The sequence below is a fragment of the Cupressus sempervirens genome, chromosome 8 (genome assembly GCF_028749045.1).
Source record: "Cupressus sempervirens isolate cs-2001-9-10 chromosome 8, ASM2874904v1, whole genome shotgun sequence".
Classification (NCBI taxonomy): domain Eukaryota; kingdom Viridiplantae; phylum Streptophyta; class Pinopsida; order Cupressales; family Cupressaceae; genus Cupressus; species Cupressus sempervirens.
The window spans coordinates 729557520-729629608 of NC_143125.1; the positions used below are offsets into that span (position 1 = coordinate 729557520).

The following is a 72089-nucleotide window of genomic DNA, read 5'->3' on the forward strand; positions in this document are numbered from 1 at the left end:
AGATTATTTTAACTAACCTTTCATTTTATTTTTTAAATTAACTTTATAACTGAAAGATATACCACAACCTGTAAAATTCATTGAAATTCGAAGAACATATTATATTGTATATTATAAATTTAATTCTAAATTAAATAAAATTATTTTAATGAGTATAAGATCAAAAATAAAATTATTTTATTTTTAAATGTATTAAAAAATACAAAATACAAATAAGTCGAGATTATTAATATGATATTTAAATGATTTTTCTACATAGTTTTAATTATAAGACTAAACACAAGATTTATTTGTAAAGATAATTTTATGAAAGTTTAGAAAAAATATCAAATCTAATATTATTCTTTTTTTCCATTTTAAAATATATATATCAAACATTAAATAATGTTGACCTTGTTTATATCTTATGATGAACAGAGAAAATAGTCTAAAAATGCATTTGAGTGGCAAAATACAATCAAAGGGAAAAATCATGGACCCAACAACCCATCAAGTTGGATTTATTAAAAATAGGAATAATAATAAGCTATTCTTATTCCAACTTTTTAAAGGAATTTCGCTATGCTCATTTTGGGGTCAATTTAGGATAGGTGAATTCCAATTCCAATTTTGTATTTTGCAAACAAATGTTAAATTTGCAAATGCGAGTATTTAGATGTTCCTATTCCTGCCCAATTCCTACAACCAAATGGGACCTTAGGGTTTCCCTTTTAGGTTTACGATCTCCTTCTATAAGGTTTGATCTTTTGTAATTATCTTTCATTCTATTCATTTCTAAAATATAGTTTGCATATTTTCAGAGCAAAACTCTTGCCTCTTCTTGTCTTTTTCTTCTCTATGACAAGTTGTTATATGCATGTATTCTTCTGGCTTTATGGATTTGTATTGCTCAAATCCTTCATGGTATTAGAGTCAAATCTACTATACATTGTTCTATATTTGGAAAAAAAAAATGAGGGTTTGACAAAACAAATCTAGTGTTTTTCGATTAAATTTGTGAAAATGGGAGGTCTCTAATTTTTGAAGCATTTTGAGGCCAAACAGACATTGTGGTTGGATTCAAAAGGCATCAAAACCCCCATTTTCATATAAAGTTTGTTGATTTTGGACAATGTTGACTTGGAAGGAAAAATTATTTTGCATACCAGGGTCAAACCTTTGGCACACAAATCCAAATGCATTTTCCAAAAAATTAAAATATGTTTTTTTAAATGCTCTCAAGGTGCAAAAAAATTGTAAACCACAACGGTTTAGTCTAAACTGCACAGTGTTTTCATTTAACACTGCTACTATTGTTGGAACCACCACCAACAATTTTTTAAAAAGGCAACACCACTTAATCAAACTCTGGCATCATCTTTCTCCTCCATTGTCGCTACCACTCTATCTCCTCCTGACCACTATCACTATTGATGTCTCCTACCACTGCGCTCTAGCCACCAGCGGACCTCCAACAGTCATCACAACTTGCTCTGCTTTACTCCACCGGTGGCTCCACCACGACACCACTACGGTGGTCATTTTTATTTATTTTGTTTTTTGTTTAAAAAAAGTCTTGCTATTATTGAGACCCTGTCTACTTTTTTGTGATATCTTAAGCACACAAGGATCTTTTTTCAATCTAAAAGAAGTGCCAAAAAGCTCGTTTAGAGATGGGGACAATGGAGCATGTATATTTAAATTTTTTTCCAGTTTGGTACTTGTTTTTGTGCTTGAAGTCTGTTGATGTCTTCTATCTTCTGAGGGGTCGTAACTTCTTCCTTATAGCTTCATTTTTCAATCTACAAAAAATGTCAAAAAGCTCTTCTCAAGCATTTTCCAGATTCTCTATCATTTCACCAGTACTTTGTACTATGTATTTGTGATTCACATCTAAATCTTTTTTTCACTTTTCTTGATTACACATTCCTTCTGTAAGCTGGGGTTCTGTTATTTGCATTGTAGGGGGTGTTTTATATTATTTTATGTTATTATATCAACATATTATAAAATTGCAAATACCCCTTCTAAAATAATGGACAAGACCTCATCTTGTCTAGTACTTCTAAAATCACACAACTATCATACATGGAAATCCCATATGCAACGACTTCTCTATTCAAAGGGTTTATGGCAAGGAAAGATGTCTAGTTTCCAAGTGTTGGAAACCTCTTGAGACTTTAGAGGAGGCCATACAACAACACAATATTGCTTCTCTAAAGCCACCACCTCCTCCTTCAGGGAAAGGACATGCTCTTTCTACATGAGCTTTGTCTTCTATGACTACTTGGGTTCTTAATTCTAGAGCTTCACATCATATGACACATTCACCTGATTTGGTTACCTCACTTGCTTAGAGTGTTACTACATAGATTGCAGTTGGTGATTCTACACAACTTTTAGTCACTAGTTCAAGAACTATGTATTGAGAAGATAGTTCATTACAGGATGTTCTCTTGGTTCCTGCCCTTTCTATGAACCTCTTATTTATCTTTTAGATTTTTCATTTTGGCTCTAGAAAGATAGTTGAGTTCCCACCACATGATATCGTTCTTTGAGACCTCCATGATCTTGACTTGGTTATTTCTATAGGGAGTGTTGATCTTCAGCCTCACTTATATCAATTTGATGGCTTTGAGAGCTCCAATTCTACAAGTGTTTCTTTCATTGCTCATCCAGAAATAGTGAGAAAGATTTGGCATGAGCATTCTAGTCATGTCAACTATAGATATTTACAACAGATGAGTACATAGGAGCTAGTGATTGGGTTACCTCGGATCTCTTGTACTGATGGTGTGTGTTAAGGTTGTGTACTTGCAAAACATCACAGAGGTCCTTTTCTGGCAGGTGGATCCATATGTACTAAGGCACCATTAGAGTTTATACACAGTGATCTTATGCCATTTGGAACTTCATCCTTTTCATGTGCTCAATATGTGCTCACCTTCATAGATGACTTCTTGAGGCACACATGGGTGTATTTTTTGAAGTACAAGTCTAATGTCTTTGATTCATTTCAAATATTTAAGACATTTGTGGAGTAGTATGGTCTTTCTGTCAGGCATAAACACACAAAAAATGGGGGGAATATGTGAATCAATCTTTTAGAAATTTTTGGACTAGGCATGGTTTACAACATCAGTTCATAGTTCCCCACACCCCTCAATAGAATGAGGTTGTAGAGAGAAAGAATGGGACATTACGAGGGATGGTCAATTGTAAAATATAGTCTTGAGCTATGAGTTCTTCATTTTGGGATGAGGCTATGAATTGTGCCAATTATATTTAGAATCAGATGCCTCACAAGGCATTGCAACACTCGACTCTTAAGGATCTTGGACTCATGTCAAGCCCAATGTTTCTACTTTCTGCATTTTTTGTAGTGAGGCTTGGGCATTTATTCCAGATACTCAATGGAAAGCCATGGAGAAGAAGTGTTGACCACTCATCTTTGTTGGCTACTGTGAGGATGTGAACAAGGGTTTGACAGAATAAATTTGACATTTTTTGGGCATTTTTCTTTCGTTTTTGGAGATGTGATGGTGATGATTCAAAAAATAATAATTACAGAGGTGATTTTGAAATAGTGATATCTCCCTCATTTGAAATCTTTTTTTTGAGCAATTATTTTTATTTTGAGGTAGAATTTCATGATCTAAACATTGGTGCAAGTTGTTGTGATCTTTGTTTCTAAATTTTTCTAAAAATTGCAAATCCCAATTTTTGCAACTTCAAAGGCTTTATTTGGGCTCATATGGACACATATTTTGGAGCTATTTTTAAAAAAGTGCATGATTTATTGTCTACTTTCTAGATCTAGTATCAGTTTGGAGTAATATTGAGTGGAAATATTGCTTTCATTATTTGGTCAATTTTTTGCCTATAAAAAATAAGTATTTATGATTCACATCTGAAGCTTTTTTTCTCTTCTCTCATTTACGCATTCCTTCTAGCAGCTAGGCTTTGATTTTTGCATTGTGGAGGGGTGTTTTGTATTATTGTTTATGTTATTTACATCAGTAAACTAGAATTATTTTCAAAGATAATTCAACACCTTCTAAAACAATGGTTAAGACCTCTTCTTCTCTAGAACTTCTGACCCCTCATAATTATCACACATGGAAGACCTTGATGATACAACTTCTCTAGTCAAAAGGCTTGTGGTATTGTTTAAATGCAATGAAGCCAATTTTTTCTTCTACCTTGTATTCCACCAAAGATGCTTTTGGCAATAGATTTTCCATGCCATCCTTTGAGGTGTTTTGTGATCGGTTGACTCAAGAGAAAGCTAAGCTCTCTTAGTTGGATTCTCTCATAGGCTCATAGATTTATGCATTGGTAGCTCAGCCATCTTCAAGGATGAAGGAGAAGACTTAGAATCTCATTCTACAAAGTCTCAAGTTAATTCTAGCACTCATAGTTCATCAAGGCCACCTCCTCCTAAAGGGAGTAAATCAAATCCAGAAAGACCAAAATGTGCTTATTGTAATAAGCCTAATCATGATGAGTCACACTGCTATGAGAAAAAGTTAGATGGCTATTCCAAACAGGTTTCAGATTTGATAGCTTTCATTCAAAAGAGAAATATTGATATTCCTTCTACTTCTCAGAAACCTTCTTCATCATCACCATTTTAGTCAGATGATAAAGATATAGGAAAGAGTCATGCACTATGTGCAACTACTATTCCTCATTCTTCTAGATGGTTATTGGATTTAGGTCCTTTACACCATATGGCATCTTCTCAAAACTTTTTCTCTTCTTTTAAGGCTTCTCCTACTCCACAAATTTTGATGGGGAACAACACTAGTATAACTGTATGTGGGAAAGGTTCTATTAACATTGATGATGGTACGTTTCATGATGTAATTTGTGTTCCATCTTTGGCCTCTAACCTTCTCTCTATTTATCAGATTACACATAGTGGGACAAGAAAGACATTTGAGTTTGCATAGGATCCAATGCACATCAAAGATAGCGAGATAGGCAATATTATTGCTACAGGGACTATTGATCATGCTTTCCACCTATATTCCTTCTCACATTTTGGTCCACCATCTCCACTATCAGAGACTCACTCTCTTTCTTCATGAGAGTCTACTAAGGTGAACTCAGGTCACTTGAATTTATGTGTTGTTCTTGAGACTAGTATTGTGACTTCTACACCTCCACCTCCTATTCGAATTCCATCTCTTGCAAAGGATTACTCTTCAACATTGCCTACTATTGTAGCTCCAGTCATCGAGCCACCTACTATAGTTGTTGAGGATATATCAGAAGACACACATCTCTCAGATGACAAATTCATCACACATGTTATCCCACCTCCATTGGAAATTTCATTTTAGGATTCTCATGCTTTCTCCTTTAAGAATCAGCTAGGACTTCTAGCTACACTTACATACATGGGTTTTATCATCCTTGTCCAATGCCTTTGTTTCCCTCAGATTGGAGCCACATTGGTATGTTTATTGACATGAGAGTTCTACCATTTTGGGGGGCTATGGAGTCTCGAGCTTCTATTATGGAGGCTTTCATTGTACTTATGGTCTTGAGAGATTCTCTTGAGATGTTTTATTTGTGCATTCTTTTCTATCTCTTTTCGGAGTAGAGTTTTTCTACTGGGGTTTCTCTAATTCATAGAGATCTGATTGTGATTGGGTACCTCATCAAGCCTTGTTGTTAGGACCCAACCTTTCTTTCCGCATTGCATTGTAGTTTCCTTGCTCTTTATCCATTATTTTTAGTTGCATTGTTGCTCATCTTAAGGGGGAGTGTTAGAGAAAAAGGTTAATTTAATTTCATTAATTAAATTACCATTTCTCCCTTCTTAAGATTTTACTTTATGCACATTTTACATTCTCATTTGATAATTAATTAGTAATTATTAAATAGCATTTACCTTTTAGGTTACCCTTTTTGGGTTTTAATCTCCTACTATGAGGATAGATCATTTGTAATTATCTTACATCTTTTTCATTTCTAAGAATACAATTTGCATATTTTCAAAACAAACCCTCACCTCTTCTTGTCTTTTTCTTCTTTGTGACAAGTTTTTACATTTAGGTATTTGAGGGCTTTATGGATTTGTATTATGTATTGCTCAAATCCTTCAATTTGATCATGATTCTAGTGATGTCTTGTTTCAGTCAGATGTTTAGTTTGACAAGTGTTATCCTCAGATGGACCAACCATCACTAGCTTCTTCCTCCATACCCGATACTTCGTACACTCCTCCACAAGATTGTGCATCCTCCAAGGAAGATCTTGATATTTATCCCTCTTCACCACCTCCATCAATTGTTCATTGAGTGCCCAAGTGGGATTGTGATACTGTTGATGCAGTTGGACCTCTGGCAGGTGATCCTACGAATGCTTTTCGCACACATGCTTAGACTATAGGTACTGGCCTCTTAAGTCATGTCATTTCTAATGATCCACAGAGTTTTTTATAGGTGATAGGACACTTAGATTGGGATAGGGCTATGGATGATGAGTACTCTTCTTTGATGAAGAACCACACAAGGGATCCTCTTTCAAAAGGAAGAAAAGTGGGTTCAGTGTTGGTGGGTGTACTATACCAAGTTTGTTGCAAATAGTTCTATTTGATAGGTACAAGGCACGTCGTGTTGCAAAGGGGTTTTCACAAGTTGATGGTATTGATTACTTTAAGTCATTTTCCCATGTTGCCAAGATGAATTCTATTCACCTTGTACTCTCTCTTGTAGCTTCATAGGGATGGATAGTTTATTAGACAAATGTGAAGAGTGCCTTTTTGCATGGAGACCTTCATGACGATATTTATATGGAGTAGCCTCATGGTTTTGTGTAGGAATCTTTGTTATTATGCGGGCTTCAAAGGTCTTTATATAGTCTCAAATAGGTCCCTCGAGCTTGGTAGGAGAAGATGGATTCCTTCTTTCTTGCTTCACAATTCACTCAATATCGTTCTGATCCTACAATTTACATTCAACATCATGGGGCTGACTTATTGATACTTGTGCTTTATGTAGATGATCTCATCATTATAGGTAGCTCAGTCTCCATGACACAAAGTGTTCAACAATCCTTGAGAGAGTAGTTTAAGATGATAGACCTTGGACTTCTACACTATTTTTTGGGCCTACAAGTTGTTTAGTCTTCGGATGGCATATCCATACTCCAGCAGAATTATGCTCTTGATATGCTTTAGAAATTCAACATGCTTGATTGCAAACCTGCTCCCACACCTTTTTAGTTAGGTTTTATTTTATCTACCACTTGCACTACTCCTATAGTGGATTCCACTTTATACAAATAGCTTGTGGGTAGTTTGTTGTACTTGACACACACATGTCCTAACATTTCCTTTGTTGTTGGTCTTGTCTCTTGATTCTCCCATGATCCACATGAGAGTCACTGGAAATCTTCCAAATGTATCTTGAGGTACATTCAAGGTACAACATGTTATAACATTTAGTACACATTAGGGGATCCTCACATTATTGGTTATACAAACTTAGATTGGGTTAGTAATATTGATGATCGCAATTCTAGTTCTAGATTTGTCTTATGTCTTGATTTTGGTCCTATTACATGGTCTTGCAAGAAGCAACATGCTCATGCATTATCATCTACAGAGACAGAGTATAGGGCAATTGTATTGGCTCATCGGGAGGTTTTGTGGGTTCAACAGTTGATGATAGAGTTTGAATTTCCTCTTGATAGTCTCACCTTTACGTGGTGTGATAATTAGACTGCTATACACATTTCTCGTAACCCAGTTGAGCATCAGCAAACCAAGCACATTGAGCTTCACATGCACTTCATCATGCATTTGATCAAGATGGTGCTTTGAGATTGGAGTACATTCTCATTATTGAGCAAGTTGCAGATATCTTCACTAACCCTTTTGCATCCCCATGATATCTTCAGCTATGTTCTATGCTTGGGGTGAAGGAATTTGTCCTTGGGGGGTCTTAGTGATGAGTCCTTGCTTCCTTCTTTTCTTGCTATCTCTTTTTGGAGTAGAATTTTTCCCACTGGGTTTTCTCTATTTCTCTGTTTCATAGAGATTTTCTTGTGATTGGCTACCTCTCAAGCCTTGTTTTTGGACCCAATTTTGCTTTCCGCATTGCATTGTAGTTTCCTTGCTTTGCATGCATTGTGTGTAGCTGCATTGTTGCTCATCTTAAGTGGGGTGTTCGGATTAACCTCAAACAGAAATAATAGTTACATGCAAATATAATCAATTCTAGAAAATAGTAGATCACATAAAAGAGAACACAAAGACACCAAGATTTAATGTTGTTCACCCAATTCCTAGGCCACATTCACCACTAGAAAGTCCAATATTATTATTATCCAGTGATTACAATATGTAATCCCTTACAGCTCAATACCGCCACAAGAAGCTACAATATCATCATACATAATGAAATCCCTAACCCTAAGCCTTTTTATACAAGCTTTTGTCGCTTACAAAATTAGGCTTAGAATAATAGAAAAATAGTAGCCGACACCTTTTACAATATAAAGGCATTTTTGGCTTCCTAAAACCCCTATGGGGGTGTTGCCCCTCAACCCCACCCTATACTACAATAGCAAGTGCACCACCCATAGAAATAGGCTAGAGGGAAATTGCACCAAATAAACCTCTGAGTCTAATTAGGCTCCACATCACAATAGGGGAATGTTTTTTATTAGGAAAATAGGTTTTACAGGGATCCTGAAACCCAAATTTTTACAGCAAAAAATAACTTAAAGTAGAAAAGACAGAAAAAAAGCTGCCTTAAAAGGTTAGAAACAAAAAGGCCCGAAGCTTGAGAAACAAAGGCTAGGAATAGAGCCTGGTGGGCAGACTAGTGTCCCTTCTTTTCCATTGCCTATAGGGTTTCTGCAGTGTCACTTTCCTTTTGGTTGGCCTCTTCCTCCTGGATCATGGGGAGGAAATGCATCTGGTCTCCCTTACTTTCCTGGATTCCAATCTCTTTTTGAGGATCTTCCCGGCTGGTTCTGTGCTCTATACTTTGCTCCACGTTCCCCGCAAGATCGGCATTGGTCAGATAGTCCCCCAGATTAACAATGTTTTCATTCAAGGTATGGAGGGTATCCATAATCTGTTTAGTCACAATTTGGTGGATGGAATCCAGCCTCTGGACCTTCTACTCAAGCTGGGTGATTCTTTCCTCCTAATTGTCTCTGGGGTCCTGGCTTCTATCTTTTTCCTGGTTGCCCACCTGGTCATTACTACCTCTGGCCTCATGATCCTTGACATCCCCTCTGTTGTTGGTCTAGTTGGACCTGTTCTTCAGAGTCTCAATTTCCTAAAAAAGCCACTTAATGGAGCGAAAATTGTCAATCAGGCTATTCTTTGCATTGTTGAGAAAGTTGAAACCCGTTTCACGAACATTGTCAGAGAGAACCAGAAGAGTCGGGTCAAGGAGCTCGTCATAGTGGGTGCTACTGTCGAGATCCCCCAACACCTGGATTAGCAGGTTCTCTGACAATGCCCATACTGACCCTATCCACATTGAAATTTCTCCAGGCTCTTCTCTTATTTTTCTTGATGGCCTCCCCCCCCTTTTCAACCATGATTTCTATCATCTCTTTTGGGGGCGAAATGGGGACCTCCAGGGGGGAGGTGGGCGTAGTAGGGTTGGAGGGAAAATCGACGTGGTCACTGAGATGATCATGGGTTGGGGTCTGGTCCAATTTTCTTTTCTTGGGGTTATCCTGGGTTACCAAGGGGGTCACCTCCTTCTTGTCATTATCTTTCTCCTTGTCGTCTTCCAACTCACTTTCCTTCTCTGCCACCGAATTTGCCTCCTTCGACTTCGTATCCGACTCATCACTAGACTCCTTAGGATGAGGAGAAGGGGGGTTAGGGGGAGGGCACCTGGGGCTCTTCCTGCTAGGGAAGCAGGGAGAGGGATTGGCTTTTGGGGTTTCAGACTTGACAGAATTCACAACGCACACTTCCCCTGAGTCTGAGCTGGTGGTGTCCTCCGAGGAGCCACCCGAAACCCCAATGGACTTGACTCTTGTCTGGGTTTTCAGAAACTCAAAAATGAGGAGCAGAAGACCTTCGTGAAGGGCGGGGTTCTTGACAGGACATTTCTTGTAACTCTCTATATTCTTAGTCATAGAAGTATAAATATAGAAAGGAAAGGAGATTTTCACTTTATGTCTAAATTGATTAAGCAGAACAAAATGATGGGTCCTGACTCTATCAAACTTGGGCTTCAAAGTGACATACTCTATGATGATCCTCAAAACATGCCCCCAGATCTTCTTGATGGACTCAATGTCATAGTAGGTGTCAATCTTTACCAATTTTCTTTTCTCCTTGTCGTTCTTGACGAAAGCATTGATAACATTGGCGAACATCTTCTTATCCTTGAAGAAGCTCATGCCTTCCTGGGAGAAGCCTGTCACCTCCGCAATGAGACCCTCTGTGATTTGGTGGGAGACACCATCAATTTTGACCTTTCCGTTGTGCCAGGTTTCAACCATAATCTTGGTAACCCCCGCATTGAAACCATGGAGCCTCTCCATGAAGCTGGTTATGCCGCCCTTCTGGAGTTTTTTCCAAACCTTCCCTTTTTCTTTCCAGCTCTCTATTTCTCCCCATGGCTCTCTTCTAATCCTTTCTCCCACCATTGCGATATTATGCCTCTCTAACCCTAAACCCTTAGCAATAGGGGAATGTTAGGATAAAGTGTTAATTTAATTTAATTTATTAAATTATCTTTATTCCCTTCTTAAGATTTCACTTTATGCACTTTGCATTCTCAATTAATAATTAATTAATAATTATTAAATGAAATTTACCTCTTAGGGTTTCCCTTTTAGGTTTACAATCTCCTTTTATAAGGATTGATCTTTTGTAATTATCTTTCATTCTATTCATTTCTGAAATACATTTTGCATATATTTTCAAAGCAAAACTCTTGCCTGTTCTTGTATTTTTCTTCTCTATGACAAGTTCTTGCAAGTAGGTGTTCTTCGGGCTTTGTGGATTTATATTGCTCAAATCCTTCAATGTTTCCCCTTCATGGACATTACGACTCATGTAGAATCCATACTCACAGATTTAGGTTGGTTGAGTGAGTTCATGATTCTTGGAGATTTATTGTTGCATTGGGATTTGTGAGAATCCGTACTCTTGAATATAGGTTGGTTGAGTGATCTATTTTATTGGTGTTTTATATATTTCTCATCCAACCCTTGTTATTTATGATCATTGTGTAGTTGGTGTGCCCACACACAAGCATGTGAGCATGCACTTGTCAGATTCTTGCGAGACCCGAGCTTTCGGTTGGTTGTCGGTTGAGTTATGTCAATTGGGGTTGGGTTGGGAAACTCCATTTCCTATGGGCACTCATTGTATGATGAGCATGGGTATGTAGGGTAAGGTCAGGGGAGGGGCTTCCCTCATAACCCTGGGTCACGTTCCTAACAAGGTATACGTGAAGTTTCTAATAAGTGATAACTAAATAAATTCATGGGTAATAAACTAAGATAAGAAAATACATTGTCTGCACGACTCATTTGAGGACGCAACATGTTGGCCTCTCGAGGGAGTACCAAGGGGAACAATCTGTAATGTTGTTGAGCTTGCGAGTTCCAAGCAACCTACTCTCGACTAGAGTGCCTACATAGTAGACCCATAGAGTGTTTGGCTAGGACCTGTTGTATTGCATTGTCTCATGAGCTTGGTTTCAGTCCTCTATATTGTTTGGCATGAGTGTTAGCCATGGATGGAGGTTTCTATTGTGTGGTTGTGGTTAGATCATTATCTCCATCAACATGATGGGAGTGGACCTACAGGTGGCCATGTGGTTGGGAGGCATAGCTACCTATACCATTGCTGGGGACCGATGTATAGAGATGGTCTATTTCCAATTTGAGGCTGATGTAGGATATTCACTTGGTACTTCAGTGTATCCAAAGTATGTTCCCTTGTGATTTATATTTCACGTTGGATGCATTTGATATCATGTTTAGATTATAGTAGTTGTTACTTGATGCATTCCTTATTATGATGTTGTTTATTATGGTTTAGATGAGATTCCTTACCATTGCTTTGGATAGCATTGCTATTTACAAATTAGCATGATTGGATGTATTTTTCCTTTATGTTGTTATTGATAATATTAGTAAGAATGATCTCATGATACAACTCCAACTATCTTGTTTGCAATTTGAGATTCATGCTCAAGTGATTGGTAGGGCCTTTGAAGTCTCATGATGCTATTATGATGGGAGGAAACTGGCATGGTTATTTTTAGTTTGGCTTCATTATTGGTACTTTCCTTGTGATATTTGATTTATGCACATGTGTGTTCATTGTGATGTTGCTTTCCACATGATTACATTAGATGCTATGGATTAGATGTTGTGGATTAGATGTTAGATGTATTTGATCTCCTTTATGCTTTCAAGTGTTCACACCTTGACTAAAGTGGTTCGGGTACCCCCCAGTGTGGAGGTTCTAACTCTATCTTCCTTCTAGAATTATCATCAGGCTTTATCTTTGTAAAATTGGGCAACATTGTTCATCATTGGGCAATACTAGAAAAGTATTGCACGACTATAGGAAGAAATATCGTGCAATATTGGAAAGTATCGCATGGTAGTAGAAAGTTATATTGTGTGATAGTAGTAAAGTATCGCACAAAAATAGTAGATTTTATCGCACGATACTAGAAAGTATCGCTCGGTAGTTGTAAGAAATGTCGTGTGATATTGGAGAAGTATCACTTGGTAGTGTTGTATAGTGTTGTACGACATTGGAAAAGTATTGGTTGATTTTTATGCAAAAACATGCACGAGAAAATAGCAAGTATCTCCGGACTTGTTGGTTGAGATTCAAAGGGTGTTTTGGATACTCTCTGGGGTGGCCCTCCTTCTTAGGTCCCAATAGGTCAAAGAGTAATGGTTTCTAGTTTGTGTAAACTTTCATAGATAATTTTGGATGCATTGGTAAGTAGTGATGCTTGGAGATCATTGGTTGCTTGGATTGTTGGTTAAGTCTTCCATTGTGATCTTTGTGATCAGTTGCATCTTGATGTTATATGTATCTATGCTTAATACCTTTAAAAAATTGTATTAGCTTTTATTTATCCTTGTTCCAAGGATCTCTGGGTGGGGCATTACATATCACATATTTCATATTGATAAATGAGTTAGGGAAAATAAAATTTAGGTATATTGTGATGTTATATTTAAATAAATTTTCTTCATGGGTTAGTGACTATAATGTCTTTAGGGGTAATGTCAAAATTAAATAGTACTATGAAATTTAACTGATTGTGAGATCTCCCAATTATATAATGTCGAATAATTAATTGATTACTTAATATTTGAATAAATTTTATATAGGACATTTGACACAATAATAATAATTAATTATACAAGGTTTGAATTGTAACTTTATCATTAGAGGTTGTTAATGTTCGAAGTGTTATGGTTAGATAGTCTGGGTGACTTGATAGTTGTGTAGAATTATGTTAGATGTTTGACTATATGTTGTTAGTAGATTTGTGTTAAATATTCAATGTTTTATTGGTTCTAATTGGTTATATGATAATTAGGATTAAGTGTTAAAGTATTGTTAGGTCAACCTAACCTAGGTGTTCCTGTAACACTAGAACCTAGGGTTTCCAAACCTATGTAGTACGATAGAATTATCGACTCTACATCCTTATGTGATAAAATCTGAACTCAACTATATACCTATACCTTGTAACTCAAAACTAATTGCACCATGTTATCACCCTTCTGCAATGTACTCAATGATGGCTTACATTTTCATGTGTTAACTTAGTTGAATTTAATTTTTAAAAAAAATTGGGTGTGTTTTTGCCCTAATTTTTGGGCATGACAATAAGACACTTGTAAGAGCTAGTGCATCCCTCTAGAAATTAACCATCTCATCATTTCTGATTTTCCATGTGAACTACCACCTTATGAACTTCATGGAAGACCTTGCAGACCTCCACACCATATAAGGATGCATATTAGAGCCAAGATCTTATGAAATTAAAATTTCATCTTACTTAAGTACTAATTCCATTAAACATTTTCACATGAGATCCAAGTCAAATGCCCCACAATCCACATTCTTCCATTCTCATGGCTTTAAAATATTTTTCATCCAAAAACCAGAAACTTTCCAACATCTTATAAAGAAATTTAGATTCATTCTATCACATATCTAGTTTATTTCTTTTTTATTAATAAGCATACCCATTTCTTCTAGTAGCTTACTAATGTAGGGCTCTAAGATCTGGGTTACAGGGATGAACTTTGTTGTCATGATGTTATGTGTTGTCTAAAATGTTGTTAATGTTAATCATGTCATTGGTTGTTAGCGTGACCAAGGGGTAGAAAGTTATGGTTCTTACGGTTCAATGACCAACAACATGATTAACATAAGCAACATTTTAGACAACACAACATTATATCTAACAACAAACTTTCCATAATCTTTGAAAATTTATTATTGGATAAAAGATCTTAATCTATAATCATTATTTTGATCACCAAATTGCTCACGAGTCTACATAGTGAAAGTGGATTGAATGTGTGAAAATATAAGGCATTCTCAATCTTCATTATAAAACGACTAATAGGAACCAACAAAAAAGTAAAATTTTATATGTTCCTAGTAGAAATAAAGAACTATGTGACTTGAGGGAGAATGCGCTCATAACCTAGATTCAACTGACATTTTATATTTTCAAGCTTTAAATAAAAAGGTCCCTAATTCTTTATTTAGTATATTCAAATTATTTTTTCCATCAGTCTAAAGAATAACATGGTTCCCACTATGAACAATGGTATCCATTATGAGTAAAATCTAGATAGAGTACTATGTTTGAGATATTTGAGGGTAAGAAGAAAAAATACATATTAAATTTGCTGTGATCTATTATGATGTCAAGTTTCTCAAGCACGTTCTTTTGCAAAATCTATCATTACTTATTATCCAAAGCAATCTTAATGTTTTCATCCTAAAATCTGATCTTATTTCTAAGGAATCAAGTTTGCTAAGTGCTTGTATCAAGAAGCGTTCAAATTATTGTTGGCAAATATGCTTAGATCTATATGTCAACTTTTCATCAAAACTAAATTGTTCTTAGGTCTCAAATATTTTGAATATTCAAGCATTTGTTGATCTCAATACTTGTTTCACATCCCTCGCCATAGGAAGGACGGGGATATTGATCAAAGCTGGAAAATTTTACTGTTGTAGGGCAAGAATTTTTTAAAGATATCCATGAATAGAAGAGAGGAAAGAAATGAGGTATCGGCAACATGAAAAAACTTGAAAGGAAAGGGTTCGGATGATGAGTTCTGGATCAGCGTATGTTCATCTATTAATGAAATAAAATGAACTGAACGAAGTTAGTATGGATAGAAGAGCTCTCTTGGACATGGGCAACCCCAATATCATTTAATAATATTAATCAATAATACAATATTGACCAAAGTGCAGAGGATGAAGGACATTATTGTTGCTCGTCAAATATATTCAGCATAGAGGTAATGGCAGTTGACAATGTAGCAAAATATATAAACGAAATGCCCGATCGCAATCTAAAGTACAGGACCCGCACTTGGCCAATAAAACATCAATAGCATCCCAATCTCAAATTGTCCCAAATTCTCGGATGTTTCACAAATTGGACGAGGTCACAGAAGTTGAACAAGATTAAAGGTATGTTTGAGGAATGGTCTAGAACAGTAAACATAACAGGGAAGTTCTATATAATACCTACAGGCCATTCCGGTGACCAAACTTCAAACATAAAATTGTAGGAGATGATTGCAAAGGTAGAATGGACTACAACGGTCACAAAAATCCCCACAACTTGATGCTCATGGTCACAAAAATCCCCACATTTAGGAACATCAAAGGAGTAGCAGCATAGACACTTTCGTATGCTACATAGAGTTTTAAAAAGCATCATCATTTTTTAATCTTTCGAAAATCCTTGTGTTTTGTCCCAACAAGTCTTCTCAGCATTAAAAACAATTAGTTTGTCTATTTACTGTAGCCCAGTACAAATTCTCATTCCTTTCTTTGCATTGTCCCATTTCTGTTTCATTCATACTCATTTACAGCAGTACTACAAATTTATAAGCAATTTTTGTATCATTTCTCATTTTCAAGGATCCAAAAGAGTGTTTGTTAATTTTACTTTATACATAATAATTATATGTGTAACCCCACTATCCCCCACTATCAATATTTTGGAGATATTTCAATTTCTCCAGAAACCCATTCTCCACTCCCCAAAATTGTGACAAACACTGTTATTTACAAGTAACATTCATATTGTTCTCCCACCAATATTGGCCAAAATTGATTAAGCTACGCAAAACATATATGCTGAATTGACCTATGATACTCAGAACGGTGAAAACTATTGTTAACTTTTAACTTACCAACAAGAAAGTTTGGAAATGATCTGACATCCAAACTTATCCAAATCTGGCCTGGCTTTTCTCAACTTTATTTGAGCTAAATAATCAACAGAAATCCATGCAAAACTCAAAAGTGGAGCACTGGGATAACCATCTGGTTCAGTTAGGTTTTCAACATTCTTCTGCACCCATGTTGGATGATAGGTTACATGGTACCAAGCAGATGCTTTGGCTTCATACTTTGCCTGTTCACAAGGGTCCAGATTTTGAGTATCTTTGGATCCCTCAAAAATCAACCTAAACTCCTTTCTCAAAGACCTGTATGCATGCTGCAACCTCTCCTTGATTTCACCCTGTCGCCGGTTACTATATTTGGAAAGGGAAGAAATCATTCCACTGACTACTTCCCCCTCTTTTTTAATACTGAATTGACCCAACAAAGCTTGAAGTTGTCGATCGTATGAACATTTGCACTCCCAAGCTTCTTCAATATATTCTTCAAAACCATTGACTTCTAGATCATTATCATAGGGCAATGTTTCCAGTTCAGCAACATAATTTTGTTTCTCAATCTCTTCTCCAAACATATCCTTTACTTTACGATACAATTTGCCTAAAATTTTCTCTGATTTATAAGAAATCCATACCTCTTTGTCCATAAAGTCTGGATATTGCTTGGGTTTCAGATATTGTGGCATCACTGCTACCTTTCCAGTTTTCGGAAAGTCTACCGCCATGGCTGCCAGCTCTGCAAGTTTAAGGCAGTCTTCATCCAGTGCACCACAATCACTTAGATCTGCCAGAGCAACATGTGCATTACAAATAACTCCCAAACTATCGTTGACCATGTGTTGCACAAAAAAATCAATTACATCCTGCAAAAAGCCCAAGATTGATTAAAGGATTGAAGCATAGCATTTTAAACCTGAAGAATTATTATTAACTTTCAAATGTGTGATAATTTTTATAGAAAAAATTAAACCAATGTAGAAAAGAAATTCTGCGAGAAACTGTGAGTACAAAAAGTCAAATTTGACTTTCAAAATGCCTAGTGTTAATAAATTATTAATTCCAAAACATGATCACTTTTTATGTGATTCTCAATATTATGATTCTATATAAATTGAAAGGGATCAACATTCAGCATACAAATACATAAACTAAGACAGTTCTACCAGAAACTTTTGTTAGCAGGCATACAAGCATCATTAACTCCAACTACATACAGCTAATTAAGAATAAAAGACTAACTTCAAGAGCTAAAGTTTTGTAATCAAATGTTTGGCCTTCTAGAAGTGATCTGAAAGTGAGAATGTGAGAGGACCTATCCAGCTAGAGTAAATATTCAAATTATAATCTGAAAGATGTATGATAGTATGGCATGAACAAGATTGGCTAGTCTGTGAGGCAAAATGCAGATGTTCTTGTAATAATTAGTCCAATACTTACTTTACTATCATTAAACTGACCAAACTGTTGTAAGAAATATATGAAAACTCTTAGTCGGGCAATGACATGGTATAAAATAGAGCCATCTGCTTAATAAATAGTTTCCACAGGGCAGATGCAATATAAATAACTGTTATTTTGTCAAAAACACAATGTATGCAAACTAATGGCATAACTACAAAACAATAAAATGACCTTGTTGTAATGACATGGTTTAAAGCTTAGACAAAACTCTAGAACAAACTAAGATCATGGCAAGGGACTTCGTCCTATGATATGAGGAACAAAATGTAAATGACCCAAGTTAGCTCAAGTAACTGGGTTAAATGCAATTTAGGGATAATGATAAAATATGCAAAGATGTGTCCCAATGACAAGGCTATGTTAGGTACCCATGTGCTCGAACATCTTTCATGAATGGAATCAATGATAAAATATTAAAATCCCATAGGAAAACAATCTTCTCCGAAAAAGTTAGAACTTGAAAAAGATAAGTAAAACTCAACATGATCCCCCAACCCCAAGGACCAATTCTATCACACATACAATAGATTTCCCCTAAAAGAGAAAATATTTGAAAGATTAAAAAACCTCCAAAATATTTTCCAAGAAGTGTACAAACATGAAGGACACCACTAAAGCACAGAGAAGCTACAAACAATTTCCAAAATTGGCTAATATAATGCTAAAACTAAACAACTGCATTTGGAATCAAGATGAAAATCAAAATACATGAGTGATCCTAATGACACTATTCAAGCATTTATCAGATGGCTAACCAAGGGAACAATTTGATCTTGCCAGCTTACAGGGCTTAAAGTTATTGATCATGGGAGATTTCTTTGAATCTCTTACTAAGGGTTTTGTCAAGGGAAGTTTAGTTTCAAAGGTTTCAAATTGGTTTGATGAATATTTTATGAAATGTATAATCTCAAAGGAAGCCCTCACATTTTATGAATATGCAGATCTGACCAAAAGAAAATTCTTAAAGAAGAGATTATCAGAACTTTTGAGTACCTTTCATTTGGTAAATTTAAAGTATCATTTGAAGATTACTTCATGAAAAGAAGAAAGGAAGGAGCTAGAATGGAAGAGGCTGCAAATGCCAAATATCCAGAAGAACAAAACAAACAAATTAAAGGGAACATCTTTGAGCCAATCAAGGAGGAAGAACAGAAAGTTCATATCCAGCAAGTTGAAGGTAAAGACATTTTAATTGGAAAATGAACTTTCACAACAAGAAAAACTTCTCTCTGATGGATTCAATGAAATATTATCATTATATACTGAATGTGAGACCTCAAATTGAGGAAATTGTTTCAATGAATTTTGATGGTGATAAACGAACACCTATTGATATTTTAGGTGGTGAAAAGAAGGAATGATTGTGCAAAAGTGGAATAAATCTTCCATGCAAGGTGAATAAAAGGGGCCTTTATTTGTAAAAGGTGTTTTGATCTCTAATGATTTTGTGGCAGCTAAATGTCAATGTAGACAATAAAAATAAGGATGCACTTGTTCAAAGTACGGAGTTCAAGATAAAGAGAAATGTACTGAATCATGCGTAGGGTGGACCATTGATTGATCTATGGAGTATCTTTTGGGATGGATGTTCAATTGAGAGAAACATTTTGGTTAGCCCTTATTCATTGGTTTGGGATCACAAAAATTGACTTGCTGAGAAATCTCTTTTGGAAAATGAAGACAAGCTTTCTACTTGTAGCCAAAGGGTATGATAATATTTCAGATTTGTCACTTTCATTCTAGCATTTTGGCGAGCATGCAAAAGGGTTTGGTCATTCTTAAAAAATGTTCTTATATATTGGATCCAAATGATATTTTGAAGATTAAGTTTTAATAAAGGTTCATTGTTAACTCCTCTTCCTATTGTAATTGGTTTCTGATGAGCTCTTTTATGCATACTAACTACATGGTAACGGACAATGTCCACAGCTTACGAACCATTCATGCCATCCAAGAATTACGAATGAAGATAACTTTCTTTATCATAGACAAAATGAGGTGACTGACTTGAGTTTCTTGAAGCAAGGTCATGGTACAAAAAGTTGTGGAATGCAATTTTGGACACACAACTAAGTTCTGTATAAGTACCTCAGTTATGCAACCAAAAAGAAAAGAAAGAGGATGTTCATGACCAAAAGAAGGATGAGGATGAAGCAAACAAAGCTTGGAAAAAAGAGCAAGCAATAAAGGAGAGCCTTATGCTAGTAAAAGTTCTTTACATGTTCAAGATGAGAGAAACCAATGGTTTGTCGATAGTGGATGCTCAACAAGAGAAAATTTATCTCTTTGTAGAAGGTGGATTTGTGCTTGACGTCATCCTTAATGGAATCCAAATGGGAGGAAAGGAGGGTGTTACCTTTTGAATCATTGATAAAAATCTTCAGGGGTTTAACTTGAAGATTCTTTGGAAAGTATGGAAGACCTTGAGTTTTCTAAGATACTCAGCAGAGTGGTTTGCTTGCAACTGCTGTCTCTTCAAATCTTTGAAAGATGTCTGAACTAGGGATGAAATCACAATAGGAAGTTTACCAAAGGAACTCCCATGCTGTAGTTGGGCTACACACTGCAGGGAAGGGCTCAGAATGCTAAGCAAGATGAAGAAGAGGGAACTGATTAGCATTTCCAGGGGTAGAATTTGGGATGAAGTAATTGTAAGAGTACTATTCTAGGGCAGAAAATGATGATCCCGAATTCCATTAAGGTGTGTGTCCATATTCTCATTAAAAAAATGCTATTCCTGCTTCTCCTAGGCAATTGATCATTTAGTGAATTAGTAGCTGAAGGTTTTTTTGACTAGTGGCAAGAATAGAAGACTCTAGAAAAGGTTTTGGAAGTGAATCGGTAGTAGGTCGTTGTGAAAGCAAAGATTTAGATCTATGGTGGGATACAGAGAAGTCCTTAGTATTAGCAGCAAATGATGAACTTTTCTTCTAACTGTAAATTTTACTGACTTGAGAATTATTATGAGTTTCTCAATACCCCTTTTTACTGCAAGTCTCTCTTTTTCGAAGGAGTTTCCTGAACTATATCTGCAGATACATCCTTTTCCATTTTCTTCTTCCAGCATAAGCACAATTGACCAAGTAGTATCAGATGCATCAGTGTAAATAACTGAGAGTATCATGACCTGATCTTCCTCATAGATATGCAATTTGTTACATCCCAAATTTTGCCTAAATTAAAAATGTTCCTATAGCTGTTGAGATTTCAGGTGAAGTCAGTTGACTAGTAAAAGTAGTTGAACAATATGATTGTGTGAAATGGAAATATGGTTATTCGTTATAACTTCATGTGAAATTGGCATGTTAGTTAATCGTTATAATATTATTATGATCATTTGTTATTTTGAAGTTGAAATTATAGAAAGGTTGGTTACTCATTAGAAATTCATGGACAGTGGGTAGTTAGCCATTATGATGTTTTATAAAAATGATAACTTGTTATAGTAACTTTGATTTATATTGATGGATATGTTATTATCTTGGGAAATCTCTTATGTAGGAGTACATCGAAGGGGAGGAAGCATTGCCAAAGAAGGAATTGGGTAAGGGACACCAATCCGCCTATGGGTGTTAGAAATAATAGTCCACCAAGATAACTGGCGGGGGGGGGGGGGGGGGGGGGTGTGAATCAGTTATCCAGTTATAACATTTATCAACCTTAATTAATCTTAACCATCCAATCAAAGTAAACAGCAACCATAACAAGATGCACAATGACCAAACTCATTACAAGTCCAACATTTAAAGATTTTCTTAACATCTTTTCCTCTTCTTAAAAGATGGGCTACTCCTATCATTCTGTCCTTATTAGATTTGCTATTGCTAGCAAAATCTTATCTGACACTTGTGCTCCTTGATAGATTACATTGAATGTTTAGGGCACTGAAGGCTGTCTCTCTTGTAGACAATTCTCTAGACTATCTAAGCTCATTCTCAACTGCTTCAAGTCTCCCAAGTAATGTTTCCTTGGTAAAATCTTTGGTACAAGTGATCAACAATTGTATCATTTGAACTGCCTGCTTAAATGGTAGCGTTAAACGCTTCAATATCTTCCAGATCACCTCATCATCTTCCTTGGTTCCTCCTTGAGATCTGATACCTGCAGTAACTTCTGATATTCTACCTACATATCTTTTTATAGATTCATCTTCCATCATTTTAGTGTCTTGAAATGCACAAATCCAGCTTTGTAGCCTCAATTTCTTAGAATATTCATCACCTTCAAAACTATTTTCCAAAGCTTTCCAAATCTTACAATAAGTATCAAGTGTTTTTACTTGGTTGTACTCTATTTCAAGAAGTGCAAACAATAGTGCTTCTCTAGCTCTCATGTCGCACATGAAAAGTTCTCTCTCATCCTCGGTACAACTTTCCAGCGCACTTTCAGCAATAATTTTCTTTTCTGATTTTGTCAAAATCCAATATCCTAGACCCATACGCAGTAGATGTGTCTTCATCTTTTCCTTTCGACTGTCATAATTTGTTCTATCAAACTTCGAACTATCCTTTCTCCCAAAGTTGTTAAACTTTATGTTCAAGGACTTGCTGCTCTGATACCAATTGTTAGAAATAATAGTCCACCAAGATAATTGAGAGGGGGGGGGTGAATTGGTTATCCAATTATATCATTTATCAACCTGTCCTTTGTTATGTATGAATGATTGCATGAAGCACGAAGAGTGGAACAAAAGAGAAACAAGTTGATATGCGAGGATAAGTAGAGCAGAGCGAAGTTGGAGAAAACTTTGTTGCCAAGGTTTTATTTTGAGATCCAAGGTTTGATATCTGGATCTAAGGTTTCTAACCTGGTCTACAAGGTCTGATAGTGATTGGTCTAGTTGACAGGACAGAGGAAAGATGATAAAGCACAGTACGAACAAGTATTCTACAAGGAATAGTTGAGAGATCAGTTGGACAGTGAAGTTCAGTGGTCTTGCCCCAGAAGCTGTTTGGACAGTGAGTCCTTTTGCCTTCTACAACTCCAAACAGGGTTGGAATATCCTAATAGGGATTCAAAGTCTCCTAACAGGGACTCTTATGTACTGAATATGTTTATAGACTCCTAACAGGATCCATCCTCTAACAAGGAATATATATATCAATATATCTTTGTGGGCATCATTCCCACCGGGGTTTTCCCTCTGATCAAGGGTTTCCCTAGTTAACAAATCTGGTGTAATTGTATATGTGCATCTTGTTATGGTTGTTGTTTACTTTGATTGGATGATTAAGATTAATTAAAGTTGATAAATATTATAATTGGATAACTGATTCAGCCGCCCCCCCCCCCCCCCCCCAGTTATCTTGGTGGACTATTATTTCTAACAATGGGTTCTAAGCCATCTTGGTCAGGGTAGCTAGACTAGGCAAGCAAGGTCATACCAAGTGATCACCATGAACAAGTTAGTCAACACACTTAATAAAATAATGAAATAATTAACTAGAGCAAGTTACTACCTTTATGTTTATAGACGATCTCAGAGCTTCCTGTCAGAGTAAGGCATGTTTTAATATAAGAATACCATGGTACCTATACATGCTTATACATGTACATACATACAAGTACACATGCATATATTCCTTATGATTCTTATGAACATATATGCCTTATACCTAATATACATATACTTGGAATATTATGTGTGCATATATATACATGTACTTACATATGCAAGTATGGGTGTGTGCAAATGATACCCCTATATTAAAACTTTAAAAGAACTCTTATATCCAACTTATGTCAATGATTTAAATTTTGAATTTTGGAAAATTCTATAATTATATTTGTGTCATCGGCCCATTACTTATTCAATGGCCTATTTTATTTTGGAGCCATTACTTTATTGGCCCCCTTGTATGGTTTTTGAACATAACATATTTTGGTGCCACATTTTCTTCTTGCTCGTAACCAAGCATGCGATTGCAAGAGACAAGCCTATCATATGTGATGGATGTATTTCAAGCAGACTCTTCTCTCACCTATGAGCCTTGCACTTTACTTTATTTTCAACTATTCTCTCTCTGCTCTCTATCGTCCACAGTAGCATTGAGCCGCATATCTTTTCCAATGAGTTTACCTACACCAACTATCATTGTTCCTTTAGTGTCGTGTATAAGCATTGAATTTTTATAGCCAACTGTTAGATACAAAACCGTGAATCATATTTCTTGAAGCACATATATTGCAAGCTTGGCAATTGCCGAGAGCCATTGTTAATTAGTTGTTCAATCCCCACCAAGGAGTCGTAACAGGGGGCTCAACTTATTACAAGGTAATTGGTAAATACTTGCTTATTAATAATAGAGACCGAAAGGTCAATTTATACAAAAGGAAGAGACGATGTTTCCTTAGGAAACGATCGTAAAGAATAGAAACATTCTATTCCAGAGAAAGCAAAAAACGAAAGCAAACTAAAGCTAAAGATATTTACAAGATAACCATTAACTAATAATAGACGTCTTATCTATTATTGTAATACCCTCCCTTAATGGTTAATCTATCTAACACACCAAGCTGTCCTCTGAATTTGACAAACTTATCAGGACCAAGAGGCTTGGTGAGAATGTCTGCAGTCTGATCTGAGGTAGGAACATATTGCAGATCTATAGTCCCGTCTTCAACCAACTGTCGTATGTAATGACAATGAACATCCACATGCTTGGTTCGTTCATGGAAGACTGGATTCCGTGCTAACTTGATAACACCTTCGTTATCAACAAATAGAGTAGTCGGTCCTGCTGGTGACATCTGCATATCCCCAAGCATCCGACGAAGCTAGACAGCTTCACATCCTGCCTTAACAGTCCCTCTATATTCAGCCTCTGTAGAAGAGAGAGAAACTGCCTGCTGCTTCTTGCTGGTCCATGTGACTGCACCGGATCCCAAACTGAACACATATCCAGATGTTGACTTTTTATCATCAACAGAGCCTGCCCAATCTGAATCTGTGAACCCACTGAGTTTAGAACTCCGAGAATACAAAAGTCCATAATCAGAAGTGCCCTTCACATAACGAAGCACACGCTTTGTTGCCATCCAATGATCAGCCTTAGGAGCTGTCATAAAGCATGAAATATAGCTGATTGCGAAGCTGATATCAGGCCTAGTAGCAGATAGGTAGATGAGGCTGCCTACTAGTTGCCTATACGTAGTATCATCAACGGAAGGAGAATCAGACTTGGCTGATAACTTGAGACCTTTCTCCATAGGTGTAGATGCAGGTTTGCAATCCTGCATTCGGAATTTGTCTAACAAGGCTCTGGCATATTTGGACTGAGAGATGAATATACCAGAAGACTGTTGCCAAACTTCAACACCTAAGCAATAATGCATGAGCCCAAGGTCAGTCATATCAAAAGACTGGCATAAGTGTTGTTTGATTCCCTGAATCAAAGATGCCGAACTGCCAGTGATGATCAGATCATCCACATAGATAACCAGAAGGATGATGTCACTGTCAGTAGTCTTGATGTACAGATTTGAGTCTGAAGAACTCCTCTTGAAGCCTTGATCACTGAGGTACGTATCAATCTTGATGTACCATGCCCGAGGGGCCTGCTTCAAACCATAGAGAGCTTTTACCAATCTGAGAACCTGATGGTCTTTACCAGCAACTTTGAAACCAGGAGGTTGCGTCATGTAGACCTCTTCATGGAGATCACCATTCAGGAAAGCACTCTTTACGTCCATCTGATGGACCTTCCAGCCAAACTGTGCTGCCATGGCTAAGACTAATCTGATGGTGCTCATCTTTGCAGTAGGAGCAAAGGTCTCCTCATAATCAATGCCCTGACGCTGAGAAAAGCCCTTTGCCACTAAATGAGCTTTGTACTTATCCAAAGTACCATCTGATTTGTATTTGATTTTGTAGACCCATTTGCAGCTAATGGGTTTCTTCCCTGGGGGAAGATCAGAAAGGACCCAAGTGTTGTTCTTCAGCAGGCTCTGGTGTTCAGATTGCATGGCCTGTTCCCACTCTGGAATTCCTTTAGCCTCGGAATATGTTTGAGGTTCAAACACACTGTGAATGTTGGCCATAAGAGCAAAGTTAACAGAATCTATAGTTTTGCTCTTTTTCCGAGTAGTTCTCCCATCAATGAGCTCATCATCATGAAGATCAGCAAGTGTCTTAGCCCACCACTTAGGCCGGAGAGGAGAATGACCAACAGTAGTACTAGGAGATGCTTGATCAGCAAGATCCTGATCAGAAGAATCTGGATCAAACTCAGGTGAAGCATCTTCAAAACGAGGTGATCCTGCAAGAGAAGCCGGAGGTGGCTGTACAGGTATCACTGGCAGGACTAGAGCTGTAGGAGCTACTGGAGCCCTCCCATCAGGTGGACCTAATGGAAGCCGAACTCCCAAATCATGAACCTGCATAGGCTGGTCTGCTAGATCAGGAACAGGAGAAACAGGCATGAATGGTCCTCGCTGCTCATCAAAGACTACATCGCGGCTATATATGAGACGAGATGTCTCAACATCAATAAGGCGGTAGGCTTTGTGAAGACTGCTATATCCAGCAAGCATTAGTTTCTGACTCTTGGCATCCACCTTGGTGCGTGAAGCATCAGGGATCCAAACAAAAGCAAGAGAGCCAAAAACCTTCAGGTGACTGATTCTGGGCTTGCGACCTGACCAGGCCTCTTCCGGAGTTTTACCTTTGACCGCCACTGTGGGTGACCGGTTCAACAGATAAACTGCAGTGTTAACTGCTTCTGTCCAAAAACGCTTCGGAACATGTCTGTGTTCGAGCATGGAACGAGCCATCTCGGTGATTGTCCTGTTCCGACATTCAACTACACTGTTCTGTTGTGGCGTGTGGGGTGTGGTGAACTGGTGTTGGATGCCATGTGTATCCAAGAAGCTGGAGAAAACATTAGAACAAAATTCCCCCCCATTGTCTGATCTAAGAGTAAGAATAGATTTCCCAGACTCTTTTTCAACTAAGGGTTTAAACTTTTGAAATACAATAAATGCATCGGATTTCTTTTTAAGGAAATACACCCACATTTTTCTACTGAAATCATCTACAAACAACAGAAAATACTTGTACCCAAGAACAGAAGGAGTGGCCATAGGGCCGCAGATATCAGCATGAACAAGCTGAAGTACTTGAGAAGCTCGCCAAGAATCGCCACTGGGGAAAGGTGTGCGATGTTGCTTCCCAGCCTGACATGCGTCACAAACTCCAAGGTGTTGGGTTTGAATCTCTGGCAAACCAAGAACAAGCTCATCCCGAGCAAGTTGTGAGAGATAATGCACATTTAAGTGCCCATATTGCTGATGCCAAAGTGTGCTGATGGAAGATCGCCGAGCAGCCATAGCTAAGTCCTGAGAATCACCAGAATCAGTAAGTCTGAAAAGACCATGATCCTCAAGACCAACTGCAATAGTAGACTTAGTCGCTCGATCAGCGATGGTGCACTGATGTGAACTGAAGGTCAGTGATGGTGCACTGATGTGAACTGAAGGTGACTGCCAAGTGTGGAGAATGTCGCAACAACTGACTGACCGAGAGTAGATTTAGTTCCATCCCTGGAACGTAGTACACATCAAGGAATATGAGCTTCCTCCCAACAGACTGAATTTGAATGTTGCCTTTACCAACAACCGTGTACTCTTCTCCACCACCAAAGATAACAGAATTGAATAAGGCTGGTAGTCAGTAAACCAGTCTCTGCGGTGAGTGAAATGTCGAGAGGCACCTGAATCAATGTACCAGGCAGATGACTGTACATGATCTGCAGGTCTTTTAGCCATGAAGGCATAAAAGGCAGATTCCACCTGCTCAGTGTGCTCTGCACTGTTCGCTTTGGGTTGCGAACTTGATTGCTTAGACTGGACAGCTAAGCGTTTCCGACATGCAACCTTCATGTGACCATACTTGTGGCAATAGTTGCATTGAATGTTCTTCTTTTTGGTACCATCGGATGTTGGAGCAGAAGATTTCTGCTGAGATGGTTGCTGAAACTTGCCCTTATCCTTCTGAAAGGATTTCGCAGCAAAGGCTTGCTCAGTAGAGGTGGAACTGGAGCTGCTACCGAACTGTTGTTTCCACTGATCTTGCTGAAGTAGCAGGGTGCAGAGATCAGTGAACTTTAGATCAACACCAGTAGATGTGATGTTGAGAGTCTCGATAAAATGCTCATAGGAATTTGGTAAACTCCGAAGAGTGATTACCACAATATCTTCTTCCTCCATCTTGCGACCGATGGCAAGTAACTGATCACGGATTTCCTGAATCCGATTCAGGTGTGCCTGGAGAGAGGTGCGCTCATCCATGACAATAGAAAACAGAGTATTTTTCAGAAAGAAGGCTCTGCTCTTGTCGGAAGTCTCATGAAGACCTTTTAGATGTGTCCAGATTTCGGCCGCTGTCTTGCCGGATGGAATCTAAGAAAGTTGGTCATCAGCTACGGAGAGTTTGAGAAGCATTACTGCCTCTCGATTGTTCAGATCCCATGTATCTTGAGCAGGACCCGGAGAAGTCGGACGCTGCTTAACACCCAGAACAAGTTGATCGGTGTTTCAATATTCGAAGATTGCAATGATGCGCTACTTCCAAGTTCCATAATTGCGACCATTGAATTTGGAATTATGCTCGAGCAGAATATTTGTCAGAGATGCCATGGCACATTTTTCAATGAAAAACTGTGAAAATCTGTGAAGGCACGTTCTTCGAGGCAAAAATACGAAAGACCCAAAAGAATCAAAGAATGACCCAAAAGAGAGCTCGAAAAACCCAGAAGGAATCTGCTGTCGTTTTTTTAATCCGCTGGCTCGAAAATTGAGGCACAAAAATCGAGGCACCCAGAAAAAACGGACGACAACCCAGTTGAGCTCTCGAAAAACCCAGCAAGAATCTGCAAACAAAAAAAATTTTCAACCCCAAAAATTAGGGTTTCGAAAAAAACGGCCCTAGCTGAAAAAAGCTTGAAAAAACTTCAGATTTCTTGATGAAAAATGGTCGAATCTGCTTCCTAGAGCACGATGACAGACTGAGACGGCTAAGAGCATGAAGATTTGATACAGAAACATGCAGATTTTCACCCCAAAAACGTGAGTCTTCAAAAAATGGCCACGATTTCCACGCGATTTGCAGACCCGTAATTCGGGAATTTCTCCAAGCAGAAAAACCCTAGGTGGGTTTTGGAGAAATTAGCTGAAATAATTTTGGAAAAATTTAAACAAATAATTTCAAGAAGAAATTATAATTTTTTCCGAAAAAATTTAAGTATTTAGCTCTGATACCATATTACAAGGTAATTGGTAAATACTTGCTTATTAATAACAGAGACCGAAAGGTCAATTTATACAAAAGGAAGAGACTATGTTTCCTTAGGAAACGATCGTAAAGAATAGAAACATTCTATTCCAAAGAAAGGAAAAAACGAAAGCAAACTAAAGCTAAAGATATTTACAAGATAACCATTAACTAATAATAGACGTCTTATCTATTATTGTAATACAACTCTCCAGTAAAGCAAGGAAGGAGATACTTTTCTCCCAAGTCAGACATTTTTCCACATTTCTCATTTTGAATTCTTACATGACAAGCTCTAAAATCTAGGCTGAATGTTGATGGAGTTTTTCCTAGAAATTATAGTTAGAGTATGGCACAAAAGGATCAGCCATTTCATTGTAAGTTTAATTGGCAATACCATTGCATGAGGAACCTGTATGTTACGCTACCTCTGCAAGATTATATTCTGTTTTCAGAAATTTGATGTTGAAGGATTTTAAATCCGGTGTAGACTTATACAAAGGCATTTATTTTGTATGCCTTTGAGATAAGGAAGGTACCTTATAGAGTCCAGCAATTGTTATAAGAACTTAAAGATTTTCCTATGAATGACTGTTATAAGCCCAAATTGGGTAGAACGAGTATAAGTAACCACATTAGGATTCATCCAAAAAGACTAGCCAGTTTGAGATGAAGAGTGTGGGTTATGCCAAAAGAATGGTGGGTTATACCTGCAAGATAAGACAAGAAAATCAAAGACAAATAAACAAATTAAGCAAAACTATCTTAACTAATCAGTTCATAGTGATCAAATGGAGTAAATCTTGTTGTTGAGTTGAGTGGTGGGTGATCGGGCACAATGTGTCCATATAAATCCCTAGCCAGGGTAGATTTAGTGGCATGCTTTCTGTTGTGATCGCTAGAGGCTAGGTTACTAGTTGTTGGCAGATAGGTTAGGGAAGGTAACCATGACCTACCTAACTGCCTAGATAACACTCTAACACCAAAATGCTTAATGACAGGACAGGGTGTCCGATGCTTATTCTCGGGTAGGGAGGGCCTTTCTTGGTAGAGATTGTGTGGGGATACTAAGGGTCCATGGTTGGGAGGTTACATCCCTGACAATGCTTCTCCTCTCGACCAGATGTTGGCTTGGCTAAATACATTCAGTACTATATAATTTCCACCTTCATATAGTAGGTATTTTTACTTTTGTGTGCTTTCCATTTCTGCAGTTAATTCAGTTATTTCCATAGTTACACTGTCTTAGGGAATGAGGGGACAAGTTTCCAGGACGGGGGGACAGAGGGGCCTTAATTTGGGGACGGTGGGGGGACGGTGGGGGGATGGCGGTAGGGGACAAGAAGGGGGGGTATATATATGTGCATATGGTACTTAGTTATGAAAATATGTATTGCAATATAAATAAAAAGATGTAAAAGAGTAAATACTTGAACATTGCATTGAATTGGAAAATCGAACATTAAACATAAATAGTCAACATTGGGATGTCCCCCATCCTCAATGGAGGTAGGGGAATCTAGTGGTGCCGTTGGGGACGAGGAGATGGAGTCCCCAAGTCCCTGGTGCGTTGAAGTCTCCGGGATGTTGGGCAAAAAGGTGGGGGCACGTCCCCGTGTTACTATGGTTATTTCTTTTCCCTTAAGTAGTTAATTCAGTTATTTACTTTCCATTTAAATAGAAGCAATTAATTATGTTATAGCCGTTAAACTCTTTTAGTTGATTGTGTAGAGTAGTCGCAATATCTATTTTGTTTCAGATGAAAGTGAAAAGAAATGTAAATTGATGTAATTTATCAATGTTTCTAATGGTTAGGAAAATGGTATATTACACAATCAATGGTGAAAAGGCTCCCATGGGAAGGAAGGTATGGTCGACATGTTCATGTACAAATCATGGGTAAGATGTTTGTACAAATTTCATTGAATATAATGATTTAGAAGATGATGTTCTACTAGGATATTTGTTTCTCACTAAAATGAACCATTCCATTTTTGGAAGCATTAAATTTCTTTGAGGCATGAAGATGGCTAGGTAGAAATTTCTGCCTTAAAAACTGTTAATCATAAGTTTGAGCAAAGTGAGAGAAGTGCAAAAAAAGAAGTAATGACAGAACTAATTGAATCATCTATTAATATATCTGAAGAAATATAAAACAGGTTTGAATCTGAATGTTGCAGCATGAATCCCTTACAAATTCGGCCACAAAATCATGAGAAATGTGAAATCTAGTTATGACCAAAATGTTAGTTTGTAATACCTCATGAACCAGCCTATCTAATGAGCCCATCTGAAGTAAAATATTTGGATGAACACTTGAATGATTTACTTGAACGACACTTCATACACCCTAGCAAAAGTCCATTCTCTTGTTTAACATTTTTGGTCAATAAAAGAGCTTAAAAAGAGAGAGGTACAAAAAGATTTCACATCAATTGCAAGCCTCTAAATGATATCATCATTCCATTTAATCATCCAATACCTTTTAGTGCTGATTTGACTAGAAGAGCTACTAAAAAGAGGCTATATTCAAAATTTGATTGCAGATTGGGATTTTGGCAAAGGAAGGTAAAAAATCAGATAAATATAAGATGACATTTTCAGTCCAAAGACGGTGCACCAAAAGGTCTTGGGTGACTAAAGAAGGGAGGTCCAAAGGGACTGGCTATGGTAAGAGATGAAAGTGTGCTTCTTGCAGTGGAGTGGTGGGAAGAGTCCTTAAGCTGTCTAGAGGTCAGGTAGGGGATGGAAGTCATGCGCATCTAGTAGTGAAAGGACTTGCAGTCATCATCATAGCCTTGGTTCATGGGGCAAGTGCTCCTATGAACATGGGAGGAGGTCCAATGTGTGGTGTGATGGGGAAAAGAGAGCAGGACAGCCTCCCAAATGAAAGAGGCAAAGATCAAACCAATAAGAGGTGCTCTCATGGGTAGAGAAGCAATCGAGAGGAAGAAGCTGCCTGCAGTGCACATGGAAGAGGTGTCCCCATCATTAAAGCTAATGGAGGTGCGGGAAGGAGGGGGGCACGAAGGGGAAGGGAAGACCACCAGAGGGGCACAGTGAGGGGAAGGAGGTTGACGGTGAAGTAACTGAAATTAGGAATGATAGGAACTGGCAAGGGCATAGTCCACGATGCTTGCACCCCCTCTGTGAGGCCAACAAATGAACAAATAGGAATCGGAGAGGCTAGGAACTCTGTTCATGATCAGCAGGTCTGAGGACTTACACAAGTGAAGCAAGTGGTGGCCATATCTTGTAAGAGGCCCCAAGGAATCATTAGAGGACCTCTATAAACCCAAGGGGGCCGAATCAGACGTAGAGGTACATATCGAACCAGATACCCAGTCATGTAGTAGAATCTGCATATCCCTTGTCTGTACATGGAAGTCACCCGAAATAAGGAAATCCCCCAAATCAGAGAATCTAGTGATGTTGTCGAAAGAACAGAGGATCTAATGATGTTATCAAAAGATCAGAGAATCTAGTGATGTTATCGAAAGAACAGAGGATCTAATGATGTTATCAAAAGATCAGAGAATCTAGTGATGTTATCGAAAGGCATAAGGGCTAATTAAAATATATGATATCATCTTTAGTTTCTCACAAATATTTGCCAATTCATGCTGTCAAACTATGTATGGCCCCCATTTTCACATGGGTGACTGAGATACTAAAAATTCATTAAAATTCATGGGCCGACAGGGATAAGTAAATACATTAGGATTTATAGCTCTATGAGAAAACAATTACTTTTCTTGAAATTGATAGCATTTGACTGTTTCAAACTAACACAGTGCTTTGAAACCTTTACTATTTCTTACTTTGGTATTGAAAAATGGCTGTATCTTCAATCTTCATTATTACTGAAGCTAACAATCATTCAGTGAGTTGAAGCAATCGGATTCTAAACTGAAAATGATTTATCATTTCAAGACTGTATCTGTTATAAAGAGTTAAATCATTTCCTTTATAAAAGTTTAGACACATAATATTTCCAAAGATAATCCATTAGTTTTATTTGTTTTAGCATTATTGCAGCCATACATAACAAAACATGAATAGGATAAGACAGCAATTGGACTGAAAAGCATACATTCGAAGTTGTCACTTCTCAGATTCAAAGCCAGAATAAGAATGTCAACCAGACTTTGTTTCTTATGTACAATTATGACTTATTCAGCTTATTGATTTTTCCTAAGTAGTTGTATGAAAATGTAATAGACTATAATAAGTATCATAATGTGACACTTCCTGAGAGCTTATATTGCACAAGAAAAAGAGCACTAGCTCTGAGGCCAAAAAATAAGGTAGAAAGTGCAGGATGGATGAAGAAAATAGAGATACCTCTGTTTTCACAGGCTCAGTTGACTCTTTAAGTTGAACTGGATCATAATCCATTGGTTCACAACTCTCACCACTTGATGGTATGAGCCTAGAGTCCCAGGAAACAAAGTAGATATCTCCATCAAGGTCACTTCCTGAAGCTTCATTAGGATGAGGTCTGAGCCCCTTCTGGGGAAAAACCAAACAATCTACTAAATGATGCAATCCAGAAGCATCAACTGCTTCTAAAATTCGAACATCACCAGGATGTAAGCAAGGATTCTTGGCTACAATCACCTTTCCTTTAATTATTGTTGTACTAGTCTTCCTTTCTCCAGAGCTTGAGCCATTATTGAGAATACAGCTATCCACCGGAATATTTGAAACCTTTATAAAACACTGACCATATTCGAGCTCCCCTATTTCATCCAGACAGCCCATTAACCATCTACCGTCAGGGACAAAAATTCTACACTTTTTTAGCAGTTCTTCTAATTGGACAGCTCTTATGGAAGAAAGCATATCCTTGAGATGTGGCTCTGTTTGAGGTTTAAAACCAGCACTTAGCATTAAAGTAGCAGTGTTCTGTAGATCTCCTGTGCAGGACGTTGTTAATAAGTCAAATGCCACTTCAACATTTTCAAATATCTGACTAAGCTTATGCACCATTGAATCTTGTAACTCATGGAAAGCACTATCAGGAACTGAAAGAGCTGATAGCAATGTAATTATCTGTCTGTTCAGAAAGCAAGGTAGGAAGCGAGTCCAAGTGATTATTTCAAGCATGTCATGTTGAGATTCAAACTTTCTCATGCTAGGCCTTAAGGAAAGCTTATAGTTGCTACCAGTTTCTCCTTCCCACGTTGCAACCACACCTTTGTAGCCGCCATATCTGATTTGGTAGGCTGATGGAGGGTCGATGTTCAGCTGTAATTTATGAGCAACTTCCATGGCAAGATCTGGTGTGATCTTCCCTATACCATCTGAGAATTCATAGTTATTCCTTATAATGTCCTGAATGTTTTCAATCTGTTCTTTCGGTACCTGTACTGTGCAATAGGTTGAGGAGAAGCATTGACCCATTCTTGCAGCATGCTTGGCAACATTGTATTTAGGAAAGCTTCCCATCCATCTCTTAATTTGTTGAACTTCGATATCTTCCGCATTTGCAAAGAACCATGCTGAACGGTCTCTCAACTGATTAGCAGAAAACGCAAGAAATGAATATTTACGTCCACACAGCTCAAAACCACTATGCATTATTTGCTTCACTCGCCTATAAATAGCAGTCCTATGTGCAGGAGAACTGTAGGAAATCTGTTTAACAATAGGTGCTATATGCACCGTTAATACCCCAGAAGACATGGATTCCATGCTATCATCCATGAATGTTACACGCAGAAATCTATCTGCATACCTCTTGAAGCGTCTTATGACTCGATTTGACAGCTCTGCTTCCGGAGGAAGACAGTAGGCTTTTGTAGGAGTGATAATCAATCTCCTTACTTCAACTGTTTCCTCTGCTATATTTGGGCTTTTCGGAAGCTTAGGGGTTCTTTGTATCCAACCAATCACAGATTTAAGTCTTGTAAATACATCAAAAATAGGATTGGTGTACGCAAGTATGTGCCTCATTGCCATTGTGGACAGCTCAGTGGGTGTGACGGAGGACTTCAACATGACATAGACCTCAGGAGTTAATCTATGGTAATTGACAATGCCTTTATGCACAAGAGCATTTAGGAGGTACATGGTATCAAAGTGAATTTCTCCATGAGGAGGAAGGACCAAAAAGAATCCCTTTGAAGCAACGGGAGGTTCATTCAGAGTCCTCAGTCTAAGAGGTTTGTCATCCAACAAACGGTGCTGTTTGAAAAATGCTTTGGCATTTTCCATGGTGTGACCCATACGAGGAGATAGCGAGATCTTGTATACCAAACACCTGCCAAGGGCATTGTTAGGAGTAAAGTCCAAGGTTCTAATCCAGGGATCATCATCATCTAAAAGAGCAAAAGGATCACGTGCATAGATATCATCATCTGCAGTCCTATAACATATCCATGGAGGCACCCAAAGCTGCAGCAGCATAACCAAAGTCCCCCTCTCGTTAAGAAACCTCACATCCCTAATATCTCTCACAAGAAACTCGATCTTAAATTCGCATTTTATGACAATATCCCTGTCCCTGAAGCAACCTTCGCCCAGAGTAAAAACCTGATCACGAGTAAACAAAATCCGACATCTTCTATCAAATGGGTCTATGTGAAAATCCACCCCAGAAGTGGCTGCGCGCCAGCCAACCCAAAAGTGGTCAGGACTGTACATTGTTCCGATTTCTAATTTAACATTAGAAAACCTAAGTGGCTCGACGGTTCTTTTTATTGTTCTAGATAAGGTGTTAGTACCAAAATTGACCTTGAGAAGATGATTTTTGAACATAAGTCTTCCCCTTTCGGCGAGCTTGTTGACCTCTTTGACAGCCCCTGAAGATGCAAAATGAACAAAGGCATGAGGAGGGACCTTGGCTGTGTTCTGAATAGAAGACGACTCCCCATTGGTTTTTGTGAAGTTTGGGAACGAATATGGAGGAGTCCATGATGTCTTTAATCTGCATCTCCATAACATTCCTATATTGTCTTCTAAGTATTCCGTCAGTTCCTTGGCACTCACATCTTGTCCGAATCCTCCCAAGCTTATCTGGGTTACCTCCATCGCTGCGAATAAACAAACTTCTGGCCGGAGGGCCTCTATTTATGAGCAACATATTACAAACCCTCCAGCTGTACATTCCTTCTCTGCGGCACAAATGCATGACTGTTACAGGAATAATTGTACAAGTTTGTGGGCAGAAGACGGCTATAATTCGTACCTTAACCAAAAAATAGACCAGAAACAGAGCAGTATTGACAAGATCTGTCCTTAATGAGGTTGCGTGACTGTAAACTGTCATTCCCACCAATTAGGCATGACAAATGGCTGAGTAGCGAGATTGACATTGAAACATTGATAAAAGGCGAACACATTTCCTATCAGCATTCCAAGGAAAGGGAGTTCAGGCCAATAATGAAAAGGGTTAAAGTAAATGTAAGGAAATTACATCTACTTCCACACATCTATAAAGAGCAATTTTAACAAGTGCAAATACTGCTCGAATCTATTGCCAACTGTAGCTCTTGTAACTGAACGAAAACCAAATTCTGAACGTTACCCATTTGCTTTTTAAAAACTGGAGCGGATAAAAAGGATTTCATATTGGTTTGAATTTGGTATATTCTTACATGTTCAAAATTTTCCGTTACCATTGTTTTGGCAGGGCCCGCATGCGTGGCCGGTTGTGTATGTTTGGGCATTGTTTGCGGGTTTACAATCAGCAATGTATCTTTCAATTTTCAAAATAGCACCGATTGTCTAGAACTAGCATCTCGTAAGGCCCCTTGCCTCTAGCGAGTGCCATGTTTCACATAAAGGTAGCCCAAATTTAAATTGGAGAAAGGTCCTAGATTTTTTTTTGGAGGATATCCAAAACGTTATTGTCTTTCTTTGATTGTTGAGCCCCAATATGACTTTGAGAGGTATAATAGCAAGGCCACTCCCCTCATTTGGAACTCAATGGATCCACTCAACAAAGCAATCATATATAGGGGAGAAGATCCAATAGTTGAGTGGGGTCTAATAATCGTTATAGCAATTGTGAATATTAATACTATTAGTTGAACAAATTAATACTAAATCTTGATTACATTGATTTCATCTATTAATAGAAATATAATTATTAGATGTGATATATGGAACCAATAATTGTACACATGAGTTCTTGTAATCTTCGAATAAAAAAAAAAATTTATAGATGCATGATTAAATGATATGCAATGAATTTTTCTCTAACTAACATAAATAAGTTGACTACAATAAGTCCCTGAGTTTTAAAATAATGAATCTTTCATAAATAAATTCATGTCTTGGAAAATTAAACAGATCTACTACATCTCACAATTAGAAATAATTATATAAATTTAAGATCCAATCTGCCACAATTTAATATTTGAATACTTAGTTTCCAAATACCATCACTGAGTGTACAATTTATGGACACTTTTAAAATCTATACAAATATTCATTTTTGAATATCATCTAACAGTGTACAACAACTAGGAACTTGATAGATCTAAAGAAATCTTCTTTTTTAAATAATACTCAGCAGTGTACAACAAATAGAAACACCATCAAATCTAATAGCAGCAATCTTTTTCTACTTTTCATCCCAACTTGCTCCAAGTAAATGCATTTATTGTCTTATTTGACATATCACCTACAAAAAGAGAGAACTTGTAAGGCTCACCATAAAAAATAAGGAAAACACAATTTAAAATTTTTACAACAAATTAGATCAAGTACTCCAATAGTCAAATCAGATCTGTGGCAAAAAAAATCATCCAATCAAATTTAGGAAAAAAAGGCTCAATCTGTGGCAACAGAAATCATCCAATCAAATTTGGATATTAACAAAGACTAACCAGTTGAAATTTAAATTTAATCATGGTTAAATAAGTGTTAACACAATCTATAAAATGAATGGATAGTAGTTTCTTTATTCGCTATTCACTGTAGATTTATATTTGAATCAACCATATTTGGAACTCTTCTCTCATCAAGCAGACAGGTGCATAAATTTCAATTCATTTCCACTTATATTTTCTTTATTTAAATCTTTCTACTTATTTTATATGTTTAAATCTATCTATTTGTTTTTTGGATGAAAGAACCCTTGTCCAAAACTGGATATTTGTGTAAATCCCTGTTTAAACATTTTAAAAAAACATTTACATTGTTTTTATTTGAATCTTACACATAGAGAACAACTAAGGCTAGCATGTGCTGCTGGAGATTTTCATAGTTAGGTGGTTCCAAAGATTTTTATGGCAGCAACCAATGCTAAAAGATTTTGCTCATAGATTTTAGGAAACTGGTACTTGTAGATTTTTTTGGTAGAATTTATACTTAAAAGAATTAGTTGAGAATTTCCATAAATTGCAAACACCTTCTAGTAATGCCATGTAGAAAAAATCCTTAGTTGGATACATAGGGGATTTGGAGGATGCTAAGAAAAACACAGATATCCCAAAAAGTTGATTCAGATCAGAAATAAGTTTCTAATAAATCTAAAACTGGGAGAACACTCCCAAACATGTATAAGAAAGGAGGATATAACATGCACAGCAATAATAATAATAAAAACATATGAAAGATTTGTTAGTTATTTTTCAGTCACAACTACAAGTTTACAGCTTGGATTAAGATATCTTGACCAAGTGATACAGTGCTATGAGACACTAACCTGGAAGTTCTTACAAAGACTTAAGTTGGCTCTAGCCAAACAAATTACCTTAGGTAACTTCAAAAGCATAATCCTTGCCCTTCAATGCAATGTCACAAGACCACAACATCAACTAGTTAAGACTAATAAGTTAGGTATAAAAAACAAAGTTAATATCTCCCAGTCCCCTCTATATTAGCCACAACAATGCAACTATTTGACTTGAATCTCAAGAAAACTTTGTGGATGAATAACGAGTGAAGAACTTGTACGACCAATGTTAAGCTAACTCAATATGTAAAACACTACTTTGTTAAATATATCTATCAATTTTTAATTTTTTTCTTCTGATATGTTGGAGGTCACCCAAAGTTAATGTGGCACTAGAAAATTGAATTCTGGGCTTACAACATGCAAATAGAAACTACACACATATGCACTGTGATATTAATTGTTTGTGATATGCATGTTGCCATGAAATTCTTTGAAGTTGCCTACTGTAAGCATAGTAAAAAGCTAAACTAAGTACATTTATTGATACAAAAATTGTCAGCATTTGAAACACTTTGCAGAGGGGAGTGTACCTAAATCACATTTGCAGCTTCAGCTTTAACTACCTCTAGTATCATTTTATTGAGGATCTTCATGTTGCCTACCAAAACTCTACAATCATAACAACAAAAGAATAAAAATATCATATGAATTGAAATTTCATGATCTAATACAGTGATTAGCCACCCTATGTTGCAAGGTCAAATGCTCAATGATCCTATTCCATAATAGACTTTGTAAATCCCATCCAAATATCTAGCAATGCCAAATCTAATATGTGTTCTATTTTACTCTATCATTTCCTGCACAGTATAGAAAAGTAATTTGGGAGAACTATGATAAAGATCTATAATTCTCGATTTAGATGAAAAGACTACTCAAATACTCAGTGACCACTTAGGTTAGTCTAGTGCACAACACGCAACTGATGATAAACAGAGAGTGGACTGCTTTGATAGTTCTACTGAATATCTATTGATGATTTATACATAGGAAACACAATTATAATCACTAACCAAATTTTTCATTGCATAATAATGATTTGCTTGAAAAGAAATATAGTCTATTTAACTCTGATTTGTAAACTTAACAGCTATCAAAAAAAATGTTTGACAAAAGCATTTGTATTGGTCTATCATTTTTTTTTGTCATTCTATCATTACATATTTATTTCTAGTCAAATGCACTATTTTGTTAAAAATATTTGCAATCATTTTTGAAATAGATTGCAATCTTCTATTAAAAGAAAGTAGTGTTCTAACACAACCGTTTTATTAAATTACTTTTGCATATAATAAATTTTGCACAGACTACATATATTTCACCATGAGAGCTTCTAAGAAGAATCGAGTTCAAAGAACAAGGCCACTACTAATGCACAAAAGAGGGATTACTCTTCACTGCAATCTAGAAAATGAAAGCAATACTAGAGACCAAAATGACATATCAAATCATCCTGAAGTACCAAATCCAAATCCAATAGATATACTGGATGTGCAAAGAGTTTCTACTACACCACCAATGCCTAGAACACCAAAGAATGCATCAGTAAGCAAGAATTGGTCAAAATTAGACATGGACAGTGCAATCAAAGATGTTGAAGATAATTTGTATTACATCTGAGCTGCTGCCAAGAAATGGGGTATTCCTTTTACGACCTTGTCATATTGGTTGCAAGGTATCACAACTACAACAAAGAGAGGTCCACCCACTATATTATCAAGTGAAGAAGAAATGGAAATAGTGCAATGGTGTCAAGAAATGGCAGAGATGGGATACGGTCTTGAGATATCGCAATTGAAAGCACATGTTGCTCAAATTTGTCAGACTAGGCCAAACCCCTTCAAAAATGGTTTTCCTGGCAAGTCATGGTGGAGAGGGTTTAAAAGAAGGCATCCTGAGTTGACATTAAGAACTGCAGAAGGTTTAGATAAAGATAGAGCTACTATGCTTAGACCATCCATAACAGCAACATTTTATAGCAACTTGGAAAAAGTTTACAAAGATAGACAATATAGACCACACCAAATTTGGAATTGTGATGAAACAAGTGTTCAAGCTGGGAGAAATTGTGGAATGAAGGTAATAGCCAAAAGGGGCTCAAGGAGTTTGCCTTATGTATTGTCAAAAAGTAGAGAATGGATCACCATATTATGTTGTGTTAATGTTGCAGGACAGAGCATTCATGGATTCTACATCTTTAAAGGTCAAAGGAAAATAAAAAATTATATTGCAGGTTGTGAACCAGGGGCTTGTATGGTAGCCTAACCTCATGCATGGATGACCAAGGAACTTTTCCTTAATTGGTTGCATCACTTTGCCAGATTTGTACCTGGTGGAGTTTCACCTAGCAATAGGCATTTACTCATATTTGATGGTCATGGGAGCCATGTGGCACTTCCAACAATTCAAGAGGCAAGAAATCTAGGAATTGATCTCCTTACATTGCCAAGTCACATAAGCCACAGTCTCCAACCTTTGGACGTAAGCGTGTTTTCTCCTTTTAAGAACTATTTCAAAAAAGAGAGGTCAGACTGGATGTCAAAGCATCATGGATTAGAAATAAGTAAGTCTGAATTAGCTACCCTCTGCAGCAAAGCATTCAAAAAGGCCCTCACTCCAAAAAATATCAAAGCTGGATTTAAGAGAACTGGTATTTGGCCATTGAGCCCAACATCACTTATGAAAGACATGAATCCTAGCAGGGCATTTCAAATCGGCGTTGAAGATGAAGATGAAGCAATTGCCCTTGAAAGTATTCTAAGATTTGCAGGAGTTAGTGAATCTGATATTCAAGAAAGAGTAGAACAAATTCAAAGAGAAAATGTTGAAATTGAAATGCAACTACAACAAGAACTTGCCACTGTTGAACAAGGACAACATGTTTCTGCCACTATTGAACAAGGAGAACATGTTTCTGCCACTGTTGAACAAGGAGAACATGTTTCTGCCACTGTTGAACAATGACAACATGCTTCTACCACTGCTGAACAGGGACAACATGTTTCTGCCACTGCTGACCAGAGACATCTTATGGTTCATACTACACAAAATACATCAAACTTAAGTATTCCTACTGAAGTGAGTATACCTGATTGCATCATGGAAGGTGCTAGAACCTTTGTGTTAACTTGGACTTAGATAATGAGGATGTAGGATTGTCAATGCCATCCCCGCCTCCATCTCTTCCAAACACATTGGTTCATTACTATGCAACAACATGGTTTGGTGTAGAGGATGGACAGTTTCAATCAAGAGATAATGATGACAATGATGACAAAGTGGATGAAAACATTTCAAATACACATAGTAGCCAGCTAGAAGGTTATTGTATGCTAGTATTATCATCTTTCCTAAAGTTACCAAATGCAAGGGTGAATGAGAAATATTCTGATGAAGGTAGTGGTGCAATTAGGCTCAGTCGACAGTCCCAAATACTCACAGGAGACAAGTTCATGGAACTTTACATGGAACAAGAAGCCAAAAAGAAAGAGCTTGCAGAATTGAAGGCCAAGAAAAAGGAACAATCGGATGAGAGAAAAGCTAGTAGAGCTATCCAAAGAGAGTTGAAAGCACAAAAGAAACTAGAAAATGCAATGAAGAAGCAAAAAAAAGAACAACTTCGAATGATACAAAGGTAAGAGAAAGAGCAAAAAAAGGAACAGGTCAAAAGATTGAGGGAAATTGAAAAAGCCAAAAAGGAGCTGGTAAGGCATAGGCGTTTACGCAATCCCTTAGATCCTCTTCCAGAAAATTCAATTCTGAGAGATATAATGAACATTTACACTCTTGCTTATTCATCTATTGCCAATTGTCCAACACAACAATCAGATTTGTGCAAGCCAACTACAACTTTCCATAACACCTTCCAAGGAGCAAGGAAATGGAGGATCTGGTTCTAACAATACAAACATAGCTAATGTAGGCTTAAGTTCTAATATTATAGCCATACCCATGGATGGTGTAGGTTTGCATAAAAGCTAAAATGATTGTATGAAAAAATACTATTTTAGAAGGTATAAGTTCCTTGATTTTTTTATTTTTATTTTGAGGGCTTTTTGGTAGATGCATGATTCAACAAACCATATTTTTGGAGTAAAAATTCCTTGACACTGATTTTTTTTTCTAGATTCTTTTGTAGGTACATGCATCATCAAACCATATTTTTAGAGTACAAGTTCCTTGAAACTAGATTCGTTGGGATGGAAGTTAGGTACATGATGGATCACACCATTTGTAGGCTACTCAAGATTGGATATACCATATGCTATGAAATATTTTGGTTAACTTCATAGATTATCCATATGCTATGAAATATTTTGGTTAACTTCATATATTGAGCTACTTGAAACTAGATATACCATGTGCTAATTAAGTATTTTGGTTAACTACATATACTGACGTAACTCGAGAGCAGATGATAACTTATGTTGTGAAATCACTATTTTTTGGATGGAAATTAGCTAAATGATTGATCAAGTGATGATAACTTATGTTGTGAAATCACCTATTTTTTGGATGGAAATTAGCTAAATGATTGATCAAACCATGCACTTGATGTAACCTGAAACCAAATTATGACTTATGATATATAAAGTTTGTTAGTGCAAATGTGTTAGAATCGTGATGTTACTTGAGAAAAACAATATGTTCATGCATTATGCTTTAATTGACCTATAAATGTGTTAGAATTGTGCATGCCTCTATACGTTCATGCATTATGCTTATAATTGACCTATAAATAATTACAAGAATTGAACTTTTAAAACAATAAACAAAATATAAATTCAGTAACGGGAAAAAAAACTAAAAGGATCATTGCCTTAGTGAGGTATAAAGTAACCTCACCTGAAATCAATAGTGACTTCTGCCTCCTTTTATGCAACTCAATTCCATTTCCTATATACCAAAAAAAATGCAAAACATTCACAAGTCAAAGATACATATGATATTTTAATTTGGCATTTAGCATGGACTGATGATGAGGTATGAAATAATTGAATTAAAACATATATACATTGTAACGAAGAAGGTAGTGATAGAACATATATACATTGTCATTTATACATATAAATTCTCTTACATTTTGATTCAATTTTGTGTATCACTAATAGTTAAAAAAAATTCTTCGAAAAAGTCAATCTCAATAAATCACAATAAATCAAAATTAATAAAAAATTTCACTCCAAGAATTCCAAATATTAATAATGTCATTAAAAATATGTTACTAAACTTTGAGTAATATCAATATTTTTCTACATAATTTTTTGAACTCTAAAATAAATTAATTAAAAAATTCTGTCAAAAAACTAGTATTTTCTTGTAACTTTAGAGAAAAATTGTATTCAATAAAAAGATAATTAAAATAAAAGAAATTATCAAATATAATTAAAACAATATAATGATATAATCAATGTAGATGATCTTGACTTTTGTGTGTAACTCTATAAATAGCCTCTACAGGACATAATTGGACTGTTGGATTGTTGTATAGATCCCCAGCTAATTGACGTTTACTCCTACTAAATGTTGAATCCTGATTGACGTTTACTCCTACTAAATGTTGAATCCTGATTAATCAAGTTGAGTTCTTGGGCTCCAACAAAGCAGCATTTCCTCAGTGTTGATCATTTTAATCAAGTCTTTAGAGAACCATTCATTTTAGCTAATCAGATACAAATACATATCAAGACAGAAAATGCATTACACATATTTAAGCGAGAACATTAGATAACTTCACATGTTAAACCACAAAAAACATGAGAAACAATTGTAAATTTGTAATATAGATCATGAGTGGAAAGCAATGAGTTGGTCATCATGGGAGAAGGGAAAATGAATGCTGAAATTAAGTTGTGAAGGAGTTAACTTCTGTAATGTCCCCATTTCAATGGCTAAAGTTAACAAGTAATATTAAATAATAATAAATAAATAAATATTATATATATCTATTATCAACAAGATATTAAACTGATATAATGTTAAATTATATCAATTAATATAGAAGCAAAATGTAAATTATATAATTATAATAATATAATTGTGATATAATTATAATATCATCTATACTAAATAATTAGTTAATAAATAATGAATATATTATTAATATAATATATTACAATAATATGATTAGAAGTAGAACATCAAATATATGATCATTTTTGAATTGTTATTATGAAAGAAAAAATGTACTAAATAATATTATAATATATATGAATTATATAATTAGAAAATACACATAATAACCAATAATCAAGGCATTTACATGTTATAATATAATTATATTAATTAATAATTAAAAGATATTATTAATGACTCTAAGAATAGTCATGATTGTTCAAGGAAAGATGTATATTAATTACGGAGGAAAAGTTATGAATGGGATATAACAGACATCTATATTCGGATTTGGAGTTAGTATTCAGATCGAACATGGAAAAAGGCATAGAACAGATAGATGTGAAAGGGAAATGTCAGATGAAAGGAAATGTTAGGAAAATAAGAATCTCATAAGAAATCCTGCTACGAATAGACCATCAAAGAATGGAGACAACAAAAATTATTATCATTGAACTTTCCAATCAGAAGACAAGTTATAACAACAACAGCAGAAACCATGTGGACATTGGGTGGTAGAAATTATATTGTTTAACAAGATAATAACAAAGATATTAGGAAAATTATGCTAAGTCAAATTCAGATAAACTTATTCACTGCATATTTACTTTCTGTACAAACAGACATCTGCAAAAAGAAGGTGGATTAATATGAGAGGAGGAGCTGGGTGGTTCAATTAGAGAGTATGGAGAGTAGTAGTATTTAGATAGAAAAAGCTACATCATATTCGAAACATTCCAAGCATGAGGAAGAGCAGACATTTCAAGGGCGATACCAAATCAGCGAGCCACATCAAATATGGAAAGGGAGAAATAAGGCATCGATCTTAGTTACATGAAAAATCATACTATAATCACATATAGTTGAGATAGGTAACAACGAATGGGATAAAGTATATTCTGCCAGCAAGGACATAGACAATAAAAGAATCATCAAACCTCATTAATATTTCGATTATATCCACTCATAACAGTCAGCAAGATGAATGGCTATTGAAAAGAAAACATGACATCAAGGAATATGACTGGTGGGAAGAAAAAAATATAAATTATTCCCAATCGCTGATCATATATTACAAAGATTAGTATCATGTCACAACTAGACAACGATAAGGAGAATACATATGATCTTATAACTATTGCAGAAGTTGGAAATATGCATCAAGGAATACAAAATTAAAAGGCATAAGTGGACAAACAAGGAGCCCAAATAGTATCTCGTTCATAGAAAGGAAAATTGAGAAAGTTGATAATTAAGAGTCATGAAACATTAAGTGGTCAAACAACTTCTTTTTAAAAAAATGGTTCAATAATATAATAATAATTTAAAGAATTGAATTCATTATAAAGATTTTAAAAGAAAGAACTCCAATGGATTGTTCTAATTTCCCAAGACAACTAACCTAGGGACATCACAACTTCCTTAACAAAGGACAACACAATCTTGAAATCCATGAATATTTCTTCTTCGCTTCAAATCAAATACAAAGTGAACTTTGAGCATAAATTAAAACTGAATCATTTAGTCATAAGGATAGGTTAATTATTTCCCTACCTTTTTGGTATGTATGTGAAGCCCTATACATGCTTTTAGACTCTTAGGAGTTCATTTGTAAGTTTTTCAAGGCCAACCTATTTGCAATTTCTTTAGAATTTTTAGGGCCAATCTATATACAATGTCTAACCTGCCAAGTAGTTATTTTCATCAATGCCAAAGTGAGAAAACTATTTCCATATGCTTTTCACATCTCTAAGTATAGATTGTATAATATTCTTAATAACATCATTTTATATGCAGTTTGCTATGTTTTGGGCAATTTTAAATAGGTGAAGTCTGACCATCGATATTTTGCATTAAAAGAAGATTCATGAAATGTGACTTGGCACACATACTCTTTGTATCTAGATAATTTGACTCCCCTAGTGGCAGCTAATAAGAGCAGGGATTGATATTTTAAGGGATCAAGTTGATAAGGGTTCAGGTTAATCTTGGTGTACCTAGTTGCAAATAAAATAAAGTAGACAACTATGGAGATTAAAATCTAACACCAAGTAGACGCATACCTGCAAATGATTGGCCTTGACATATGGACTATGCTCATGTGGTAGAAACCCTCCAGTCTACTCTGAATCATTACAACCTCCTCTAATACTTAGAAACCCCAACAATGCACTGCAAGATCAAAGCCCAAAAGAATAAAAAACACCAAAATAAAATTATCTACAATGAACTGTAAAAATATTGCAAAATCAAAGACCAAATATAAACAATCAAAATGGAATGCATAGTTAAAACTCTTACAGAGCCTCTGTCACTTTCCGTCCATTGTGAAATCTCATTATCTCAGAACAACAGCCACCAAAAATGAAATATTTAAATGCTTGAATGAAACGTTGAAACAAAGGAGGCATTAATATTCAATAAAACAAAAAACTAAGAAAAAACAGAGCTGAAGATTCATGATCTGTATTTCCTGAATGCTCAAAGAAGAAAACTTCATTCTTGCACAATTATGGTGTGAATACACACCTTTGAAACAGTTGCAAATATTGGGAAAATAGAAAAGGCACAGGATATGAGAAACCCCAATCTATTGGGTGCACAAACACAGCTTTTAGATAGATAACAATTAAACTCCAAAAGAATTTATGGTTTCATTTTGTTTCAACTTTTATAGCTCCAAGTATAAATCCTACAGTGCCTTTATCGCAAATAGAGCAATTTAAGGGGAAAAGAGATTGTAGGTTAAAAAAAATTTAAGGGGAAAAGAGGTTGTAGGTTAAAAACTCTTCAACTAAGAACTAGCATAATGAATTGATCTAAATATATGAGCCACTGAAATCAGCTATACTAGAATCAACTGAAAGGAATCTATATATCTCATAAACCTGGAATTCGCAACTTCACCAGGACTCCACCTCCAATAGCATTGGTCATCACCCCAAATGATTGATAGTTGTCTGGAAGATAACATATAACACACTTTTGCAGATGGCTTTTGTAGCCAAAATCCCTGCACATTTCAACGAATTGTGTGAAAAATTTAAAGGAAAAACAAAACCAATAGGAAAATAAATGAAACAAATGAAATCCCCAATCTTAAACACATATGACATTATGTGTCTAACACACATAGTTGCTACACATACGTAAAACCTAGCATGAGTGTCGCATGGGTGAGAGAAGCGCACACAGCTGCTGCACATATGTAAACCCTAGTGTGAATGCCGCATGAGTGAGAGAAGCGAAACTTTTGGAAAGAGAATGGGGAGAATAGATTAATCAACACATGTACATAATAGGGCAAACTATTATCATCATTAGGGTTATATTGTTGATTTTTAGGTGAAAGTTTTGTAGTAGTAGGGAGAAAATTTTATCATTATAGATTATGAAGTGTCCAACTATAGGGTTCTTCACTATTCTTTTCGGTTAATGGTGGGTCAATTTTAGATGGTAAGCTGTATTAAATTGGACATTGGATGTTTGTTTTAGGAAGAAAACTTAGTGAATTGTAAATGTAAGTGAAATAAATAGATTAGAATTTAAATAAGTTTAAATATAATAGTGTGTTTTTAAAGTTATTTTTAAATTATAATATATTACTATTTGAACATAAATTGTGTTAAACGTGATCAATTATTGATTTCTTTTTGTTTTATATAAGAGTAAAATGTAACTAAAATAAATATTATTTAAAAATATTAGGATTCTTTAAGTATTTAATAAGTTGCATTCATAATATGTATTGGAATATACTTTCATAAGAAATGATGTTCAAACAATCAATTGTTGATAATTATATTATTAAGTTTTGGTCAAGACCTCTAAAAAGTCATTTTTAGGACACATTGTAGTAAATTGATTATTTCGAGAAGTTTCCAAATGAGTGGTAGCTTCAAACCTTAGTTGTAGTTAGTTACGTAGCTATTTTACATTTCTAAAAAAAAATGGAAGTCCTAGGACATTCCATTCTACAACTACATATTGACAAAGTTAGCTATCACGACTATTGGGTCCTCTCCCCTAATCATTCAAAACTCAATCAAGATATCAAGACAATATATTCACATTGGTATTCATCAAGCATGGGAGACAGAGAGTCGAAGCCTAAACATGAAAATATTGTGAAGGCATCCATGATCATCCTATCATAGATCTAAGGTCAAGAAAACACTAGCAACTCTTTGCAAGCATATTTAGGAAAAATTCAAGTCTTGTGAAGGTATAATACCTTATTACATTGTAATAATAATTACACAATTTCCTTTTTATGCAATCATAGTTCAATTTCAAGGTAAATTTCTAACTAGAGTTTGACCAAGATAAATTATGTTTTCTTGAAAAGATTCATTTTGTGTGTGCAAGTGACAGGCAAGACAATTGCAAAAAAAATTACAAGAGGATCTCGTACAGAGTTATAGGTGGTAGAAGTTTCATTAAAATCTATAGTGTCTCAAGTGCCTCCCAAAGCCTCGAGAAAGTCTAGTCGCCCTGATCTTGTCATTCTAGACTAGAATTTTGATCACAAGTTATTTGTTTCTAATTTCCATACCTGTTATTAGAATTGAGTTCATAATCTATAATTTGTCTACAATACCCCCTTATTCTCACATTAAATTCTTGCATTTCTACTTTACATAGTGTTAGTTCAAATGTTTTCCCTTTTAAAATGACTTTAAAATTATCTTACAAATGCTCAAGTTGGTAGACAAAAGGAAACTAATAGTTCAATAGATTTCCAATAGATGGATAATCTTCCTTTGAATTTTAGAGGTACAAGTCCCTCTTAAGTTGTAAATTTGGTTTTTGGGTATTTTTTTTATCAAAAGGGAATAAATACAAGTTGATGTATGTAAATAGCTATGCAACAAATGTGAATCATAGTTTTATAAAAAAATGAGAGATCAGAAAGTAACACAAAGTTCACTCTATGCATCACCTTGTAATATCCCCACTATTAGGCTTTGCTTATGATAGGCAATACTTGCAAAATAAATATCAGAATTAAATAATTTAACAAGTCTAATGATAGTATTATACCCTCTATGCTAACCCCAACCTTAAAGATGTCTCCAAATTGGGTTTCCTAATTCTTATTTATTCCACCATCTTTTATTGAGTGTACCCCTTAAGGTTCTTCATGGATGATACATCCTCTATCCAAGGATACTCACATATACATAAGTTGACATCATTAGAGTATTTTGGCACATGGGGATTATACTAGTCCTAGTCATGTAAGTCAAATAGAGATTAACAAAATATCACATACCAACATTATAGGGACTATACCAATCTCCATGGTGTTGGTCACATGGAGGTCATATTAATCTCTCATGCCAACAACTACAATCCCATCTAGTCATTCATACGAAGGTTGTACTAATATCTTGCACTAGAATTCAAGCCATTCATATGAGATTGTACTAGCCTACTCTACTGACACTATGTAGCTTAATTTATCCCATCTTAGTCATTCATATAGAATGACCTCAAACCCTATACTGACACATAACCATTCATATAGAGATAAGAATAGTACTATGTTGTTATTATGAGAGTTCCAATTTATTACTTCTTATATTCAATTAATAAATATAACATTAAATAATTGTTAAATATAATTATGTGAATTTCCATTATTAAATATACACAAACATTTAAATATCATTTTAGAATGAATATATATTTCAAATGGAATTACATACACACACACACACACACACACACACACACACACACACACACACACACACACACACACACACACACACACACACACACACACACACACACACACACACACACACACACAGTTGGCATTAAGTTATTATTGCCATTAGTGACAACACTTATCTATATTAGTATAGCTACCGAGCTCAGCACTCATTTTCCTACACTAATCGAGCTTCACAGTTTACACCGAGCATCTACAGTGTATACCAAGCATTTAGTGGTTACCTTATAGGTTCATCACTTAAGTAGTTCATATCGAGCTTCATAGTTCACACCAAGCATTCCAGTGTTCACCGAGCTTCACAGTATTTACCGAGTAATGGAAGTGTAATGTTTACCGAGTGATGGAAGTGTAACGTTTACCGAGTAATGGAAGTGTAGTATTTACTGAGTGAAATCAAGGTAAACAAAGGATCTAGTTTTTACTGAGTGACACTACATCTACCGAGTCACCTATGGTTACCGAGTTCAAAACTACGTCGAGTGATTAGTATGGACTGAGACTTCACTTCTACCGAGTGCATGACGATGCCAAGTAATGCAGTGGATGCTAAGTATCAGAAGGTCACCGGGTCAGTTCAGTGAACCTGAGTTATTTACTATTGAGCTGACTCATAAATGTTTTGTTCACTTGTGTTATGGTTGACCTTACAATTGTAATTATTGGAATGGTATATATGTAATGTATTATATCATTTGCAAGATGTATGATATATGGATGAGAGTATCAAGAGAGACATGTAATGTTTTGATAAGTGTAAATGCGAATCAATAGAAGAGCAGAATATTCAACAAGGTCTACAAGGAGCAGTAAAGATTCATTAGTCACAAGAGGTGATCTATACTTCAAGGATCTAATTAGCAAATCAAGTTTGTAAGTAGATCCACTATTTCATCCTAACAGGTGAATTAGTTTTGTAAATCCTTTAACAGAGTAGACTTAACAGTCTTTGTATAAATCTCCTAACAAAGTGCATACTTCAGTGTATGTTTGTAAATCCTTTAACAAGGTGGACCTAGCAGTCCTTTGTGCTCCTAACAGGGTAGATCACCAAAAGTGGTCAATGTAAGCCTTAACAGGCCAACTTCATACTGCAGTAATGAGGTTTTGTGGGTATCATCCCCACCCTAGTTTTACTTTCTATTTGGAAGGTTTCTGGGTCACCAAATCACCGTGTACATGTGTTATAAATGTTTGTTCTCTCATATATGCAGTAGATTAGATGAATGAATTGAGAATAGTATATATGGTTAAAGTGTTGAATTGATTTAAAGTTTTGATGTTACTGATTCACCCCTCCCCTCTCAGTAACATATCATATCTTGAATATTTCCAACAATGTATCAAGATTTTGAATATATAATGAACCTTATATAAATACCTTTATGATGTTTTTACCACCTGTTAGAGTTGTCTTGCTTCTTAAGACCTTGACGATATATTGATCTTTAGTAAGACATGAGCATTTAATGCACATTTGTAAGGTGTTTGCTAAATTGAGGGAGGAAAAATTGTTGATAATTTTGAAAAAGTGCAGTTTTGTGAAGGAGTTGGTGTACTTGGGATTTGTAGTATCAACAAAAGGTTTGAAAATGGACCCTGAGAAGGTGAAGGCTATCCTCGAATGTCCCACTCCAAGGAGTAAAACACATGTAAGATATTTTCATGGACTGGCTAGTTTTTACTAAAAGTTTATAAGAGGTTTTAGCAATATTTGTGGACCCTTGACTGAAACAATGAGAGGGGATAGGAAATAATTTAAGTGGAATAATTTTAATCTATTAAAGCAAAAAGTTACAGAGTAGCCTATTTTAGCACTTCTAGATTTTAATAAGGCGTTTCAAGCAGACTGTGATGTTAGTGGTACTGCAATAGGAGTTATTTGGAGCCAAGAAGGTAGACCTGTTGCTTATTTCAATGAGAAGTTGAATGATGCCAAACAAAAATATTATGTTTATGATTAGGAATTTTATGCTATAGTTCACACATTGAAGAAATGGAGACACTATCTCCTTCCTAAGGACTTTTCTTTGTATACTGATCATCAAGCTTTGCAATATTTGAATAGTCAAGGAAAATTGAACAAAAGGCATTTGAAGTGGGTTGAGTTTTTATAGAGTTATACAATTTTTTTTGAAACACAGGAGTGGGAAGATTATCTGAGTTGCATATGCTCTTAGTAGAAGATAAATTTTGCTAACATAGATGCATAATGGGGTGGTTGGGTTCAAGGAGCTCAAGATTTTTTGTCTAGAGGATTTTGATTTTGGGGAAGCTTGGAAAGCTTGTACAGAACTTGTTACACTTGATAGGATGAAGTGGTTGGATTTTATAATCCAAGATGGTATGTTGTTCAAAGGAAGTCAATAGTGCATTCCCAGAGGTTCTATGAGAGAGAATCTTATCAAGGAGAAACATAGTGGAGGGTTTTCTGGACACTTTGGTAGATATAAGAGCATTGTTTTGGTTGTTGAAAATTATTTGGTGTAGGATCACCTAGGATCTTAGCAAAAGGTCCAAGACAATTTTGGCTTATAGGTGGTTCTATCCAACCACTATGGAATAAGGACTAAGATAAATTCCTTAGTGTGTTAGTGAGTTTATGTGAATAGGTTGGAGTTTGTCAAAGTTTGTGTCAAACAAGTTGTCAATAGGAGCTATAATTGCACAAGTTTCTTGTAAAGGCCCAAGTTGGTCAAATGTTGACCTAACCTCCAAGAGAGTTGAAAATATGTGAAAATGTGTTGGATAGTATATTTGGATCAAACTAGGCTTGTTTGATTTGGGGTTAAAGTTAGGAGGTCTTGGAATGCAAAACCGTGTAAAGTTGCTCATGACAACTTTGTAACTTTGCAAAGTTGTCATGACAACATTGTCAACATTTTTACAAACAGGTGCAATTCACATAAATTTTAATTGAAGCATGTACAAATGGTTGGTACGTGTGTGTTAAGGGTACTTAAGACCTTTCCAAGTCTGAGTGAATAGTTGGAAATGATATTGTATGGATTTAATGTTTGGAGCAATAAGATATAATAATAAACTCATTTCAGTCAGTTTTGCAAGCCCATCATCCACATGAAAATGGATTGAGTTTGGATTATGTTTTGCATGTTTTCATAGAGCTTATTTCCTAGTTTCTTAGGTAGCAATTTGGTTTCAAGATCTCAAGTGTTGATAAGTGTTTTGTAATTTCTTTCTCTATGATTGATTCATTGTCTTAAATAGAGGGATCAACGAAGAAATGGCTCTAGCTTGAGTTCTAATAGTTGACACTTTATGACCACTTGGAATCAAGTAGAGAAATATATATACAATGTAAATATGCAATTTGGGTTTTTTTGGAGAAGGTTTTATATTTTTTTGGTCAAGCCCTAGGCGAGTCTTAAACACTCAACTAGGCAAAATCAGTGCTAACTATGAAGATATGAAGGAATGGATGGATTGGCCTAAGAAATCCAAGTGTGTGGTGTTGTATAGCATCATTAGGAGATTTTGTGTGCAAAAATTCAGTACTTGATGAATCCATGTGTGCACCCTTTTGAATCAATTGAAATAATGATTGTTTAGTGCTTTGAAACCCTTGAAAATAGGGGTTTTGTGGAAAAAAAGTGTACAAATGATTTAGTAACCCAAGACCAAAAAATATTAAAGAACATCCAAAAGGTTATATGAAACCCTAATTTTTTGGGAGCATCATTAAGGAGTTTGAAGATTTATTAGTGAAAATGCTAATTAGGAGGCTTAGTTGTGAATTAGTCCTACTAGCCCTCCTACCAAGGGTTTAAGGAGATCGATAGAAAATGTTTGGGACTAGCCATCAAGATGACCCCAAAAAATAATGATTTGATAATGAGAGAATCCCTCACAAGGAAAGGTTCCCTATGTTGTCAGGTGATGGAACTGATCCAATGATTTATAAGGTGTATTTCAAGGTTTGGAGAGGTGTTTACTTGATTGGTGAGGATTAGAGGAGAAGGGGAATAGAGAAGAGATTCCTCTTATGTTAGGGTAAAGGAAAGATCCAGAGGCTTAGGAAGAAGCCTAAGAGAGTTTTAGAGGGGAAATAGGACTCAGTTGGGATGCTCTGATCAAATTAGTATAAGAGCCTCATAAGATTTGGGACAAGACATTGTGTATGTCTAACTTTAAAAGCGAATCAATCGGAGAAACCACCATGGTGAAATTTTTTGAGTTAGCTAAAGAAGTGGCTGAATAACGGAGAAGAATAAACCCCTAGAGGAATCTCTAGAGGCTATGAAGACAAAACTTGATGAAGTTGCAGAGGCAATTGATAAGGTGAAAGAGAAACTAGAAGATATTGAAGACAAGGGAAAGGAAGTGGATGAAGAGGATTTTGTACATGAACCTTGTTAGTGAAATTTTTTTCCTTCTTATCAATAAGATACAAAAAGAAAGATAAGGAAAACTTTCACCATAATTGAGTTTTTTTGAATGAACTCTCTATGTTTTGAGGCACAAGTCCTTCCTTAAATGATGAACAATCTCTTTTATTTCAAAAGAATTGAGCATATGAGATCTTTTTACCAGAAAGAACTAAGGTTATAAATTTTTTTTCCATCACTATGCAAAAGTATTACAAAATTATTGTTGTTTCAATGTTAAGTCAGCAGACTTAATCAGATGTATTATATAAACTGAATAAGAGGTGATTGATTCAATTGAACAAGATAAATAGAGAATTATTTACAAAACAAAGCACATAATCATTAATCACAAGTAAGAAAACATTCCTTATGAAATGAATCAAGATTACCAAAATCATATGATCTCAAATGACAAAATGATGTGTTGCAATAGTCCAAAAAGATTTCTAATCCTATTTCTGCATCCAAATAAATGACACTACAAAATGGTTTAGTCCCAACCTGCCTTAATAACTAAAGTTCTTATATCAAAATCTAGTACTAGAGTATCGATATCATAAACATTAAAAGTCTTATGATATATAGTCATTCAAGGCTTATAAAATAGATACAAAACTAACTCCAGCCAGAGTTGATAAAGCTAAGCTTAGAACTAGAAAGCAACTAACTTAAGAAACTAAAAAATTAAATAGTCAAAGCCTTAGTCCTATGCTAAGCAATGTTAATGTTGACTAGATTTCCTAGCTGTCATTGCCCAAAAGTTGTGTTGTCTCCTGCATCTTTCCAACCTTTGTAGGTGACTTGAAAATCCATGATCTCTTTTTTGCTACATAATTTCTAGTTGTTTCGTCCTTAGTTGCTAGATGGTGATGACCCTGCAAGCATGCTCCAGCTTCTTAATGTGCATAATCAAATGATTATCATTGATTATAATCATCAAATCTATTCAAGCAACAATGACAAAGTTTTCAATAGATACCTCTTTGGTTTCTTTAAGAGTTCGTAGCTTGTCTTGGCAAGCTACTTATATCTCCTTCAGGTTGTTATTAGATTGATTTGTGTTGCCTAAAATTTCTACATTGATGCATTTCAAATCATTATCTAAGATTTCTTTCAGACAATCAAGTTCTTTGATCATCTCTGAAAATTCTTCTAAGCATTGTTCAAGGACCATGTTTCTCCATTCTAGGTTAGTTATGGAGATGTATAAGAAGTCTGCATCCACACCAGAGTTCTATTTTTCAATTAGAAACTTATTTGCTCCATACTCTTGGACCTTAGTGATGTGAGCTACAATATATTCCCTTTTTTTTCTTTTCTTCAGCCAGGCGCCTAGCTTTGTTTCCAAATTGGCCATCATTTGTTTGACTTTCACCTTTGTCTTAGCCAAGCGAGTTATGTAGCTAACTTCATAGGAAACTATAGACTTAAGCCATTCATCAAATGCTTAAGAGACCGACCTATCTCTTTTCACTTGGTCAATGAATTGCTAGTTAGCCAAAGAAGTCACATCGATCATGGAAATAGCTTGGGCTTGGAATTCCATTTTGCATTTTGTAAATTATGGATGTATTCTACTGGTAGGTATATAGATTGTTTCAACTCTTTCTTCTCTTTCCAATCCTTCTAGATGTGACTGGTGCCCCTAGTGTGTCCTACATCCAAGATTTTCATATCCATAGCTCTAGAAGTTGACCTAAGGATATTATTCTCTATAATATAGTCTTTGGGTGTGATGTCATCTAGAGTTTTATCTTCAGACAACTTGAACACGTCAGCAACCCAGTCTTATGTCTATTCATCAACCCCTAGTATAGTTTCTATCTTTGGCTTTTTGATTTTGGGTTTGTAATGACCCCTTTTTAATTCTGTGACCTGGTAATCAAAATTTAATATAAGTTTAGGAAGTCATTCAAGTTAAACATGCCTTGGATCCTTATCATTATTCAAATTTGAGGAATCAAACATTATAATTTAATTAATTTAATTTACTTAGAAGGTTTCACCCTATAACGCCAAGCGATCTTCTCTCTTCTGGTTATGACTATCTGGAGACGGTAGATTGACGATGCAGAGGGTACATGAAACAAGCTACAAGCGGCTCCCTAGAGCATACCGTCAGGTGCTCAAATTTACTCTGCCTCTCCCTCCACCAACTCCCTATCTGAAGATGTCATAGCTCAAATGAGAGAAAGGCTTCTTGGGCTATAGTTGAAATACATTTCAATGGTAATCTTTAAGATTGTTGTTAAGTATAATGTAACGATGTCTCTTTATTATCATGATTATTTACACATTATCACTATTTGAAATATTTATCATTGTGTGTGTGTGTGTCTATATATATAAATGTAGTTCTATGTTTAAATGCTTACAATATAAATTGATTTGATTACATTCTATGTATATTCATGAGTTATTTTTACCAATTTAAAATTGGTAGATGAAATAGTCTTATATTTAATTAAGCTTTACATATGTCACCAATCGATGTAATACACTGTATGTATGATTCAATTACAACTATTTATATTAGAATCCATTGGCAATGTTTCTAATGCAAATTTTGAAATATGCTACCATAGCCGGGTTCACACAGTCGTACCTATATCAATGTTAATGGACTATTCGTAGAGTTGACAGTCCATGGCACAAAAAAATTAATCACTTCTAAGTACACTGTGTGGCTGGTTGTCGTGGGGAAATTCCCAGGTGCCAAGCAAGATGATTATGCGGCTTATAATATTATTATCTCCCTTCACTTTATCACCTAATTGTTTTATGCCCTATTCACATGTCTTCCCTATGTTATTTTACCTACCCTAATACTTTATAACTTGGTTGTATATGCTGTATTCCACCACTTCCCTCTCTTTCATGACCTAACCCTAATTAATGGTATTTATATATCATTTGTTAGTCACAAATGTAAAGTCGTGACTCTTATATATAATTTATAGTTTTTTACTTTCTTATTTGTATAATTCAATGCTTATATTATGTTTATTCAGTAAGTATTATTATATTGATGTAATAAGCAGTCGGTAATCATATGTAAGTATCAAAATAATAATAATTAGGTTTAGGTTTATTGAGCATAGATAATATTTATAATAGCAAGATTAATATATTGGAAGTTAATGATATTAATATATCTTAAAATAATAATATATTTATAATTGTGAATGTTTATATGGGACTTGGAGATTATGGATTTAATATTTATTACAACTTGTATGCCATTTAATTGAAACAATTCAAAATAGTACCATTAAAGAAGTAAATTGATTATATCAATTTTGCAAATATTTGAACTTAATACATAATATATTTTTGATAGAGAAAAGCATATTAATTCAGATTCATTATAGGGTGTCTTTCCCAAATGCTTTCCTACCATGTCTTTGAATGAAGTGCTTATATGCACTAAACTCCTTTTCTTGTTCACTAATAAATTGAACTAGTTCAGTGCTAAGGAGGTGCCTTTGGATGGAGGAATTTCTAAGGCAGGGGAGGCATAATTAGTAATCATTGAACTCGATGCATTGACATCACCTATTGGTAGTTGATAATTTTGATCCATGGCTTCTTGTTTTCTTTCTCTAGAAGGTTCTATCACAATTTCAACCTTAATTGGGGCCATAATGATATCTTTCACAATAGCATTTTGGGATTTCTCCTTCTTAGTGCAAGAGTGAGTCCACCTTGCTGGTCTTATGGGTTGAACTAAACTTTGAACATCGGTTTCAACTTCAACTTCAAGGTTTAGAATACCTATAGAGGAAAAGGTGACACCCTTATTAGTATCATAAATAGGAAGAAGTGAACTAGATCTTATGAAGGCTTCTTGTGAGGCTTGCTCTGCATTTCTCATTTTATATTGGTTTTTCTCATTTAGCCAATTCTTAGTCCTCTCGATGACTAGTATAGTCCTAGTCTACAAGTCATCTTCCTCTAGAGAATCCTAATCAATTTTTGGCAAAGGAAAAGCTTTGACCTAAGCTATATTAAAAGAATCAAACATTTCTTCATCTTTGTCTTCCTTTATGCCTTTTGTATTCATATGAAATTTGAATTCCTTTATCTACTTCAAGGTGAGCCTAGACCACCATCTCTTCCTAACTTCATAATCATCATCACAATCAACCCAAAAGTCTTCTAAATGAGCGATATGTGAGAATGCAGGGCATAACACAAACATGGGTCAAGAAAAATATTTACCATCAAAGTTGGGATGGCTAGAAAATGTCTCCAGGTTCATCAATTTCAGTTCATGCTTGAGATCAAAGGCATCTTGTATAGCCTTGCACCTATAGTGACTGAGCTCTATGGGAAAAGTAAAACCATAATCTCTTCAAACCTTGTAGCTCCTATCAACCTCTACCACCTATCTATAGACTTCCATTCGAATACAATGGTCTAGACAATGCTTGGGCAATTTAAAAGGTTTTCCTTCATACCCATCACTTCTAATGTAGGTGAACTTAGAGAACTAGGTGAAGAAGCTACCATAGATTGATATAAATTGTGTCACTTCATTGGTCAATCTTTTATGTTCTTTCCCTTGGAGCTTGAAGACCAACTTAGCAAGGAAAGTATCTTGCACTCTTTTGAAATCATTCTAATTCTTCTCCTTTTATAAGGAGGGGAAGTATTTTTATATGAGCATGTCATTTACCCAAATGACATGGGGAAGTCCAACCCATTTATGCATTGTGCCAGCACATAGAACAAGTATGAGCTCATAGACACCCCAAATTCTTGGGAAAGCTCCTCATGCAACCTATTGGCTATGATTTATGCCCAATCAATGTGTTTGTTTTTTTCACTCAGGATGGTTTGGATAAAGAAATACATCCAATTTTCCCAATGGAAAGCATGTTGGTTTCCTTTGACCCTGTTCAGGAGAGTGATTACATCTTATATTTTAGGGATCATGTCCTCCCTTGTTAGAGTGTGCAGAAGATGAGGACACCCCCTTCTCTAGTTTGAGAAACCAATTTTTTGCAATGGCATTGTTGAATGTGTTGGGGTTTGATGTAAATTTAGCATCTGAGAGACCAATTGTCCAGGCTTCATATTCTTCAGGTGGCAGAATCTTCAAAGCACCCATGATTGTAACCTTGTTCACATAGATGAAGCCTTCTCCAAGATATATCTCAATGCATCTTTGAGTGACATCATACCTATTCCTGCACTCTAAAACAAGCTCTACGCAAAGTTCTGATTCAAGAAAATCGATAGCTTGCAACAATTTACTTTTGTCTATCTTTTATGTGATGAAACTAGGTTTTGGCTTAGAAAATATAGCCAATAGTTGGTTAATGTCCCCGTTGTTGACATCAAGTTCAATTTTTCTATTAGAAACTCACACTTAGTCAATATATAGTTACTACTAAGTTTCTCAATTTCTACCAAGCTTCAAAACCCATGTACAGTTCATGCTAAGTGTAGTAGTGTCTACCGAGTTGTTCAATGCAAGTGATGGAAACTCTAGTGTTAACCAAGCTCCATAGTGTCAACTGAGTCACATAGTGTTAACCAAGTTATTTAGTTTTAACCATGTTCTCTAGTATCTACCAAGCTTGTAGTGTTGGCAATGTGAATCTATTGTTGACCAAGCCATGGAGTGTCAATCGAGTGATTCAGTATATGTCAAGTTTTATAGTGTTCACCGAGTCACATAGTGTTGACCAACTTCAAGCTACTTGGAAGTGATCAGTATGAACTAGGCCTCTTTTTCAACTAAGTGCAAGACAATGCTAAGTGTTGACAATGGTTCCCGAGTATCAGAACATCATTGATTTTGTCTTCAAAAATTGAGTTACAGCAGTTGGGCCAATTTTGTGGATTTTGGTGAAACTTGTATTGTAGCCAACTTTAGTAAGTTTTGATTTGGATTGGTATATATGTAAAAAATTGTATCATATCCAAATAAGTATCTCATGAGCATAGAATAAGAAAATTTGTGAATTAAGAAGGCTACAAACAGTATAAGGGGCAACAAAGACTTATCTATCATAGCAAGGAGATTATTACAATTCAAGGAATCTAAACCAGCAAATAAAAGTTGTAGATCAGAGATCAACAACTAGTTCATCCTAATAAGTTTATCAATTAAATCCTTTAATAGGGTAGACTTAACAATCTTAAATAAATCTCTTTATCGAGTGTATACTTCATTATATGTTTTGTAAATCCTCTCACAAGGTGGACCTCACAGTCCTTATTGCTCCTAACATGGAAGATCATCAAAAGTGATCAATATAAGCCTTAGTAGGCTAACTTTATACTTTAGTACTAAATATTGTGGGTATCATCCCCACCCCAGCTTTACTTTCTACTTGGAAGGTTTTTGAGTTACCATATCTTGTGTCAAATTGCTATGAATGTTTATTTGCTTTCACTCTCTCATACATGCAATTAGATCAGAATATTATATGGATGATTAATTGGTAGAAGAAGACGATAAAGTTTTATTGGTTCCTAATTCAACCCTCTCATCTTAGTAACCTTTCCTACCTCATATTTCCAACAATTGGTATCAAAGAATTGTGGTTCTCACAGAAGAAGTTGAACAACTTGAGCAAAGATCAGAGGAAATGGAGGTATATAGGCTAGATAAGGCTATTGACAATGAAAAGTTGGATCTTGAATTGGCCATTGGGCAACTGAAGAAAGAAAAGGAGAAATTCTCTCAGTCATTGAAAAGAAGGAAAGATCTTGTACTACAATGAATGGCAATCTCTACACTGAAGAAAGAATTGAAGATATATATCCTAAAATAAATTCAGATGAAGTTGGTGAAGCATTCAAAGATCTATTAGAAAAGAATTCCAATCTTCAAGAAGAAGTTAGAAAGTTGAAAAGAGAACAAGAAATCCAATCAATGATATTATGTGAAGTCATGGAAGAAAATGCCAAATCCAAAAAAGAGATGGAATAAAAGAACAATGAAATTCAACAACTATCCCTTCAGCAAGTAGATTTCATTGATTAGATCACTAATACAAATGAAGAACTTATGAATCTAAGGTTAGAAGATGAAAGATTGTAGAATGATCTAAACATTGAAAAGAAAATAAATGAAAGGATGATGCAATCTCAAGAAAGAATGAATCAATTAAATGAACAAATTTAGTATAGAAACAAAGGCAAAGTTGGAATAGGATACATAGAAGAAGGTGAATCATCCAAGCAAGGAGCTCAAAAGAATTGAAGGCATGCTTGCAATCATTGTGGTAAGATAGGTCATACATCAAATAAAATTTGGAGTAATGGTAAAGAAAAATTCAATGGAAAATGCTACAACTACAATAAGCATAGACATAGAGCAAGTGAATGCAAGGATAAATCTAAGTTTGAAGGAAAATGCTATAGTTGCAATAAACACGGACACAAATATTCTTAATGCAAAACCAAGAAATTGAATCTAGCAAAATAGATTGTGAAAGCAATATTTGGATGGGACTAGAAAACATGGTATAGATGCCACTATTGTGGTGAATTTGGGCACATTGGAGCAAACTATGTGAAACATTGCATGAGGAAAAGAGATATCACTAAAAGTTGTTTCATTTGTACATAACTTAGACATCTTGCCAAGAACTATATGAACATAGGAAGAATTGAAGATGAAAAGAAAACCAAGGCTAGCAATATCAGAAAGTAAATGAAGCAAAAATGGATACTAAAATCTCCTAAGAATGCAAGCTCAAGTCATGAAGTAGATGTCGCTCAAGAGTTGGGTGACTCAAGAATTTTAACTTGAATCCCTATGGAATAACTAGAATTGAGATTTTGAGGTAGACATTCCTCATCAGTTACAGTCATCAAGAAGAAGAGATCCATATCACCATTCAAGATGCACAAGGATCATCGAGTGGTTGTGGAAATTCAAGACCTTACCAAGCTAGGTCGGGTCACAAGACCCTACCGAGCAAGGTCGGGATATACTAAAGTATTGTATGTGGACACCCAGTTGTTGGAGACTTTATCGAGTGATAATGACTCTACCAAGATATGAATATTTGTCGAGAATTAAAGGTTGAACCAAGTGGAAAATAGTTTTTCACTGAGTGAGTAAACATACCAAGCATTAATGGTGATTGTAAATAGGAAATTTATTAAAAGGGAAGAAATTGAATGCATTGTTTCACTACAAATTTCAAGAGCTATTCTATGAATAATAATTTTAGAACTTAAGAATGATTTGAGTATTTACTGTTGAAGAAATTTTGAGTTTTTAGAAACCCTACCAAGCATGGTGTCTTCTAGCAGCAAAATCAAGAAAGGGTTTGAAATGTTAGTTTGAGGAGTTGATTGCAAGGCACCAAACTTCAAGTTGAGTCTAGAAATTGTAGAAGCGCTTGACAAAGATGGTGCATAATCAAAAATTCCACCCAAGGTATTGCTTGTGTACAATATCCATTTATATTATCACTATTCTATTCAAGAGATAGGAAATCATGAGATGAACAAAGTATTGAATGAGTTATGTGTGAATGGTGTTCTAAAACTTTAGCATCAACATTTGGAAGCCAAGGGCTTGACACACATATCACATATGCCAAGAGACTTCCAGGTCAAATGGATAAGATATATTCTAATTCATGTGCATAATGGAAAGTTATGGTTGGAGCAACCTATTTAGATTTCAAAGAAAATGATTCACAAAATCACTAGTCTTCCAATGTTGAACAAAACCAAAGAAACCAAAACCCTAGGTCATTGTTGAATTGGAAAATCGAACTCTTGCTGAGTGGGATGGAAGAGGAATGAAGATAAGTGGAATCATAGACATGGAAGAGGAATGCAGATAAGATCTATAGCTCCAGTCATCTCAATATGGTGTCATCTGAGGCAGTTGATCTGGCTCTCAAAATAGTGAAGAATAACATGGCATTAAACCTTGCTAAGTTGTTATTGAAATAGTTCAATAAGAACATGGAGAACATCAGAGGTTCCAAGAACAATCCATGTAAGTTTGATTCACTCTTGACTTTTTTATTCTTTGTTGTGCAAAAATTCTTCCCTTCTAAAGGTGCAATAGTTTGGAGAAAAGATGTCCCTATTTTATATCAAATAAATGAGTGTATAGTAGAAATGGGTGAAAAATTTAATAGCATCATGGACAACTATTTTGAATCATTCAAAAAGAAGATGCAAAATAGATATAAGATACCTAAGAAACTTCTAGAAGACTACATGGATGATATCTATTTCATGGTGGATTGTGACAAAGTGTGTATTTAGGTAGTCAGACCAAGAGTGGCATGGGTTAAGCCTTTGGAGTATGAGGTTAACATTAATGACACCAAAGATATCATTGAGGCACTGTTGAATGACCCTATGGATCCTAAAGCACCTTATTTTGGGACTTATGAAGAAGCCAAGGCAATAAGAGAACTTGAAATTAAGCTTCTTCAAGCAATTGACATAGGAAGAAAGAGAATAGAAAAACTAAGACAAGAAAGTTTGACTCTCTTATTGATAGAAGGAAAAGGTGATGATGTAGAAGAAGATGATTCAGAGGATGAAGATGAGGAAACCACATCTAAGGAAGAAGATCCTATAAGGAAGAAAGGTAAGGTTATCATAACCAGACCTACTAAGTCATCCATTGTTGTATTCAAAAGAAGAGCACCAAAGTATAGAAAGAAACTGAAGTTAGGTGAAGAGGATGCCGATCAAATTATCTTCAAAAATCCTATACCTACACTTCAAGAAAAGTTAAAGAAATTGGAAGAAGGAATTGACATGACATGTTTCAAATTCCTCAAATATGAATCAAGGAATGAAAATGATAAAAGATAGATTGAAGATGCTATTATGACCAAATTGGGAAAATGGAAGTATTCTCCTGATGAGTTTACTCAAAAAATTCCTAATGAGGTTATGCAAGCAATTAAGCCTAGATGGGAGCATGCAAACAAGACTACAAAAGACATCTTTGAAAAAAATTTGAGGCAACTCATGAAAAGTCTCAATGAAATGGAGGTGAAAGAATATTTGAAGGAGAATGAACATAAGTTCAATCTCAACATGAACACTTGCATGATACTTCTCAAAAACATAGAATATGTAGTGAAGGTAGCCACAAACACATGGAAGAACATCTACAAACTGCATCAACCTAGTGATTTTGTTGTTCATGTTAATGAAAAAGATGGTGATGATGATGAGAAAAAGGATATGGAAATAAAAGATAATGAGATTGATGATGTCAATCTAGATGATGAGGAGGAAGAATAGGAAGCTACTAGAGGAAGTCTTCTAGAGATTCAAAGCATTGAGGAAATTGATGCAGAGGAGATTGTAGCAACAGTAATGACCTCATTTCCTCATTCTCTGAGAAAAGACTTAGTGTAATTTGGCTTAGAGAAAGCTTCTACCAAGTTGTTTGTGGATACCATTGCAATACCAAACACCCAACCAAGCTCAAAACTTTTTCACCTAAGTATTCCATTGATTGAAGTGACCAACACTTTATCTATTGAGAAAAAAGTGCCTCCATCATCAAGTTTCTTTATATCGCAACAAGGTATTTCTACTATTAGTGCCATATCTACATTTTCCCCCAGCCCCTTAGTTTCTACTATTATTTCTATTCCACATATATCTATAGTTAGTACAATGATAGTTGAGAACAAGTCTCAACCAAATACTGAAGTTTCAGATAAGGGTGAGGGTAAAGAAGAAGAAATTGATCTAGATGAAGATATAGTTATTCCAAATTCAGATATCTCTACCCTCACTCCTGATCAAATGAATACCCTAGGAGAATTATTTCAAAAGAGAGCTAAGCAATAAAAGCTTAGAGAAGAGAAGAGAAAGAAAATCCAAGTGCTTGAAGATATAAAGGACATATTTGTAAATGCACTAAGTATTGAGGTTGATAGTACTTGAACTATTTTGGACTAGTTAGAAAAAGTTCTCCAAAAATTCAATGAAGACTTGAATGGATAGGATAAGTTTTTACAAAGAGTAGAAAGTAGGTTTGAGAACAAGATATTGGAACAAGTGGCACAAAAAATTCCAATAAACCAAGTAGAATTGTCTACTATTCTTGTTTCATTGGAGACATTTTCAAATAATGTCACTTCATTATTTTTTAAGTTGTGTGATACATCTATCTTCACACAAGGAATTAAAGATAAACTATCAAAGAAAGATGAAGACGTGAAGGCAAGTGCACACCAGTTGTCACTTGACCCAAGCTACAACTCTACTCATTATTTAAAGATAAGATTTTTGACAAATTTACAAGAATAATTTTTAAAGGAAGAAGCTAGGATCATAGCCGCACTTGCAAAAATCCAAGGCATGTTTCTTCCAAACATGGATGCATTGCAGACACACATTGCATATGTTAAGACACTCATCCATGATAATAACTTATCCATAGTTGATCACATGATGGAGTTATCAACAGAAGTTCAGATTGCATTGCATGGAAGTAAGGTGTTATAGGAAAATTGGGCCAAGAAAATGGCATTAATCTTGAAGGTACACTCTGAATTCTTGTTACATTTTGGTATTAACATATAGTATACACCTTTGGAGTTTATATCAAAAGGGGGAAGCATAAATGAATGTATATATGTATAAAGAGGGAGAAGTATATGTAAAGACATGTAAAAAATATATGTATGGGGGAACAATACTCCAGATATATAAGGTTTATGTATGGGGGAGCCGTATAATATTATACAAGATACATGAACAAATATCTAGAAAACATCTTTTGCAAAAGCAATTTTGAAAAATCTGAAAAAGAGAGTATGTTACCAAGTTGTAGACATAGAATGGTGATAAAAGTATGTTTTGACTTGTAATTTTGAGTATTTATTTTTTGGGAAGATATGTGTTTTTGTCACTAATGGAAAAGAGGGAGATTGTTGACATTAAGGTCAATTTGTCTGTTAGTGACTCACACTTAGTGAATATATAGTTACTACCAAGTTTCTTAGTTGCTATTGAGCTTCAAAACCTATGTATAGTTCATGCCAAGTGTAGCAGTATCTACCAAGTTATTCAATGCAAGTGATGGAAACTCTAGTGTTAATCGAGCTCCATAGTGTCAACCGAGTTACACAGTGTTAACCAAGTTATTTAGTGTTAACCATGTTCTTTACTATCTACTGAGCTCGCAACATTAGCAATGTGAATCTAGTGTTGACCAAGCCATGGAGTGCCAAGAGAGTGATTTAGTATATGCTTAGTTTCACAGTGTTCACCAAGTCACATAGTGCTGACCAAGTTCAAGCTATTTGGAAGTGATTAGCATGAACTAAGCCTCTTCATCAATCGAGTGCTAGATGATGTTGAGTGTTGATAGTGGTTGTTGAGTATCAGAACATCACCAAGTTCATCTCTAAAATCTGAGTTACAATAATTAGGCCAACTTTGTAGATTTTGGTGAAACTTGTATTGTAGTTGACTTTAGTAAGTTTTGATTTGGATTGGTATATATGTAAATAATTGTATCATATCCAAATAAGTATCTCATGAGCATGGAATAAGAAAAAGTGAAAATTAAGAAGGCTACAAGAAGTATAAGGGACAACAAATATTTATCTATCATAATAAGGTTATCATCAAAATTCAAGGAATCTCAACCACCAAATTAGAGTTGCAAATTAGAGATCAACAACTGGTTCATCCTAATAGGTGTATTATTTAAAACCTTTAATAGGGTAAACTTAACAATCTTATATAAATCTCTTTACTGAGTGCATACTTCATTGTATGTTTTGTAAATCCTCTCACAAGGTGTACCTCATAGTCCTTATTGCTCCTAATAGGGCAGATTATGCGAAGTGATCAATTGTAAGCCTTAACAAGCCAACTTTATACTACAGTACTAAAGCTTATGGGTACCATCCACACCCTAGTTTTACTTTCTATTTGGAAGGTTTATGGGTTACCATATCTTGTGTCAAATTTCTATGAATGTTTATCTACTTTCATTCTTTCATATATGCAATTAGATCAGAGTATTATATGGATGATTAATTGGTAGAAGAAGAATATAAGTTTTATTAGTTCCTAATTCACCCCTCCCCTCTCTGTAACCTTGTCTACCACATATTTCCAACACTCATCAGCAAGGAAAGTATCTTTTAGTGTAGGAAAGAAATTGGTAAGGGAAGTGACCAAGTTTTCTTTTGGTAAATTTGGACAAGAAATGGCCATGGAAATAGAGCTGAACAATCCCTTTCTAAAACTAGTTAAGAACAAATGATGATGAAAGAGTCTTAACGTGGTTACTTGCTTAAAGTGGAAAAAGTAATAGTAACCATTGAGGAGGTAAAAATGACTCACCATGTAGGATAAACAACAATGCACTTCAATGAACAGTTCTGTTGTAGATCACCTATCACTCAATATAAGGATGAGTTCTTACCTTATTTTGTAAATAGTATAATGAAAAAGGAAAGCAATCTAAAAACCCTTCAAATGGGTACTCATGATTTAACATGGGAAGTTCTGATTTGATAGGAGGAATTAATCATTAATGAGTGCATTTTCCCTCATGGGAAATAAATCTTTCCACTACCTTTCATACTAATTATTCATTAAAATGTGTCACTTCAACCTTTTAGAAAGACCTCGGGGAATTTCTATATTTCCACTTGCTGACCTTTGTGCATACTTTGGGCTAGTGAACCAAAACCTTGAACCTTTTTGAAGTTCAAGATTTTACGTTCAAAGCTGATAACTATAAGAATTTTAGCCTATTAAACCATCATCAACCTCGAGAAGGAAAATATGTCTAATGATATATGATATTGAACAAAGACTATCCAAAGTTCAGTTTCAAGGATGCCCAACATTTGATGAATCTCATTGATAACATCAAGCCTAGACAACATATAGACAAGGGAAGTGAACTTTAAACCTTGAACTCAATTAGGCTAGAGTTCAAGTTCAAGAAATAGAAATAAAATATTTGCGCATATTGATTCTATAGGAAAAATAAATGATGAACATTGAAATTTGAATTTAATTGAGTTCAAGTTTCAAGTTCAAGACTCAGATTAGAGTAAAAGTCATTGAAAAATTTGAGCAATATATATGAGGCTGTTACTTGGGTAACATCTAGCTTGGACTAGGGATTTAGACCATTAGGGACTAAAAATGAATTCATCATCTCTGGTTTCACAAAAGATGACAAAAAAATAGGAAAGGAAAAGAAGGGAAAGAAAACAAGAAAAGAAGCCGACAAACAAAAAATACAAAAAAACATATATACTAGAAGGAAAGAAAGGAAGAACCTCAAAAATGATAAATTTTAAGGCCCTACCCATTATAGGACAAGGGAAGCTTTGTTCCATCCAAATACCAAAGTATGAAGGAATTAAGACCAAGAGTTTTGCTGATTTCGAAGGGGCCTTTCCTAAGTTATTCAAACTTGCCATGAGAACCCTTTGGTTCTCTTCATTTATCCCAAAATAATACCTAATCAAGTTCCATGAATTTTCTTGGCCACCTTTTTACCCTCTTCCTTTGCTTTCATTAGGTAAAATATTATTTTCTCTAGGGTATCTTTAAAGGTAGCATCTTCTAGGGTCTTTTGGAGATTAGAAACAACTAATTCTAGTAGGAGTGATAGCTGGGTCTCTATACCATAGACTGATTCAAATAGTGTCAAACTAATATTTCTCTTTGGTGTTGTGTGGTCTACCCATAAGGCTTCATACAAAGTTTTATGCCAATCCTTGGCATTGTCACTGACTAACTTTCTCATGATAGAAATAAGATTCTTATTGGAGGATTCTACTTGATCATTCCCTTGTGAAAAATAGTTTGAAGCATGTGAGATCCCTATCCCATTATCATAGTAGAAAAGTTGTAGTTCTTATGAGGGGAAGTTTTGGGTATTTTCAGTTACAACTTTTTTTGGAATACCAAACCTGACCAAGATGTTTTCCTTTAGAAATTGGCACACTACTTTAGATGTTATTTTCTTCATAGGTATCACCTCCACCCATTTAATGAAATAATCTATGGTAGTTAGGATATGAGTATGTCTTGCACTGGAGGTAGGATTAAGTGGACCAATAAAGTCTAGCCCCCATCGCCTGAAAGGCTCTTCTATCATCACAAGTTTTAAAGGGAGAGCTACCAACTTGGGTTTACCTACAAAAAGTTTTCAATTTTCACTTTGCCCTACCCATTTGTATGCATCACCAAACATACTTGGCTAATAGTACCCACTATGAAGAACTTTAAAGGTAGTGACTATTGATGAATAATGCCCCCCACATGCTTCATTATGGAAAACTTGAAGTAGCTTTCCTTGCTAGTTAGATGCTTAGGACATTCACCATAAGTCTAATAAAAAGTAACATTAGAGAACCATTCATCTCTTAAACCTATTAGATGCACAAAATTTTTGCCATTAGTGGGTTGTTGTTGATCTTCAACGATGAGCTTACATAAACCCTGACCCCTCACTAGCTTAGTGGGTTTAATTTATAGATCAAATTCTTGAACTTTAGAGACCTAGGTTACCCTATTATTTACCACTATCTCTTGTGGTGTTAAGATACTTTTTGCTACAACATTTGGTACTAGAACTATGTTAAGAGAGTGCAAAATATAATAATGAAATTGTTTGACTTTGTTTACCACTGAAATAATTATTTTTCAATGAGTGAGTACCTCAATTCATGATTTTTAAGATATATACTCATGAAGGAAATGGGAACCTCTTCACCTTCCTCATTTTTTTGTAGCAGAAAAACAAACATAGTGTGTTCACTTGCATAAAAATGAATTATAAAATCCCTTTTGTAGTCTGCATGAGCTAGGATGGGTGCTTGAGCAATAGTTGGTTTTACTTTATCAAAGGCCTTCATGGCTTCTTCACTCCATTTGAAAGTTACCTTCTCACTAAGAAGATTAGAAATGGGTTTGGTAGTCTCTAAGAACTCTAGTACAAACTTCCTTAGGAAGTTAATTTGTTCGAAGAAAGATTTGACTCCATTTCTATTAGAAGGAAGGAAAAACTACTAAATTGCCCTAACCCTTTTAGGGTTGATCCTTATCCCATCTTCTAAAACTAGATGACAAAGGAGATTTCTTTCTATAACATAGAAAATGCACTTCTTGGGATTTAGTGAGACACCATGTTCTCTACATCTTTCAAGGACCAACCTTAAATATCTTAGATGTTACTTTCTCCTCCTAGAAAAGACAGTCATATCATCCAAATGGATGAGGATGATTTTGTTTAATAGATGACTAAAAGAAGAATTCATAGCTCTTTGAAAGGTTACACTACTATTTACTAGTCCAAAAGGAATCTGAATGTATACAAAAGGTACCCCAAGGAGTGGTGAAAGTAGTTTTATGTTGATCTTTAGGGACAAACTTGATCTAATTATAGCCTAAAAAGCATTCTAACATGGACATCATTTTGGAGCTTGCTACCATCTGAAGGATGTGATCCATATTAGGCAAGGTGAAATTATCCTTCAAACTTGCTTGATTTAGATTCCTAAAGTCTACATAGATCCTAATATCACCACTCTTCTTAGGGATCGACACTATGTTAGCCACCTAAGTGTAATGGTGTATAGGGTAAATTATGTGAGCTTTCAATATTGTATCAACCTCTATGAAGATTGCATCAATCACTCTAGGATTGTAGTTTCTTAGCTTTTATAAAAAAGGAGTAGCTCCAGGCTTGAATGTAATTTGATGTTTGAACTTCCCCTACTTGAGATCTTTCAGATCTTCATGAGACTAGACAAAAAAGTCATTGAATTCTTTCAACAATTTGGTAAATTTCATTTTTAAAAATTCATTATAGCATTTACCCAAATCAATCATTCTTGGTTTCTCTTCTATGCTGATATTGATTTTGTTACAACCTCTAGACTTCTTTGTCTTCTCTGTCCCATTAACAAGACTTTTACAAGGACAATCCTCCCTATCAAATAGATTTTCCAAGGCTACTAGCCCATTAGAAATTATGTTTCCTTTTAGTTGGAGCACTTATGTATCCTT

At 35.5% G+C, this 72089-nt stretch overlaps 2 protein-coding genes across 8 annotated transcripts; both read right to left on the reverse strand.

Moving 5' to 3' along the window:
- Positions 1-16098: 16098 nt before the first annotated feature.
- LOC149544508 (RNA-dependent RNA polymerase 6-like) lies at positions 16099-36608 on the reverse strand. 4 transcript variants are annotated; one of them, XM_089795164.1, is made up of 3 exons: positions 33482-36608; positions 17043-17270; positions 16676-16891 (listed from the first exon to the last, which is right to left on the reverse strand). In XM_089795164.1, the coding sequence occupies exons 1-3, from the start codon at positions 36170-36172 to the stop codon at positions 16796-16798; spliced, it is 3015 nt and encodes a 1004-aa protein (XP_089651290.1). In that variant the 5' UTR covers positions 36173-36608; the 3' UTR covers positions 16676-16795. The 4 variants fall into 4 exon arrangements, with proteins under 4 accessions (XP_089651287.1, XP_089651290.1, XP_089651289.1 ...); XM_089795163.1 differs by having other exon boundaries at positions 16676-16906; XM_089795162.1 differs by having other exon boundaries at positions 16676-16909.
- A 945-nt stretch (positions 36609-37553) lies between these two features.
- Positions 37554-48284, reverse strand: LOC149544509 (F-box protein PP2-B11-like). Of its 4 annotated transcripts, XR_016355057.1 has the most exons (6): positions 48092-48256; positions 47831-47955; positions 47006-47114; positions 43674-43724; positions 39359-39437; positions 37554-37769 (listed from the first exon to the last, which is right to left on the reverse strand). XR_016355057.1 is itself a non-coding variant. In XM_089795165.1 (3 exons), exons 1-3 carry the CDS (start codon positions 48146-48148, stop codon positions 47063-47065), a joined length of 234 nt encoding a protein of 77 aa, XP_089651291.1. In that variant the 5' UTR covers positions 48149-48258; the 3' UTR covers positions 47005-47062. The 4 variants fall into 4 exon arrangements, 1 of the variants encoding a protein (XP_089651291.1); XR_016355058.1 differs by lacking the exon at positions 39359-39437 and having other exon boundaries at positions 48134-48284; XR_016355056.1 differs by lacking the exon at positions 39359-39437 and having other exon boundaries at positions 48092-48255.
- Positions 48285-72089: the final 23805 nt, after the last annotated feature.

Excerpts from the sequence above, each read along its gene's own strand:
- LOC149544508 (XM_089795161.1), bottom strand. The coding sequence starts at position 36,172 with ATGGAGGTAACCCAGATAAGCTTGGGAGGATTCGGACAAGATGTGAGT. Across the intron at positions 17,271-33,481 it reads CTGAGCCTGTGAAAACAGAG|GATGTAATTGATTTTTTTGT; the intron begins GTATCTCTATTT and ends GGCTTTTTGCAG.
- LOC149544509 (XM_089795165.1), bottom strand. The coding sequence starts at position 48,148 with ATGTGCAGCAGCTGTGTGCGCTTCTCTCACCCATGCGACACTCATGCT. Across the intron at positions 47,956-48,091 it reads ACACTCATGCTAGGTTTTAC|GGATTTTGGCTACAAAAGCC; the intron begins GTATGTGTAGCA and ends TGAAATGTGCAG. Across the intron at positions 47,115-47,830 it reads GGTGAAGTTGCGAATTCCAG|TGCATTGTTGGGGTTTCTAA; the intron begins GTTTATGAGATA and ends TTGATCTTGCAG.